At 41.8% G+C, this 72089-nt stretch overlaps 1 protein-coding gene across 3 annotated transcripts; it reads left to right on the top strand.

Moving 5' to 3' along the window:
* Window positions 1-12685: 12685 nt before the first annotated feature.
* Window positions 12686-47066, top strand: RASGEF1B (RasGEF domain family member 1B). 3 transcript variants are annotated; one of them, XM_032633457.1, is made up of 15 exons: window positions 12686-12815; window positions 13477-13525; window positions 24785-24967; window positions 26644-26766; window positions 27151-27288; window positions 32761-32973; window positions 33465-33539; window positions 34951-35046; window positions 35159-35261; window positions 36939-37018; window positions 37164-37259; window positions 42314-42409; window positions 42779-42902; window positions 44062-44134; window positions 45707-47066. In XM_032633457.1, exons 3-15 carry the CDS (start codon window positions 24791-24793, stop codon window positions 45729-45731), a joined length of 1419 nt encoding a protein of 472 aa, XP_032489348.1. In that variant the 5' UTR covers window positions 12686-12815; window positions 13477-13525; window positions 24785-24790; the 3' UTR covers window positions 45732-47066. The 3 variants fall into 3 exon arrangements, with proteins under 3 accessions (XP_032489348.1, XP_032489350.1, XP_032489351.1); XM_032633460.1 differs by having other exon boundaries at window positions 12701-12815; window positions 13394-13525; XM_032633459.1 differs by lacking the exon at window positions 13477-13525 and having other exon boundaries at window positions 12696-12815.
* Window positions 47067-72089: the final 25023 nt, after the last annotated feature.

The raw sequence follows: 72089 nt of genomic DNA, 5'->3' as shown, positions 1-72089 counted from the left end.
TAACCATATCCCCAGAGGTAGCTACGAAACCACAAAATATTTTGAAGAGGAAGTGGTCATGGAAATTTTGCTGTGATGTAATATGAACTACATAGCATCGACTTTGAAGCATTCTTGCCATGTTTAACTTAAAAATAAAGCTTTAAGACCCGCTTTCCAATTTATGGATAACTTAGAGGATAGAAGGACAAGTTAAATGGCACCTTGAGGAAAAATATCAGACAATTCCAGAAAGTGGTTCTTTCCCCAAGACAAATTGATTGGTTTCTTCACAAAAGGCAAGGTCAAGAAAAGCAGAAAATGGCTGGGAGTGGGGTGGGGACTGGTACAGATTAAAAGAGAATAAAGAAACAGCAACCAAATACAACACTTTGATTATATCCTGGTTCAAAGAATTCTTGGGGATAATGTTGAGGGACAATTTAAATTATATACTAGAAATTAGATGATATTAATTAATATTGCTGATTTTTCTTAGGAGTTTGGATATATCAATATTTATGCCAAGAATGTCCTTATATTTAAGAGATGCATACTGAAGTATTTAAGAGTGTCAGCAACTTTCAAATGGTTCTTCAACAACCCAAAATGGAATCACACATACAGATAAAAAAATATAGTCATATCTTTTTAAGAAGTTTGGAAGAGTCTGAGGTGTTACAGATGAAAGAGGCTGCTGAATAGTGATGATAATTATATTTAATTAACTACTTTTTATTGACTTCTCTGTTCTAGATACTGTACTAATGACTTTATACATATGGTATTATTTCATTTTTAAAGCAAGCATTATTTTTTTAATTTCACAAATGAAAAAACTGAAGGTTGAATAAACAATTTGTTCAAGTTCACACTGAGCCAGATTTGGAACCAAGCTCTTCCTGTTTCCACTGTGGGTGATCTTGATCTTTACGCAGCATTGCTCCGCCCCCAAACTGCACCATAACCACTTATGTGGTAAAGGAGAGTGCACGCGCTTTGTATTTACTTCCATTACAACACTTATTACAATGCAAGCAAACCCACCTAATGCTTATGTGTCTACTCTATAGACTCTGTCCTCCTTGTCATACAAAGACTATGATCTTTGGAGTCAGGCCCACCTGGATCCAAATCTTGGCTCTGTCATTTATTAGATGTCTGTTCTTAGGCAATTTTTTAAAATTTCTCTCAGTTTTGGTTTCCTCTTCTATGAATATGGACATAATATTAAGTGCCTTATAGGATTGTTATGCAGATTAAATAAATATCTAGAGAAAGCACTTACCACAGTCCTGGCATGTAGTAAATGCTCAGTAAATGACTCCCCTCTCCCCACCTTTTAAAAAATTTAATTTAGATGGCCACAAAGGACTTCTGCTTATACAGAGTAACCCTGATGCTCCATGATTGCCAATGCTGGATCCTGCAATTGTATCCGTTACCTATCAACTTGGCATCAGGGACCATGGCTTTGAATCCCTAAAACCTACAACAGAACTCAACTAGTGTTGAACAAAATGTGTTTGTTAGTATTAAATTATCAGTATGATAGCCATTGTGACTTTATTAGATTGTGTCAGGTATTAAAAGTTCCCTCTAGGAACTTAAGATTAAGATATTTTCAATGGGTTTCTAAAATTCAGGCAGAAACAGCTATTTGTAATATATTTTGGGACTATTAAAGTTCAAATGGAACTTTCAGGTAAATGGAACAGTATGAGAAAAATCATAGAAATGGGAAAATGAAACATTTTTTTCCAGAGATAGGCAGTGAACTCAATTGGATTCCTATGTATATAAAAGCATAAATAAGAGGTAAGATTGTTGGGAGATTGGATTGACATATATACACTAATATGTATAAAATAGATAACTAATAAGAACCTGCTATATAAAAAAATAAATAAAGTAAAATTTAAAAAGAGGTAAGATTGGAAAGTTTGGTTGAAAGCCTTCATGCTTCAAAATATAGCAAACCACCATCAGTTTTGGAGCAAGTGAACAACTCAAGTTCCTGAGATACCACATATCAGGGCTGGTCTAATCTAGAAGTATACTGTATGTGTATCAGTATGTGTCTTTTTGGGCAGATGCAGGAGTGGCAGTTAAGTAGGTGGTCATTTCTCTAATCTCTGAATGCAATGGGACTGGAAATGGCAAGGGAAAACAAGGGAAATTTGGGGGGGGGGGTACAAAAACAATAGGATATAGCCGCTGACTGGATATAGGCAACAAGCCTGGATAAAGAGGACAAGCTGGCCTTGAGGTCTCAAGCCTGAGTAACTGGGAAAATAAAGGTACCATGATCAGACGTGAGAGAGTCGTAACGGTGAGCTGTTTCAAGGGATGTGAGAAATGTCCTAATGGAAAAGGTGAGTTTGCTAGACCTCTGCTTTCTTTTAATTAGTACCACCACAACCCACCGATAGAAGCAGGTCATCATAAAGCTGAAGCCTTAAAACTTGAGATGAGACCTATCTCTCCTTAACTTAGGCAGCAAAACACCTAACATCCTATGAGCTGATACCTCGGCACAGAGCAAAGGAAAGGGCTTGAAAAGTCTCTCTTGGAGTCAGTAGGCACAGACTAGCTTAGAATAGCCCTAGCCTGAAGCTTATGGGTGTTTCCATAGGATCTGTATCTCCATCTGCTTTATGGACAGTCTGGTTGAGAAAAAGGATATAATTGGGGGAAAGTAAGTTTCAGGGAGCTACATTGTAGATTGAAATATTTCACTCCGTTATTTATTCAATAGACATTGAACACCTACTAAATACCAAGTATTGTGAGTACTGTTGGCATTATAGATTGGGTCTTTGCTGGAGTGCATTTTTTAGTCTAATTATTCTATTAGCATTTGTATTCTAAATCTAATTCTAATAGTGAGCACATAAATGGATAAATAAGATAATTTTAGAGAGCGATAATATTCCCCTAAGGTTTTCTTGAAGTGCCTCTTCATTCTTAGAAATGACCTAGAACTTACCTGTCCTGCCAATACTCATGACTGACTCCGAATCCTTCAGGGCTTACTTAAGAGGAATCTTCCCTGACCCCTCTAAGCAGAGCCGCACAGCTCTTCTCCATCCCAGGACTGATCATCTTCTGTAGTGATTGGTTATTATTTATTCCCTTGTTTAATGTCTGTCTTGCCCACATGGATGTGTGTGCCCCAGGACGATAGGAATCTTGTCTATTTCGTTTTCTTTGGGTTTCCTTTTTCCAGGGCCTGGCCCACAGAAGGTCCTCAGTAAATATCTGTGGAATTAGGGTGAGCAACCATGCCAGTTTTCCAGGAGCTGAGGGTTTGCCCAAGACATAGGGTTTTCTGGGCTAAAACCAGGTTAGTCCCAGGCAAATTGAGGTGGTTGGTCACCCTATATGGAATGCATATCCATTGGATAAGAAATTAGTCCCCAAAATTTGTCACAGACCTTCCATCACTGAAGCTGAATGTCAAGTCTTATTAAACCAGACCCAGAGCAGAGGTATCACTATGCCATGGGACGTTTAGTTGCAGTTATTGCCTCTAATGTAGGCCGAGCCTTAGGGGGAAGCGAAAGCAGATCCCTAGGGACTCTTTCAAGCATCATAATCACTATAATCAGACAGACGTTGAACTCCAGGGAAAGATAGCCCATAACCATGACCATAGCCATAACCAAGTCAGTGGAGTTGGGTCAAGTCCATCACTTCTGGGCCATCTCAAGCCTCTTGGCCGGCTGCTGAGGTATCCAGATGGAACCAGTCTAAAAGCTGACAATTAAAAACAGTCTTAATATGAAGTAGCATTTGCCAGCTAGAAAACACCTCTGAAATCATATCTCCAATCCCCTCATTTTACAGTTGAGGAAACTAAGAATCTGAGATGTTAACTTCACCAACAGAGAGCCAAGTTCTATAGGATCCTTGTTATTTGTTCCTACACTGACTAGGGTCCCTTTGAAAGAATGGTCACTGCTTTCACTCTACAGGTGAGAAAATGAGTCCCTTCCATTGCTTGCTCTCAACAGGCTGTCCTGTTTTGCATTTTCTTCCTCATTTTGTGTGCTCTGGAGCAAGTTGTGCTAGCCTTTTTGCAAATGACTTATTTCAATATACTGGTTGGTTGTCCCTAAAATATCTGTCTAACAGGTTCAAACATTACCTCTTTGTTGAATCATGGGTTGGTTACTCCGAGATTTAGAGTAAAAAAATTCACCACTATGTAAATTGCAGAGAAAGAAAGAGAGAGAGAGAGAGGGAGGGAGGGAGGGATGGGGAGGAAGGAGGAAGGAAGGAAGGAGCAGGGGGAGGGAAATAAAGAAAAAGAAAAGAAGAGAAAATAAAAGGAAAGAAAGTCTAAAAACTCCAATATAAATTTGTGAAGCCTAATATAGGCACCTCATCAGGCTAGATGTTCCTGGATTTTATGTCACTGTGACATACTTTAAAGTCTTGGTTCTGGCAATATATATGGGTTTTTTGCTCACCAATGGAAAGGCACAGTCCAAAATTCACATTCATTTTTATTTTGTTGTATGTTCTGAATGAAAAAATGACAATTGTCTACCATTAGCCTTAATGCAAGAGCAGGGGCAGGGCTAACCAAAATTGCATCTATTTAGAAGTATTTTCAAAACAGTATGTTCTGGGCTTCCCTGGTGGCACAGTGGTTGAGAGTCCGCCTGCCGATGCAGGGGACACGGGTTCGTGCCCCGGTCCGGGAAGGTCCCACATGCCGCGGAGCGGCTGGGCCCCGTGAGCCATGGCCGCTGAGCCTACGAATCCGGAGCCTGTGCTCCGCAGCGGGAGAGGCCACAGCAGTGAGAAGCACGCATACCGCAAAAAAAACAAAACAAAACAGTATGTCCTAGTTCAACTATTTTGGGTGGAAAAGTACAGCTTGTTAGTATCTTGGAAGTTAGAAAGTTTGGGCTCACAACTGCTTTTCGTAACAGCTGGTGTTTGACTTTTAACTTAGGAAGGCAGGGCATTTCAAAGAGAGTTTGTATGAGTTCTTACTGAAGACAATTGTTTTATTTGTCTGGGAAACTTCATCCAGACTAAGACATTTTATTTGAGCTTCCGTTATGAATTTCTTGCTGTGAGAGGTGTTAAATTCATAACTCTACAGAGAAGGCCTTGGTCTTTCTTAGGCTTATTTCCTTACATGCTTTTCCTTCAGAGATAATCTCTTTAAAGTCACAGAGCAACACAGTCTGGGCCAGAAAATTCCTATTTCTTCCAGTTCTTTTCAAACTTCCCCTCTACAGGCAACAGACATGTCTTTCCACCTCATTTACTCATCCAGACACATCTCATAAGCATACACCCTGACTCTCTCAACAGACCTGAAGTAAATGGACTATTCCACTAATAGGGATATATTTCCATATAGTCAACCTCCATTTTCCTTTAGTTCTTTTTTTTTTAATTAATTTATTTATTTGTTTTTATTTTTGGCTGTGTTGGGTCTTCGTTGCTGTGCATGGGCTTTCTCTAGTTGTGGCGAGCAGGGGCTACTCTTAGTTGTGGTGTGTGGGCTTCTCATTGCGGTGGCTCCTCTTGTTGCCGAACACGGGCTCTAGGTGTGCGGGCTTCAGTAGTTGTGGCGCGCAGACTCAGTAGTTGTGGCTTGCGGGCTCTAGAGTGCAGGCCCAGTAGTTGTGGCTCATGAGCTTAGCTGCTCCGCGGCATGTGGGATCTTCCCGGACCGGGGCACAAACCCGTGTCCCCTGCATCGGCGGGCGGACTCTCAACCACTGCGCCACCAGGGAAGCCCAACATAATTTCTTGAATATAGTTTATGAAGTCTGATTAATAATCTAGACTATGGTTACTTTAATGATAAAGCAACCAAGAGTTTACTATCTTGACTATTAAATAAAATAAATGATATTAGCAATATTTAGAGAATTCTAATAAAAGCTATTAGCAACACCTAAAGAATTCTCCTTTATCATTTCATCAAGAAGCATTTAGTAGAGAATATTTGTCATAAATATTTGAAAACAAATTGTACTTCTATAACGTCAAAGTAGCTCCATAAATTTCAGCCCTGCAGGAATAATTAGGAAGCAAAATCATAGTTTTTGAAGTTTTGGGCTTATCATCCAGACTCTTTGACTTGTGTAACTTTGTTGTTATCTTGTTGGATGGCCTTAGAGAGATCATTTAATCTCTCTAGGATTCAATTTCCTCACCTCAAAAATGCCTTGGTTGGTGGCATTGGGGTGGGGAAAGATGAAAAGAGATGATCATTAATATTTCTCCCAGCTCTAAAATTTTATTATTCTATTATTCATTTTCTCCCTCCCACTCAGTGTTCTAGGACATAGATTGGTAATTAGTCAAAACTGAGGGGACCTTCTAGCAAAATAATCAGACTTAACATTGAAGGCTATAAGAATTTGAAACAGAAAAACCTTTTCTTAATTCATTATAAGATCAACTCACTCACAAGAAACCAGACAAAAACCGCTAGAAAGAGAAATGAGAACTAGAGAAATATATGTGTATTTACTATTCACTGTAAAGATTTTACAGGATAAAGAATATTTATCCAAAGAAACTCATGTTTATAATTGAATTTCCACTCAAAAGAATGATACATTGTATCAAAATAATGTGTTTAAGGTTATGAAATATTTCTTTGTCCGTGTAGAAAAAATAAGTCACTATGAATTATATAATCAGTGATGATAAGACTGTCTCAGAACCTTATGATCAGGCCAAGTACTATTATTTCTCAATATCAATATCCCTCCTGAGTTTATTACAACTAATTACTTTATAAGAGTAAGTAAAAATTGGCAAATGAGCAAAACAACGATGCTTATGAAGGAAAAATAATAAATTTGCTGTTCAACAGTTCTAGTCTAGTATAAATGAACATATGGTAACTTTGTACATCTTCTTAGGAGACGTTGAAAACCTACTATATCTGTTGTGGAATTTCCCATGCAGTTGTTACATTCTTTTGTACAACTTTAAGATCTGGTAGACAAAAAGTGACAGTGAAAGAGGATCACCTAGATGTGTGGAAGAAACTTCCCTGAAGTTATCTTTTCTAGTCAATTCCCTTCTATTTAGTGGTATCTTCTTAGCAAATCTAAATGAATGGCTCTCTGTAATATTTTTAGTGATCCCAAGAAAGGAAAATATATGCCTCTGTAATGACTACCATTAGAACTGATTGACCCTCACAGACTCAATATTCTCCCTAAATGAGACAATGATGTGAAAGAACACTGTAAATGATAACAATTGTTAGGAATTATTATTGAGGAGACCATTCCAAGGCTGACCCAATTATGTGTTTCATCACAAAAATTCCTCCTAAGTGGCAGGGTTCATTTTGTATTTATGAAGGGCCCGGGACTCGGAATCTTGAATATCTAAATTTTCATGTCTGTCGTTCATCATCCTTCTTTCAAGTTCCAGGGAAAGGTATGAATAGAGGTCAATGTCAAACACATACATGCTTTATTACTATGAAATTCCAACATGGCCTTCTCATAAGCTAGGTTGGCCCATGGGCAGAATCCCTTTTACTCAGGCTAGAATGAGGAAGAGGGTATGAAACCAAAGCATGCTAAAAAGCCAGGTAATATAAGGGGTTTTCTCTAAGGTCTAGAGCCAGGCTGGTCTAACTGACCTAACACCCCATCATACCATTGCAGCCATGTGGGAGAGAGAGTCCAAAGAGAGAGGATCCCAAGAAATGGAACCCAGATCCCAAGAAATGAGACCTCTGGCTCCAAAATATCTTTGTCTCTACCTAGCCACACCACTACGGTATTTCCTCCTCCTCTGTGAAAGGGGTGGGGCTGGGGGGAGAATCATGTATTTTTTTTTCTTCCTCTTCCTTTAAATCTATTCTCTGTGCAAAAGCAATTGCTTTTTTCTTTCTTTTACATAAAATAAATAATTTGGTATCTGTACAGTACTTAGGTATTATAGGGTTTATTTCTTACCTGTTTAAAAAAAATAATTGGGTTTGTGTGTTCCAGAGAAGCTGTGATTAGTTCAGAGATGCTAAAGGGCAAGTTAACCAGCTACAAAGTTATATTCACATACCTTGCTTAGGAATTGTTCAATGATTTTCTCAAAATTGCATCTGATCATTCTTCACGTTTTTGCTTTATGAAATTCTTGTAATCTTTTATTGAAATACACAAGAGGCAATATACATCGTACTTATAAAAAATAAGTTTGTCTTCCTTGGCTTAGAAAGTGAGAAGTTTGAGGCTGCGGTCTAGATTGGCTGTTGGTAACTAGTGTGACCAATGCCTTCATTTCCTGCCATTTATAAACTGGGGCTAAGATTCAGTATCCTTGGACTCTTCATCTTCATATTTCAGAGTGACACTAGAAACTAAATGAAAGAGAATACATGGAAGTGTTTTGGAGAGTTACTTGGCCATTTCACAAGGCCCTTTATGATCCAGAGAGAAGGAATTCAATATGAGAAAAAGCTGCTATTCAACTTGGAGCATCGTTAATGTTTTTCTTACCCTGAAGCCTTGATCCATTCCCTTATACTTTTCCCTCTTTAGTCCTAACTGGTGTTCTGGAGCCTCATTCCTCTTTGATAGGACAATTTTTAAATCTTTGAAGGCCATTATGCTTTGTGAGATTTTCACTTAAAGTTCTTGTGTCTTCAACTGCTGAGCTGGCACTCCACAACTACTAAGCCCATGCACCCTGGAGCCCAAACTCCCAGCAGAAGAAGCCACCGCAACAAGAAGCCCGCCCACCGCAGCGAAGAGTAGCCCCCACTCGCAGCAACTAGAGAAAAAAGCCCATGAGCAGCAATGAAAACCCAATGCAGCCAATAAATAATTAATTAATTAAATTAAAAAGTTCACACTGACCTTTAAAAAAAAGTCTACAACAATGTCTTTAAAAAAAAAATAAAGTTCTTGTGTCTTAAGATCATAAATCACAAGTAATGTTAAACTTGCATCTGAGACATAATAAATGCTGCTTTGCAATGATAAGAACTAATCTCTGGTTTAAATACATATATCTACTAGTTTTAACAGCAATGAAAAGACTCTGGTTTAATTTTAATTTTTTTTTTTTTTGCGGTATGTGGGCCTCTCACTGTTGTGGCCTCTTCCGTTGCGGAGCACAGGCTCCGGACATGCAGGCTCAGCGGCCATGGCTCATGGGCCCAGCTGCTCCGCGGCATGTGGGATCTTTCCGGACTGGGACACGAACCCGTGTCCCCTGCATCGGCAGGCAGGCTCTCAACCACTGCGCCACCAGGGAAGCCCAACTCTGGTTTAATTTAAATACACATATCTACTAGTTTTAACAGCAATATCTTGGACATATAAAATGACCAGGAGGTAGAGGATTTTTTTCAGACATTATTTCAAAAATCTTACAGTAATTAAATCCATTTTGTAGAGTGAGAAGACGGGAACATTGGAATCAGAGAGATATGGGTTTAATTCATGGCTTCTCCAGCTGAATGGCCTTGGCAGTTATTTACTTTCCTAAGCCTTATTCCCTTATCTCAGAAATGGAGAAAACAGTACCTATATCTCAGAGTTTTAGTGAGGATGAAAGAACATGTAAGCAAAAACTGTAACACAAATATGGTGAAATACTCAACAGTGAGTAAACGGAGTGAACAACATCAATATATGTCAACATGGGTGGATGATCAAAATCAAAAGTTGAGAGAAAACAGTGAGAAACAGAATGAGACAGATTGCACAATAGCATTTAGATAAGTATATTCTTGTGCTCACATAAAACAATACGCCATTGTTCATGAAAGGCGGATCGAAAAACTCACTAAATAGTGTGAAGGAGTAAGTGCCTCTGGGGTGGTGAAAAGGATCTTAGATGGGAAATGAAAGAAAGTGAAATAAAAGGAAGAACATTGGACATGGATCAGTCATGACAATTATTCTAATTTTGTGAACCTCAGGTCCAAGAGGAAAGGAGAAGAAAAATAATGTTCAGCACAAAGCTGGCCACATAGCAGAAGCTCAATACAAGTGGCTATTCTTATTACTGGAGTGAGGTCTTACTCAGCAGGGGTTTATATGCATCAATTTGACCCGTATTACTGAGCTTACCAAGATTTACAGAGACAAGCGTTGAGCCAATGGAGTCAAAAGACCAAAAAGAAACTATGACAAGTAAAGAATGGACAGAATATATTTTCATGATAGAGAATACTTAATCCATACTCATAACAGCTATTATTTACTGAGTGCTTACCATGTGCTAGGCATTAATTAATTAAGTAATCCAACCAACACGTACTTATATTGAATGTTTATTGTGTGTGAGACACCATTCTAGATGTTGAAAATACAGCAGGAAGACAACAACTACAATGACAACAACAGACCCGGCTCTTCTGGAGCTTATATTCCAGTGAGGAGAGGGAGGGAATGATCAGTAAAATAGACAGTATGTTAAATGGTGGTATAAGGCCTATGGAGGAAACAACACAGCAGGGAAGGGAATGACGAGATGGAGTGGGGATGATGAGATTGCAGTTGTTAAGTAGGAAGGTCAGGGAAAGCTTCTCTAAGGGACACTGTTCCAAACTCATTTTGTGTATTATCTCTTCTAATCTTCTTCTGTGAAGAATTTGCTTTTCTAAACCACGACTGCTGTTTCTCAGATGAGTAAATGGGGGCCCAGAATCTGTCCATGTATTTTCTAAGGTTTGATCGCTGGCTAAGTGATAGAGACAGAGTTAACTCTGGAGCTGTCTCCGTATATATTATCTCTCATATAGGGAGATGGAAGGGGTCCTGGGGGATCGACCAGAATGCAGAGCAGGAATGTGGTTTGGTAAAGCATTGAATGAACAGTCTCACGGTATCCATTTTATATTTTTGAGAAATAAATAAACATCTTTTGTTTTGGTGGGAAAAAAAACTTCAGAATGTAAAACTGGGCAAAATCTTCTGGGCTGGTGGGTGTAACCAGAGGTTACAAAGGATATGTCAAATATTTCCATTAAGAAATCATGATTTAGTCCAAGTCTTAATTTATTGCTACAGGACCAGGAACCTCAAGATTGTCAATGACTTGCCCAACCTCATACGGCTTGTTTGTTGCAGAACCAGGGTGGAAAACTGAGCTTGAAAGACTAGCCGACCAGCACAACCACAACAGCTGGGCTGGGCCGGGCCACCCAAGCCTTGGTGCTTTACTCTGAACAGCTGGACCCGCCAAGCCTTCTTGGTCTTAGGGCTCCTTCTTCAAACTGCAGAGAAGCTCAGATAGGTGAGAGTAGACAACGGAGTCACAGGAGACTCATTTACAGAAGAGAAGGAGGGAGTATAATTAGGCAAAGAGAAGTGAGAGGAGGTACAGATGAAGAAAATAAGGGGAAGAATCAGCTAAGAATAGGCAAGGTGAACTTCATGCTGTTTCCAACCCAGCAAGGAGGAGGTGGGAGGGAAGATGGAGCAGGGACAAAAAGAGTTCCTCTATCTCAGTAATCCTAATTATAGCCCTATAGGATAGGTATGAAGAGTGTTGTTTTACACATGGGAAAACTGAAGCTCAGAAAAGCTACTTTACTTACTCAAGGTCACATGGCCGGCAAGAGAGGCTCCTGATGATTTAAGATTTTGTTCTTTCCTTGCGTCTCTTCCTTCCCTTATTTGTTTTCATTGTTTCTTCCCTCCAGCCTCTTTTTTTTTTTTTTTTTTTTTGTGGTACGCGGGCCTCTCACTGCTGTGGCCTCTCCCGTTGCGGAGCACAGGCTCCGGATGCGCAGGCTCAGCGGCCATGGCTCACGGGCCCAGCCGCTCCGCGGCATGTGGGATCTTCCCGGACCGGGGCACGAACCCGTGTCCCCTGCATCGGCAGGCGGGCTTTCAACCACTGCGCCACCAGGGAAGTCCCCAGCCTCTTTTTTTTCGTACAAATTTTTATTAGAAAAATAGTTTTACCGTTTTTCCTGAAATAGTTATCAAGTATCCAGTGATAGAGCATGCGGTTACCATGACAGCACAGCCTTTACTGAGGTCAGACCTCCCCTCTTTGCCTCCAGAAACATATTTCACAGCAGTTTTCCTTTCTTTGTGGAACTTGTAACAGCCAGAATTTTACATTTTGTTTGGGTGACCATTTGCTTAATGTTTGTCCACCACTTAACTGTAAGGCTTCCTAATGGCAGGGACCAGCCTGGAGTGTGCCCCCAGCGTTTGGCACAAAGCCTAGCACTCAGGCTTTCTGTAAATATTTGCTGAGCGAATGTTCTTGTGGTTTCCCTCAGCTCTCTTCTGAAAATTAGAGGGACAGTAACCTCTAGCTCATAATTATGTTAATAGATACTGTATAACAGGTCGGGCCGGTATTTACAGGTAGCACACAGGTAAACGAACACACACAGGCATACACATGACTGCACCAACAGCCCCCGGCAGGTGCCCTCAGGAGGGAACGCACGCAGTCCGAGCGAGCCGAACCAGCGTAGTTAAACACGCCTGCGCCGGGCTCCGCCGGCCTCCGCCGGCCTCCGCAGCGTGGGAGGACAACCGGTAGCCGCGCCACTGGAGTCCCAGGCCCCCGGGGACGCGTGGGCTGGCCGCGGGCGCCGGGGGCGTTGGCAGAGTGGGCGGTGAGCTGCGCCGTGATTGGTCTGCGGGGGCCGGTGGGGGGCGGGGCTGGTGGCGGGGGCGGGCACTCGAAGAGAAGTGGGTGTGCGCGGCGGCGGCGGCGGTGGCAGTAGTTTCAGTATAAACAAGGCACCGACTGGTTGGGCGGAATTTTTTGCGCTCTTTTGCTTCCTCTCCTTTGGTTGCGTTGGTGGGCACGCGGAAAACAGCTGGGAAGCCGAGGACCCCCGGGTCCATCTGCCGGTGGGTTGTTCCCTGGTCAGCAGTTCTCACGGGAGAAACCGGAGTCCGGCAGCGGGAACGCGCCACCCTGCTGCGCGCTGCGCTCTCGCAGGCGGCCCGGGAGCTGCGCGCGGAGCAGTCCGATCTCTTGACTGCTCCCCGGCTGCCAGTGCCCCTGGAGGCGGCGGGAGATTCTGGCCAGCGGGCGCTCGCTGGTGCAGAGCGTCCCGCAAAAGCGGGGGAAGTGGGGAGTCCTCCTGCCTGGCCGCCGAGGGCGTCTGGGGCCGCCCCGGGAGCGGACACGGTGCCAGCAGGTGCGGGCCCCAGCTACTGGGGCCCGGGCGGGGACAGGCTTGGGTTTTGCTTTGCTTCTCTCGCCCCGATCCCGCAGCCAGGCCTTCTGTCTCGAGAGCTTGGTACAGTTTTTGAGGATTTGTCTGAGTTCTAGTCGCTTTCATCCCTTCTTCAACCTTTCTTCCCTTCCTGTGCACAGCTAGGTTGTTTCCTTCTACTTCTTGGCTAGTTTTCGTGAGTGTGTGCGTGGGGGTGGGCAGTTGGGGGTCCTGCTTATTTTTGGTGACGGAGCCTTATAATCTAAGGTCTGACTCTCAGGAAGAGACAAGGGAACAGAGGTCACGTGCTCGCCACTGACGAGGTGATATTCTTTCCTTTCTCCGTTCAGCTGGTAACTTGGGACACAACGTGTCGCCTTGCTGTTGCCCTGAGCTCAGGTGAGTTGTCTCGGGTCACCTGGCCGGGCGATAATAACGTGAACTGTGGGTACCTGGGAGCCTCCCGGGCTGCTAGCGGGGGGAGGCTCCTCTCTCTAGGGGAACCGTGGAAACAACTTCAGTGCTGAACAGGGCGGAACAGGGGGGCTGGAGTGTAAGTGTGTGTGTCTGTCTGGGATCCACTGGAGTATTGATTCCCACCTTACCCCAACCTGATCCGCGCAGCTCAGGCGAAAGCAGCGTAGCTAGGTCCTCTGACAGTGCGGGGGGCGGCACAAGTGTAGTAAACCGCAGGAGGGGATCTCTAGGGAGCCACTTTCTCTTCTGAATGTAGATGTGTCCGTCTTCGCCGACGAATTCGGTGGGTATAGTGTGTATGGATGAATATGCACAGAAATTTGTGTATGTATGTTTGGGCAGAAGGCGTCTCCAAGGAGTTCTTCGTCAGCAGCACCATGTGACGATGGCCAGGGACCGCTGGTGTGCGTAGATCTATATTTAGACCTGGATGATCTCTAATGGCCGAGGGAGGGTCTCTGAACTGAGTGCATAAAGGGAAGAGTTCAGGGATCAGGGTTTTGCACTCTTGAATAATGTCTGGTACAGTCAGACTCAGATGGGGTGAATAATTTTTCTTTCCTCCTGAAAACAGTAGCTAGAGCTTGGCATGTGATAGCTGTGTCTTAGTTTAAAACATGGACCATGGTGATAAGCCTGTGCTAAGAAACAAGGAGGTTACAGTTAACCAGAGTATATGCCTGATTGGAGATTTGGAAGGAAAACAACTAGTCAGGTGAGGTTTAGAGCAAATGTAGAATTGACTTCTAAAAGGAAAGAAAAATTCTTGGCTGCCGAGATTTTCATAGCAGATTAAAAAGTGTGGCAGCTTGTTAAGTCCTATCATTAATGGTTAGTTTATGGGGGGGGCAGTTGTAGGGCCAAGGAGGACCTAGGGCACTTGACAGAAGTCAGGGTTCACAAGCGCTGCTCTGTTACGCCTTTCAAGCAGGTTTTCTGGAGAAGTGGAGAAGATCGGCTACTGATTAGCAAGTGTCTTGTTGGCATTCTTCCACGACATGTGGGTCAATCCTTTGTCTTCCTAGAGGTGGCAATATTTCTGGCTACTAAGTGTAGTACTTTTCAGTGGTCTAATGGAGTGTTAAATTCTTCGAATTGATTTCTCCCCTGGTGCATTTTCAGTCTTGCTCCATTTTATGCTCCATTAGACATTTAATCTGATTCCTGAGATCATTCTGTCTTTTGGAACAGAAAATCACCATAAGCTATTTATATTTATTGTTTTTTTTAATTTGTTATTCTTAGGCATATATTGTTAAATATTTAAAATTTTTATTATTTATGATAATCATTCACATTTCTTATATTATTACTAACATTACATTCTTACAGTCTAACTACTGGCCAATAAACTACAATAGACCAAAAAAAAAATCAATTGAATAACACCTATCTAGGAAAAAGTAAGAAAATTGAAGGGGCAAAACTAGGTGACTGTTTATGTTGGTAAGTTACCTAATATGGCACCGGAAGTGGTGGGATCAACTTTATCAATCTCCAGAGGTGGCCTGGAAGAATTAGACTTTGGAGGAGCATTTGGATGACCCCAAAGAGAGTACCTGCTTGGACAGGAGATGAGAAAATTAGGGTATCCTCCCTTACTTGGGAGAAGAATCTGGAATCCCTGAAGCAGGGACTTAGAATCTTGATTCTGGTGCCACAAATAATAACATCTTGTAAGGTCTTAAAGAGACAAATTGTACTGTTGAAAATACTGCTTAAGATTGATGGGATTTTTGTCTTTAGTGGTTGAATATGGGTGTCACCCCCCCTTTAGTTGTCCTTTTTGGTTTTCCAGTTAAATCTATAAAAATTAGATTTGTGCAACCCTTGATTATCCTAGGATGACAGATGTAGCCTAGCGCTGCGGGCAGATTTCTGCCTTGGGAATAGAGCCTAGGGTTCTAATCAATCTGGAGCCCTAACAAGTCACTTACTCTCTCCCTATACCTGCAGGATCTGTGAAATTGACAAGGTATTGAACTAGATGATTTATGAGTCTCTTTTAGCTCTGTGTTAACTGATTTATCTTGCTGTACTATCACCTCGTTCATTTGCACCCTTTATTAGCTGTGGAACAATGAAGGCTGAAGAATGGTCTGCAGTTAGATGTTCAGCTACTTGGTGTGTGGAAATGAAGAGGAGAGTGAAATTTCTTCTTATTGGTGAAAATTATGTAGAGATTTATTATCTGCTTAAGCTGTTTTTTGCTCTTGTTTTTCTCCTACAAGTGTATTTAAAAACGCTATTTTCAAGAAGGTTGAGTCAGGAAAATTTTTTGGACTTTTTAAGTCAGTGTTACTATTTTGTCATTTTAAAACCAGTCTTTTGACCAATCATTTTTTCTTAGGTTTGTGTGTTTATTATTTCATGTCAAGGTACATTTATATCCGGAAGTCATTCAATTGATTCAAATTTTATTAGGAAGCCCTGGTATGAAAATGAGTTTAACACAGGGAAAGTACAAATTAGTCTTGTAAGAAAGGAAAGCACTTTATAGAATGCTAGTATCCTTCTATTTATCTAAAAGGGAAGAATGGAGGGGGGTGTGGGATAAGGGTAATTTTTCAAGAACCTGCTGCCAAAAAAATAAAATTATCCCGGTAACCTTGTTCCACAATAAATTGTAAATAGAAAATTCTACTTGTTTACTGAATGTCCTCACTAAGTATGCTGAGGTGAACGGGGTTTAGAAACATAAACCCTTTTAGTAAAGGATGCTCATTTGATATTCTATAATTTAGCTTGAGATCTATCATGTATAAATGATTCAACTACTTATATCTGTGCTGTTCAAGGTAATGGCCAGTGCTGTTCCGTAAATAGCCACCTGGGGATATATGAACTTAAGTTGAACTAAATTAAACAAACAAAAATTGCCCTAGCCCCATTTAAGTGTTCGATAATAGCTACGTGTGGTGAATGGCTGCTGTATTGGACAGAAGAGGAACATTTCCAATATTCCAGAAAGTTCTTTTTTGACAACACTTAATTAGATAACGATGATTCTGATTTTCCAGAAGATCACTTTTATTCCTCTGGGAAAATGACAATTAATTCTCATCATAGACAGGCTCCCAAGACATAAGGAAATAAGACTGGCTTTATATGTTTTCAACTGTATATCATGAGCAATGCCACTTTCCAAAGTTCAATAATATTCCACGATCCCAAACATCAATTTCTCAAATTTTTCCCCCAGAACTCTAATTATCCTTTGAATTTTTTAAACCAGCACCTACTGTTACTGCTAGAAAGCACTAATCCTTTCAAAGACAAGGCACGTGGAGCCATCTACTGTTAAGATCAGGAACTGCATGGCAGTTGTAGACGATTAAAAACATTGCAGGAAGAATGTCAACATGTGCTGTGATCGGTTCCTACAAAAAAAAAATTAGTAAAGATTTATTTCATAGAAAAGTTTTAAATGATTCTTCAGGCCCACTTGTAGTTGCCACGTACTGAATTGTTGTTTTGTGTCTTAATAAACTGCTGACAAGATATTCCCAAGACAAAAGATGACAAATTTTAGCTTTGTTTTTCTTTCAGGGAAACCAAAGATGGTAATTATTTGAGTCAGAATCCCTTTCCTCCATTAATTAGGAATTAGTGAAGAAAAATTTAAGTAGCATCTAGGACAAATCAAGCAAAATGCACATTCATTTTTTAATGTGGAATCCTATAATAAATCAGGAAATACCACCATTTCATCATTGTAGAGAGAAATAGGACCTTCTTTCCTCAAAAATACTGATTATTTCCCCTTGACCATGAAATCTACAAAGCATTTGGGGCTCAGTTCCAAAGAATGTACTTATCTGGGAGTTACTTACTTTTTGTTCACATGCCAAAGAAGTGAGTGGATTCTGAGTCGTCTACTCTGTTTTGTTTGTAATCTCAGCACAATACCTCTTTTTTCAAGGAGGTTAGCAGAGGTGTAGCATTTCTAGTGTCCAGAGATGCTGCTAGAAAGAAATGAGAAGATAATCTTTGAGACTTTTTTCAAGCTCAAAATAAGCATGTTTTATACAGTGTGGGAGACTTGACTTACTTTCCCCCAACTTGAATCCATAGTTAGAGAAACACTCTCTGAGCGTACAGTCAGCACCTGTATTCTGAGATCCAGCCGTGCCAAAAGGAGGCTAAAAGTACTTGAGATCCCAGCTGGAGTAAAGTTGAAATATGTGAACTCTTTCTCATTCCGATCTCTGGAGCCTTAAATGAAAAAAGGAAGAGGCTGCATCTCACCAAAGTGCAAAGTTCCTTTGGAATTTAGATGGGAATTTGGGAACCAGTCATTGCCGGATCTTAAATTAAGCCTCTCCTCCCTAAACAAATATGCTTTCAAAGTTCAACTGTGATAGGGAGGGCTTCCTCTACCTCGTTTGGACACATACATGCCCAGCATTTGAACAGAAGCGAAAGGATAGCAATCAATATAAAGACATTGGATTTATTAAATATTTCACTGAGGTGCTCTGTGATGAAATAGGGGCTGAAATAAACCTTTTTTATCTTGGACTCCTACCTTTGCTATCTCATTCTCCTGAGTGTAAAGGAAATGCTGACTTGACTTCCTGGCAGAGATTTACCAGACACCTAAAGCAGATGTTGAAGGATGGCTTTTGATTTAGTTCCCACACCCATCCTTTCCTGGCCCTCTTCCAATTTGAATTGTCACCTGAAACCACCTTAGACAGATGCACCTGCCTCCTCGTAAATAACCTTGTGCAGAAGCAGTCACTGATTCAAACACAGTCTGTTGTTTCAAAAAAGGCAGCTTTTCTTCTGGTGCTTTAGTTGGTTTGAAACCATTAGGCATGCCTTTCAAATCCATTCATCCCTTAAATCACCTAGAGCTTGCTTCCTTGCTGCTGGATCAATGTCATGCTGAACTTTTGCAGGGTCCTTGGAAGGACATCATATATCTTTGTGACTGAATTAGCTGTCCCGGTAAGATATCTTGTCTGTCAACCAACTTTTCAGCTTCCCAAATTAAATTTAAGAAAGAACATTCATCTTGTATACGTGGGTTGGATATCTTTTACTTCCTCTTGGGAAGTTTTCCAGAAGAACCTGTAATCTATATGCTAATTTTGGCAGCTCAGAGCTTTCTTTTAGCCTGGGTCATTGTTTTTTTGTTTGTTTGGTTTTGGTTTTTTTTTAACAGTACGCGGGCCTTTCACTGTTGTGGCCTCTCCCGCTGCGGAGCACAGGCTCCGGACGCGCAGGCTCAGCGGCCATGGCTCACGGGCCCAGCCGCTCCGCTGCATGTGGGATCTTCCCGGACCAGGGCACGAACCCGTGTCCCCTGCATCGGCAGGCGGACTCTCAACCACTGCGCCACCAGGGAAACCCTGGGTCATTGTTTTTAAAACCAAAATCTGTTTCCCATTGTCTCATTGCCTCCCCCTTATCCCAAAGTGCTCTCTCAATGTGTGTGGGGGGGAGCTATTTAAATACCTCTATGCAAACCGAAAGAAGTATCTTTTTCATTCTCTTCAATGCCATTGGATCAGTACTACTAGAAAATATTTACATGTATTGGTTGATTTCTAAGGAACCAGTCTTCAGTGTGTTAAAACAAGGTTCCCTTCAGAGCCACTATGTTCTCTTTCTTTGAGGAAGTAGATAAATACGATCCAGGTTCTGTACAGGCCAGCACATGTGCTTCCTAATCTGGAGTCTGAACTCCCTGAAAGTATATACAAACCTGTTGGTCGATTTCTCTGGGGGCAGTGTGTGGAGACGTTGTGATCTTTTCCTAAAAAGTTAAGAGCTACTGGCCAAACAATATATTCTGAGTTTCCAGCAACTGGCTTACAAATGAAATTTTGCAAGGTGAGAATTGCTTGTGAGATTAACCTGTCCTCTGTCTTATCTTACTGGTAGTGATTTGAATAGAGTCAGCAGCTTTTTCAAGCATCTCATATAAATCTCACTTTTTCCAAAGGAGTTAGCTACTTTGAAGTTTGACTTAACAGCAAATTAAGGCCAGTACTTAATGCTGTCACATATTCTCATTTTGGAAATAGTCAGTTTTTCCTAAACTAGAGTTTTGATTAGCAGGTCCCCATAGCAGGTATATTGGGTTGGGCAAAATTTGTGCTAAAGAAGGATGGCGGACATTAGAGAAGTTGGTGTTGAGATTATGTTGGAAAGGGTAGAGAAGAGTAAATTGAGAGTTTACAGAACCCAACAGACAGAAAATAGTAATTGTGAGCTGTAAAGAGAAGATTTGCTGCAGGTAAGAAGTCAGAGCTACATTGAGATTAAAGAAAATAAATGGAAGCTGTGGGGTAGGAACCGCCTTACACTTAGCCCTTCTTCCACCAGGGAGGCTTTAGCAAATGGTTCCTGGAGTTAATAGTATCCGGGGCTAAATGCTTCTCTGGATTCTCATGTGCAGTACTTGGATATTCTATGAATTTGTTTTCTTAAACAAGAACCAAGCCAATATTTAATATTCTGAACTTCACTTTCTTTCATTCCAGAACTGAAGCAGGTAGAACTAAAGTCTTGGATGTCAAATTTGAGTAATGCTGAACAAACAGTGGTTCTTGATGTGGGTAATAAGAAGAAAGGTACTTGAGAGGAAAAAAAAATCTACTATGTTTATCTTCTTAGGCGCTTAAAAATCCACTTCACAAGCAGTACTCTCTGTGCCATTCTGCTGACCTTTCCCCTTGTTTATCAAATGCGTCTATTACACAAGGCAGTTGATCTTTCTGGAAAATGGTTAGACTGACCACTTGCTAGAGATTGTCCAGAAATTAGTTACATGTACCGTGATCCATGATCTCTCTTTTGGTCATTTGTCTCATCAGATCTTTTTTACTGGAAATCTGTAAAGTACGTACAAGCAAGTATTACTGTATTTCATTGAATCTAAAATGTCATCCATTGTAAGATGCTCTTTTATTTTATATATTGCTAAAAAAAGACTGTCAGTTAAACAGGTTTTCTTATCACTTAACTATTTATGTGCATCCCAATTTCAAAGAAAATAAAATATGAAGAAGTGTATATTAGAATTTCTGAAGTCTGTCTAGATAGCACTATGCTTTGATTGCAAAGGTCAGTAGCTTAAATACTTTTGTTGATAGTGTTGCTTTTTAATAAGAGTAATTAATGACGTTCGTACATCTTTGGGGCAAGGATTTATGTAGAACGTGTAAGGCATGTAAATTTTTCTGATAGCGTGCAATTTGGGACAGACTGACAGGCTTTTCATTTTATGGTTAAACATTAAAAGTTCAAAGAAGACCATTTGCAGTATAACATGATGTAGTGTAATAAATTTTGAACCTGGAATCTGAAGACTAGGTTTGAAACCCTGCCTGTTTGTCCCTTATCCGATGTGTAACCCCAGCTGAGTAATGAAGTTTTTCTGAACCCGTGCTTATGCAGTCAAACAGAGTAAGGATCCCTGCCAAACAAGGTAGATATAATATCCAAAAAGGCATTTGTAGGCAGTAAACCTTACACAGACGGGAGCTGCTGACATTCTCAGAGCCTTGCTCACCGTGCATCTAGGCATTCTCAGGGGCTGTGCGGCCTTGAGCAAGAATCAGAGAAGTAAAGGACTGTGGACTGTGGAGACCTTTTTCCAGCACACAGGATCCCATAGTATAAGGATGCAAACTGAGGAAGGTGGAGGCCTAAGGAGTTGACAGTATATGGCAAGGTGGGAAAATAGGACCATTGTGCATGTAACTAAGGGGCTGGGTCTCTTGGAGTGACTTAAATCTCAGCCATTGGTTGTTGCTCTACGCAAGTTCAACAGTCAAGTTCGTTTGTGGTCAGTCAGCTGATTGGCAACAGGCTTTGCGCTAATTAGAAGGCAGAAAACAACCTATGATAGATTCTCTTCTTAAATTTGATTTTTAAGTATAATAAACTATAACCTCAATTAACTTATCTCGGTTTGGTGTCCACTGCTATTTGTAGTATTTTCTTCTGGTGCCTGGTTGGAGGGGTTTTTTGTTGTTGTTGATATTTTGTGCCTCCTCAAAGAAATCCTGTGACACATTTCCAAGGAACAATACAAAGACCTTTTGCCATTGCTCTAAAAATGCTCTAACTTCGCTATAAAGAAAATTGGTAGTTTTGCTATCATCTAGAATTTCAGAAGGAGTGAGCAAAATTGGAAATAATTTTCCAGATGAAAAACATACCTAGGGGCAGGGGCTGAGTAAGTGACTTTCCGAAGTTTTCACAGCTCTTAAGCCCTAGATTAGGGCTTCATTAAATCTGGGTCCTTGTCCACTTTATGGGAGTAAATAATTATAAGTACAAATATTTGGTGGCTTTTGGTGCCGATTCTTTGAAAGGGAACTCTGAGTGACTTGTGACTATTTTGTGGCTGGTGCTTCCTGTCAATCTACCAAAGGCAGCAGGGGTGCAAGATTCAGAGGAGTGCCGTGGGGCTCACGTGGTGCTGTAGCCACGTGGCTGTGTGGTCCTAGCCTGGTCACTTCACCTCACTGCCCAAGGTCTCAGTTTGCAAACTGATGGGCAGAGGAGAGTGGACCTGATTGTCATGACGCTTGGGCCTTGGCTTCTTCTGTGACTGTTTTGCGGTCATAGCTAATCCCTTAGCACACATTCCCCACCCAGTTACAGGCTTTGAATCCTCACTCTTCATCCGGCCTTTTGGCAACCACTTTGGATTGATTGCCGTTAGGAAGTGAAATGAAATCTATTTTCCATCTTGGACCATTTGATTTCTATGGTCCTTTTGAACTTTTAACATTTTCTGATTTTTCTGAAATTCCCAAATCCTGGCCAACCTTCTCCCCAAAGCACTTAATATTAGGACGGTTTCTATAGTACTGAGTAAGTGGAGAAATCAAGGAAAATTCATGGTTCTTGGCAGAAAAACAACTTCAAGGGCATGGATAGAGTGAGTTCCACTTGTCATCCTGGATACCAATGATATTGTGTGGTTTTAACCATCTAAAGCTTTTCTTAAGCCAGAGGCAGGAAAGCCACATCCAGAGGGAAGGTTCCTTCCAGGCTGGAAGAAGTAACTTTCAGATGTTTCTCATCTCAGGTCCTGGCGTCCCGGTTTAAGGACATTTTGAGTTTCTCAGGGCAAAGGTAGACAGGCTCTTGTTTTTCTTCCCACCAGGGACGACCCATTTGCAAAGATGATATGAAACATACTCATAGAAAACTGGCAATTTGAAGAGGACAGAAACATACTTTGTCCGTTGCCTTATAAAATGTTAACATTGAGTTCTTCATCTAAACATGATTCCTATGTGTGAGGTCCTTACCAGCTAAGTGGGGAGCATTTGTGTCAACATTTACATCCTCAGTTCCTGCTCCTTTGGCCATTATGACCATGTCCTGCCCAAGTGAGAGGGATGGCGATGATGACTCTGGTAGTGACAAGTCTCCCCAGACAGAGTGATTCTCAGTCCTCACTTTCTTCCCACTTGTAGCTATGTTTTGAAGGATAGTTGGTTTACAGTATTGTGTTAGTTTCAGGTGTACAGCAAAATGTTTCAGTTATACATATATGTATTCTTCTTTGGATTCTTTTCCATTATAGGTTATTAGAAAATATTGTATATAGTTCCCTGTGCTATAGAGCAGGTCCTTGTTGTTTATCTATTTTGTATATAGTAGTGTGTATCTTTTAATCCCAAATTCCTAACTTATCGCCCCCGCCTCCGCTGCTGCTTTCCCCGTTGGTAAACCCAAAGCTTTGTTTTCTATGTCTGTGAGTCTGTTTCTGTTTTGTAAATAAATTCATTTGTATAATTTTTTTAAGATTCCACATATAAATGATATCATATGATGTTTGTCTTTCCTTCTCTGTGCTGGATCCTTTTATGTTCTCCCTCAGCATTGGTTTGTGGATGGGACAGAGCACAAAATACTGAAGCTTTTTTTTTTTTTCTATTTCTCTTTCCGGATGCTTCTTTCCCTAAATGCCACTTTCACCTGCCAAGTCGCCTTATAATGGACGTTGTTTTTTCCCAGCACCCTACCCCTGGCCACCCCCTGCCCAGGCATGCGCACACATTGTGATGCTGTGGCCCCCATTAGTGGGAACCAGAACAGATGCACTTGGAGTAATGGATGTGCCTCCTCAGACAGGCCCCACGCCCCTCCCCCTTTCGGATACAGATATCTTTCAGCATCTTGAAAAGAGGGATTAGCCCAGGTTGTGTCCTCCTGCAGCCTCTGCACACCCTGTCCCTGTCAGTCCAAGCCCTGGAGTTTGGCTTCCCCTCATCGTTTGCCTCTGAAGCCCTCATGCTCTGCAGCTCCTGAATTGCCTCCATTGTCCAGACATGCTGCCAGAAACTGGAGTCTGCTTTTGGGGCTGGGAACTCTGTCCCTAGGAATCCAAGTAATAACTTAATAGCCTTTGGCCTCTACCAGGCATGCTCTGACAAGGGATTTGTGAGTTGCAGAACACACGGATGAAGGCAGTGCTCCCTGAATCAGGTGTTTGCTCAGCCTGTGTGTTTACTGAGAACCGAGGCTTTATAGAGCTCTGCACCCCAAAAGAATTTGACACAAAGGGGGTGAAAATCAATAGCATCCGATCTTCCCGTGAAAGCTGGGGAGTCAGCATTAAATCTCTTGATATACGCGTGCATCTATAATCACACACACACACACACACACACACACACACATACACACATACTTTACTTCTAGGCCTCTTTTACAATTTCATTTTTTCAACTTCTGTTTTGGTTATCTCCTCATATGCCCAATGCTAGTCTGGTATTTATTTCTTAAGTGTTATGTAATTCTTCCCATCCAACTTTCAAGGCCTACACATCTCTACCTTAGGATAATACTTGATTCAGGGGATTAAAGCAATTTAAAGCTCACTTCCCCTCCCTGACTTCATAACCGAATGTGAAGGAATGATATCTAAACACGGCAGCCAGAGACTTGAATTTAAGTCCAGATTGGAGCCTTTGATCCAAGTGTTTTATGGTATTTTATTGGATGACATTGTACTCAAAAATATACATACATGTGTTATCCAAAGAGCAATTTGCTTCTTGATGGGTTCTCAGATTGTATCAGAACCTAACTTATTTTAAAAATTGCCTGTTTCCTTGTGATTATGAAAGCCTAATGCCTATTAAAGTTTACTTTTCTTTTGCATATTACTGACACTGTTTTTTCCTTTTTTATTCATTTTAGGAAAGCATGCCTCAAACTCCTCCCTTTTCAGCAATGTTTGACAGCAGCGGTTACAACCGAAACCTCTATCAGTCTGCGGAGGACAGCTGTGGAGGGTTGTATTACCATGACAACAACCTCCTCTCCGGATCTCTGGAAGCACTCATCCAGCACTTAGTACCTAATGTGGATTACTATCCGGATGTAGGTATCCATGCGTCCCTGAAACACGTCCTCGGTATCCAGCAGAATTTACAATAGAATAGACAGGGACTCTAGATGCTGCAGAATTCTATCTGGATTACTAAGAATTTTTCTATAAGAAATTGCATATTGATTATTGAGTGCTTTGAGATCAGATTGAACCTGGTTATGATATGTCTGTGTATCAGTTTTCCTTTCAGGGTTGGTATCACATTGTAGTCAGTCAGAGACCATCTAAATGAAATACCTGTAAGGTTTGACTCATGCACATACCTTGGTCCTTAAATAGAAATGCCAGAGAACATTAGATGCTCCTAGAATGGTTAGTGCCTTTTTGTTTTCCAAAACTATGCTGAGAAAAGTGAAGTTACACAGGGAAACTTCACAGAAAAGAGAACAAGAGTTACATTCAAGATGCAATTCTTTATAGATTCGACATCAGATGACAGATTCACTTGTTTATGTTTTACTTTGAGAACTGACATTTGTATGGATAATCCTTTCTAATTTAAGGAATTCGTTTACATTTTCTCAGTCTTTACAGCAATTCCAAGAGGTTAGAGAGGAAGAAATTGAAATTCAGAATGTTGAGGAATTTGCACATGGTCTCACTCCTAGCATCAACATTCAAACCCAGGCTTTCTATTTCTGGGGCACGTGATGTTTCTTCCCCCTTCCCTTGTGCTACGGCTGCCCCTGTTGTGCAACAGCTGCTTGTTGATAAAGATTTCATGAAAATATCCAAGCGCTAGATTCGAATGTTTTTATAAATATAATAATGACCTTGGTGTGCAGAGGGTAGTTTGTGCTTGCCACTGTAGTTCACCTTAATGTTTCTTACTGAGTTATCTCTGTGTGTGTGAGGTTTGTTACGTAGCATTTTCAGATATGTTGCCACACAGGGAAAACTTCTAATCAAAAGTAAAAGGCATCCCTTGTTCAGCCCTGTAAGTGTTTATGAGCTACAAAAGGCACCGAAGGGGGAGAAAAACCCATGGAATTTTTCTTCTTATTGGGAGTATGAAAGTATTATAACAAATAAGCTTTACTTCATTACTGGCTTCTGGGGAGACATTGTGGTTAAAGAAAAGTATATCGTGTGATATTATGTTTTATCAGATTGCTTAGCCTTTGAGCAAGTAAATAGATTACTTGAAAGTCTGTCTTTGAATGTTCTGACACAAGCACACAAATGCTCCAGTGTGTCATACTGGACCCACTGGAGATTTCTTGAGCTGATGTGGGTTGGGTGATTTTTTTGGTTTCCATTGAGTTACCATAATATTTGGACACAGAACAAGAATCTGTACAGGTGGTATATTTAAGTTAGATTGATCTCCCTGGGCTGAATTTCATTCTTCTTTACTAGACTGAGTTATATGTCCTGGTATCCTGGCTCCCAGAGGATGGATGTAAAACTGTACTGTGAATAATTTAGTAGCTAAACTTACCCTGTACTTCTGTTATTTTTAGTATGGTTTAAGGGAAAATATATATCACAAAGTAAAGGAGAAATCCATCTTAGGTTGTTTTACTACTAGTAAGCATCACTTTTGAAACTGTAGCATTTTAACTTTGCTAAAGAGAACTTAGTGCTATATGATGTATAATATATAGGAAAGATACTAGTTTCAGAGAGAATATAACCATGATGACTTTTTTTTCTCTTGCCACAGAGAACGTACATATTTACCTTCCTACTGAGTTCTCGGTTATTTATGCATCCGTATGAGCTAATGGCCAAAGTTTGCCACTTATGTGTTGAGCACCAGAGACTAAGTGATCCTAGTGGTGATAAGGTAATGATACCTTATTTGAACTTAACGTTTTTTTCCATTAAGTTTGGTAGCTTTATGGCTTAGATTTTGTGAAGTTGGTTTCCTTAAGTAACCATAGCTTCTCCCCAGGCTGAGGTCCATAAATGGTATCATGGCTATGCAGAGGGAATTGGAAAGGTATAAAGAACAAATATAAATCTAGTGCCATGGAAGATCCCTCCGTCCTGCCTTAAGTTGGTAGCACTTGACATTGACTTGGGAAAGGGGGACAAGAGTCTTCTTTAATCCCAAAGACTAGAGTCTTCTTTAACCCCAAAGACTTTGCACTAGAAGTTTACCATTAACCCTGTTTGTAATTATTTATTTGATAGATATCACTGAATTTGATTTGCTTTTTCTCCCTAGAATCAGATAAGAAAAATTGCACCCAAAATTCTTCAACTCCTGACAGAATGGACAGAAACATTTCCTTATGATTTTCGGGATGAAAGAATGATGAGAAACTTAAAAGATCTGGCTCACCGAATAGCCAGTGGTGAGGAGGTTGGTAACCTGAATTTAGTACAATTACTGGAATTTCCAGGCAGGGTCTTGGTGAGAAGTGGTGCTAAATTATGCATCGGCATCTCTACTGCTTCTTTTCTGTTGTTGCCTTTGGGCAGGTCCTCTCCATAGCATACTGGTCTGTTTGGTGTGTCAAAGGGGGATGATTATACAATCCCACTTCAAAGGGATATGATCTAGAGTTTTATGTGAGTAATTTGGGGGTATGTTCATGTCAACTCAAGCACAGGATTCATGATGCAAGTGTGTTTTCATTTTATTTTATTTATAACTTTCTTCCTTCCAAAAAGATTTGACCCAGCAAGTTAGATTATAAATATCACATTAGGAGATATAAACACTAATACATGTAAAATAACATATTTATATATTAACAGGTAATGAGTAATATATTAATAAATCAGAAATAGAGAGTTTGTATCATGGAAGGGAGAAAACAAATGTGCTAATACTGAGAATCAGTAGAGTAGGACAAGATTGCTGTATTTTAACTGTAAGCTCCAGGTAAAAGGGAAATACAGTTGGTTATGTAATTTTCACTGTCAGAAAAGAAAAAGCATAGTAATCCTTCAAAGCATTAAATTAAATGAAAATTTAAAAAGATTTCCTGCAAGGACTTTGTGAATGAGATCATGGAAACTGCTCTGTATTGTGTTTATAACAAATGTTCCTTGATAAAAACTGAGGCCAAAAGATTATATATTAATTTATATATTAAATTAGCAAAAGTAATTCTTTAGGAGTGGAGAAGACAAAGAAAAAAGGATCCAAGTCTTGTGCTTGGAAGTTGATTCAAGGCTTAGCACCTAGACTTAGATGGAGATGGAAAATAAGTCTGTTAGATAATCTTTCATAAATATCACTTCCCTCAATTGAGCTACCTAGCTGTGACAAATTCAAGGTTATCCTCTTTGAAGCAGGCCTGGAAGGCTGTTACTCTGTTTTGAGGCTTGTTGGGCAAGGATATCTTTGTAGTTTCTGTACTTAGGCACAGATACAGTGTTAGAAAAAGGTAGATGAAGCATTTGGCAAAGGCTGTGATGTCTTGTTTCATCCATCTTAAAATGCATTTTCCCATTATGAATAGCCTACCTGGAGAAATCATTCTTTCAGGGCTGTGCTGTCAAGATCATGGAACAAGACACCTATCTAGTCTGTCTACTTCTGGCGAAAACATTTTAATACTGTTTCCCCTAACTTTAAAAAAAATCAGACAAATTATATAAGATTAGCACTTGAAAAATACTCACTTGCTTCCCACATTATGTTTTCATGAAAATGGAATTAACCCTTTTACACTTCCCCTATGACATTATACTGAACACTGGTGCTCAAGAGAGCCATTACTTCTGCAAGCCTGAATGAGTGGTTCCCTGAGTCCTTCTGCAAATTATGACTATTCTAATCATTTTGCTAGTTTGCGTGTAACAGGTTCTAGCAAGGTAGGAATTGGTAGGTCCGTCACTCACAAAGGCAAAAGTTAAGCATCACAGTTTTGTAGTAAATCTTTTCTTAGAGGGGAAGCTATTGTGTTGCTTGACAGGGTCAATGCTGGCTCCGTGACCTAAGTTTATGGCAAGCTGCTCAAAAGATTAGTGGCATCGTAAGGGCTTTTTCTTGTGTGGAGGCTGAGCTCTGAGTCAGGCAGTGCTTCACTTCAGTTAAGTTCTGTGTCAGTACTTAACTTGATGTGGCAGTCAGCTTCCCTTCCTCCTGTTGCCTTTTTAAAAGGTAGAGATGACGACTTGTTTTTCCCAAAAGGAACACCTTAAAAATCTTTTTCAGATACAATGCCAAATGGATGGCTTTTTGTCCTTCTTGTCATGGGAGTCCATGAGGGGGGTCACTTCTATCTGTGTTGGCCAGATTGGTTCCGATCTCTTTTTAACAGGATCAAGCCACTCAAGAATTGGATGGAACCAAGCATGGGGACCAAATAGCCTTGTGCCTGGGCTTCCTATCAGCCATCCTGTGTTAATAACAAATCCTTGATAAACCTGAGATCTTCAGACGGTTTTGAGTGTGAAAAGAGATGAGAAGATAAGCCTAGGGCTTGAGTGGAGAGATGTCACCTGCCATGATCAGGTTGGGTTTTCCAGTGAGATTGTATTCCTTTAGTCACTTCTAGACAGTGTTCAGAATCGGGTCCACATTTGGCAGTGGTTGATTTGAGTGCTTTGGCAAGTCCCCTGAAGACTCTGCTCCTTCTTCATTTCTAAATCATAGAGGTAACCTCCCTGTAGTAATGTCCCCTTCAGCCCTAAAATTTTGTGGTGGATGCTCTTTTCCTCAGTTCTGTGCTTGGGAGGCCACTTACCTGCCATGTGCTTAAGTGTCTTTCCTTGCAGACACCTTCCCTGGCCTCCCCAGCCATGGTCATCCCCCATTCTTGGCTTTCACCAGCCTTTCCCTCAGAGCACTCTGTGATTAGTAATTACTTTCTTTATGACTTGTTTTTCCTCACTAGACTCCATGCTGTGCTCCTTTTGTTCAGATAGCATCCTTAACTTCCAGCCCAGTATCTGGTAGTTAATAGGCACTCAGGAGTGTTTGAATGAATGAACGAATGAGTGAACAAACTAATTGGTTACTGGAATAGGAAAAAAATATTTCCCTCCGCTGAAAAGTTATCTCCCTCCATGGGAAGGAGTGTTCACTTGGGTTGGGACTTGCTGCTTCTTGCCTGGGACTTTAGGGATTTTCTTTGGCAGTCAGTGGATCCAGGTGTGCCCTCTATATAATTTAGTTGAGTTCTTCTGAATCTGCTAGGACAGTTCCACATAGTATGGCTTAATATGTTACCCACCCCTCCCAAGGATTTGCCCAAAATGAAGAGGTTTATTAGGACTTGACAGCAAGCATCCTGAAATGAAGCTGATGATTCAATTACATGACAAATGACTATAGTAGGTACAGTGCAATTTTCTCTTCCTTACGGGACCTGTCTTTATTCTGTCTTTATCTGCCAGGTAATTACTGCCACTGGCATTTGAAGTTATAAAAAAGAATAAGTACGTACTTGGCAATCCATGATTCCGTAAAAGAGCATGCTTAACAACACGAAGGTTTGGTTTCTCGAATGGAATCAAATGGCAGCAGCAAACTTTTGAAAGAGGCCACACACATATCCTCTCTCTCTCTGTCTCACACACACACACACACACACACACACACACACACTCACGTTCTTTGTTATTCGAATAGCTTTTCCCCTATACCCTATTGCATACATATTCTCCTCATATTTTGCTGCGTTTTGCTCACTAGCTGAATCCTCCACTGTCCATTACTCTACCTCTTTCCCTAAAAAGCATTTTTTAAAGTGTAGAATAAGAGTCTTTCACCAGACAGGCTTTGCTGCATGTCAGAATCACCCAGGGAGCATTTATTATGACATTTGGGACAGAAGACTGAAGAAACCATTTTAAGTTCATCGATTTTTATGTAACTCAAGATTGTGAATGTAGAAGAAGCAAGGGAAATAGGGATGCAGGTTTTATTTTATTTTTATTAATTTATTTTTATTGAGGTACAATTGACATGTAACATTCTGTTAGTTTTAGGTATACAACATAATGATTCAGTATTTGTGTGTATTGCAAAATGATCACCACAGTAAGTCTAGTTAACATGTCACCTTACATAATTAACAAAATTTTTTTCTTGTGATGAGAACTTTTAAGATCTACTCTCTCAGCAACTTTCAAATATTCAATACAATGTTATTAACTGTAGTCACCATCTTGTACATTACATCTCCATGACTGACTTATTTTATACCTGCAAGTTTCTACCTTTTGACCCTCCTCACCCATTTTCCTCACCCCCAGCAAGGGATTTAAAATAGCCCTCAATTTGGCCTTAACTGCTTCGAATTCCAAAGAAAGAGGCATTTTCTTTGAGTGACAACCATATTACCGAGTAGATACCATCTTCTTAACTGATAACCTTAATGCTGTGTGGAAGATAGGTTCCTTGAAGGCTCAATTTTTTAAACACTTAGGTATTTCATTAGTGACTTCAGGGTGGTCTGTGAATGTAGAGGGGAAAAAGGTCATCTAATGGACCAGTTTAAAGAACTGAGGAATATACATCAGACAAGTAGAGAAGAAGAAAAGAAAGAAGGTTGTGTGTGCCTTTTTGCCTTGACTATATGAGAATTGATCATTTCCTTCTATTTTTAATTTTCCTTGGCTTAAGTATGCAAATATCTATTCATTTAAAGTTTTATAATATGCTCTGGTAAACCAAATTACTTCCGTAAAAAAAGATGTTTCTTAGACTTGTAGGTAAGATGCCATTTAATTTTCAGATAATTAATCTCAGAAAATGATATCGTGGTACCTTTTTAAAAGGAGCTGATTAGTTAGTAAAGCATGGACATAGGGCTTTCATCTGTAAATTCACTAGGACTGTCCTCCTTTGGAGCTGTTAACCTAAGGACCATGTTAGCATTGAAGCAGCCTGTGTGCCTTTCTTTGATAACAGATGTCACAGTTTACCCAGAAGGATAAGTGTTAGTTTGGCAATTTTTGCCTGAAAAAGGAAGAATAGAAGAATACCCTAACTTATACATGTAACTCTACCTTAGGAATTGGTTGATTGTGGAGCTCTTTCTTGGACTTAACAACTGTTTTAAAAGTCAGGAGGTTGACATTTATCTGTAATACACGCATTGCTTTAAAACCGATTTCTCTTAAGTATTGTGGCGGTAGCATGGTGTAGTAACAAACAAGGTGTCACCTGGTAGTAGCATTATGAGTAGAATTGCCATGTGGAAGAGTTTGGTGGTGAACATTAGCACTGACTCATGAATGCAGAAGAAATGGACATGAACCAACTGGAAGTCAGACACCAAAAAGGAATATCCACTGCTTTTTTTTGGTGGTAACTCATGTTCTATGTGGAAAGCAGGAAGGTGGTTGGGGGCTGAGTAGGAAGTGATGGTGTATTTCTGTTAAGTAGCTGTCTGTACCCTTAGACTAATGAGATTGGGAATGCTAGAAGGAGAAAAATCTAGACAGGGACCCTAAAGAAAAAGAATTAGGAAAAGGATGCTCTGACTTGAGATCAACACATTTTAACCTACTAAAAGAAAACCAGTACATTCCTATACCAGCCCAGAGAACATTAGTTATATGTGGTTCTTGTTATACTGGATTCCCTCAGTAGCTCATCTAAATCATCCTTGTGTTTTCATGGCCCAACTTGAATTGTACTCTCAAGAGCAGCCTGAGAAAAGAACTAAGTCTTACAGATCTGAAAAGACACCTTATGTGTATGTGTCTCTTTTAAACTGTTAGAGCGAAGCCAAATCCTCTAACTGCCCTCAACCAAGGTGGTTGTCCAACGTGAAGGTAAAAGCATTGAAGTACAGAGTCTCTGAGTTTGCGTAGTGGTGAAAACAGACAAGCAGAGCAAGGAGGTAATCCTTTGCTTGTTTCCTGGCAGACATATAGGAAGAATGTCCAGCAGATGATCCAGTGTCTAATCCGCAAACTTGCCGCGCTCAGCCAGTATGAGGAAGTCCTGGCAAAAATCAGCTCCACGTCAACAGATCGGCTCACACTTCTCAAGACCAAGCCACAGTCCATACAAAGGGACATTATTACTGTCTGCAGTGACCCTTACACGTTGGCCCAGCAGCTGACTCACATAGAGCTAGTAAGGCCATTGCCATCCTTGTCTTTTATAACCCACACTTGATTTGCTTTGACAACCAGACAGTGTGTTCGTCAGCGGTAATGTCAAGGGAGAGGTTAGAATAATCCAAATGGGAAATAATCTATGAAATAGCTGGAACGTGTTTTGTTTAGACATTTGAATATGACTATTTCTGATATTTTGGGAGTTCACTTTAAAATAAATACTAAGCAAGACTGACGAGCAAAGAGTTTATTGACCTTCCTCATGTTCCCCCTGTAGTTAATTTTTCCATAACTCGCTCAGCCTTTTACTCTCTAGTGTAGCACTGACCCAGGCAGAAAACTGCCTCTGCTCAGACCTGGAAGATGATGACAATTTTGAGGGTTAAAGGCTTATTTCACAAGCTACATTAAAAAATGAGGGTAGTGTTGAAAGTCAGTAGACAGAACGGAAAGACCATTTCTTCTCCTTTTGTTTAATACTGTTGACCTGCTGGGTTTGTGTTTCAGGAGAGGCTCAATTATATTGGCCCAGAAGAATTTGTTCAGGCATTTGTGCAGAAGGACCCTTTGGACAATGACAAGGTAATTGGTCTACCCAGAGGTCAGCCCTGAAATTGGCAATGGAATTCTTTAGTCTATGATAGTGGGTACAAGAGACAGAAATTGGAACAATTTTGTTTTAGGTTTTAAAAACTTTTTTTTTGTTTTTCATTAGCCGTACCTGATTCATTACATTTTTCTTGAGCCTGGTCTCTAAGTGCCTTGACGATATTCTTACCCTACCACCAACTTTTAACCTCTCTTCCTCCTTATTGGGAAATTTAATAAGCAAGTAGGCGCGGGCATTTGTGGTGGTGAAGGTAGGAGATAGAAGGGTAATGGGTTTAGCAGATTAAGTCAGAAGGAAAATACGAAAGGATGCTCTGCTCATGGTTCAACAATAGCAGAGGCTATAAAGACAGGATGCACATCCAGTGTGCTGAGGATGGGTCTTTACTGCCTTGCTTCTTGTTTTAAGGTGAATCCCTCATGACAGGTTTGTTGCCTGATGCAGCCCATATGGAAAGAAACTGACACTAGGCATGGGCTGTAAAACCGGTATACACACACATAAGAAATTTTTCCCCCAGTGACCTCCAGGAAGTATTTCAAATCGTTAAGCAAACACTGCATCACCCACTAATGAAAGCCCCCCTTTGGGAGAAGGGGCAGCAGCTGTTTTCCGCCCTTAGAATAGTTTTGCTCAGTACAGGAAGTCAAGATTAGGTTTTGCAATAGGAGGCTAGTGGACTTTTTTGAAATTTGTTTGTTTCATTTGGAAGGAAGGAAAGAGGGGTGTAATTAACCTGTTCAAGTTTGGCCTTGAACTCTGAGATGAGCTTAACTTCTTTTTGTTTTGGAACAATATGTCACTCACCCTATTAAAGACCAGGATGATGTAGGCTTCTGTTTATCTACCTTGGAAGATATTTAGTTTCTTGCTACACAAAGTTCCAAAATTGTCTCCTAGACTTTATTTTAAGAGAAAATTTTCTAGTCTTCTGGGCTTTCAGCTTCTCCATGCTGTGCTGACAGCAATTGGTATTCATACCCCATTAATTAGTCAAGATTGTTTTAGAATGCAGCCAAGACCCTTTTTTTGTTTTTGAATTGTGCTTCTGAGGACAGTTCCCCCCAAGAGTAACTTAGCTTCCTGGGAGAGAAGGCACAAATCATGAATTCATCAGAATAGATTGTCATGAATGCAGCAGAATAGATTTCTAGACCTTCGGGTTTTCACTGGACTATACTAAGAGATTTGATATTTCTGTAAGGAGAGTCAAGAATGTTAGTGGTTCCCTCTGTCTCTCTTTCCCCTCCCAGCCCCCACTCTTATCCTAGAAAGCCTTCCTAATTCACACACTGAGAATAAAGGCCCACATCTGAATAAAAGGAGAGCTTAATACACTCTTTTTTTCCTCCAACTCCTCTGCTCACTTTCCTTTCTCTGTAGAGTTGCTACAGTGAACGGAAGAAAACACGAAACTTAGAAGCTTACGTGGAATGGTTTAATCGTCTCAGCTACTTGGTTGCTACAGAAATCTGCATGGTGAGAAAATGAATTTTCTCTTCTAGCCCTCTATATTATCTTTTCATACTTATTTTACATCTGTTGGGTCTACATGTTGGATAACTGCCCTCTTTTTTCTCTTTCTATACAGCCTGTAAAGAAGAAGCACCGAGCAAGGATGATTGAGTATTTCATTGACGTAGCTCGGGAGTGTTTTAACATTGGCAACTTTAACTCCTTGATGGCAATAATCTGTGAGTGTTTTCTGAGAAATATGAGTCCTTTATTTTTATAGATCCTGTGAAATGTATCCACTGAAAATTTGCAGATAGTACAGTTTTGTTAATGAAAAGTGTATTGTTTAATCTAGACTTGTTTCAGAACATCCAGAATGCTTTAAATATCCAAATTGGTACAAGTATGTGTAATCTTTTTTAAGTATATAAGAGTTCATGGAACACATTTAGTCAGTTTATCCTCATCTGAATATTTATGTATAAAGGCTTACACGTGAGATATGTGCCTAAATTAAGGATTTTAGAAAGTGTTTGAGTAGCTTGTGTATCAAGCATTATAGAAATATATGATCTGGGACTAAATCAGATGATTCCATCAGCAAGACAAGAGGGCAGCCTGAGAAACTGGAACATTTTCTGACTACCCAAGTCACTGGTACTTATCATCCTCTGACCTTATTAGCCCAGCATATAAACTTTGCTCCTCCTCTGTATCGTGGGGATTTTCATGCTAGTGACTGTTCATTCTATAAACATAGGGCAGGGGGTAACACTGTGTCTTGGTTTTCCCAATTTATACCTGTTTTCTTGCCACAATTATGGTTAATGACTCTTTTGTTAAAAATATTCTAATTTATATGATAAATGATATGGCTATGCTACACATTTTAGGTACTCAGTAAATATTTGAATATTTGCCTGACTCTTCAGAGTCAGGGTCAGTTTGAAGCCAGAGAATCTACCAAATTTAATTCAATAATTTTGATTCTAATAAATCCCTCTCACCAATTCTTTTTTCCATTAAAAAGATTCTTTTCCCCCTTTATCTCCCCCATAAAAATACTGGCCAAGCTTCAGGTCTCTATCTGGCTTACTCCATGAAAATAGTGAACAGATGTTCATCTACATCAAAGACTTGAAAGATCCAAAGTCTAGGTAATAGAAGATTATTTAATTCCCTTCTTGTACTGTTAAGAAAATATCAAGGCAATCCATTTCACGGGAGAAAGTATTTGTAATACATCTAGCTAAAAAAGAACTTGTATTCAAAATCTATAAAGGACCTTACAAAGTAGACAAATAACCCAATGAAAAAAAGGGCAAAGGGGCTTCCCTGGTGGCGCAGTGGTTGAGAGTCCGCCTGCCGATGCAGGGGACACGGGTTCGTGCCCCAGTCCGGGAAGATCCCACATGCCGCGGAGCGGCTGGGCCCCATGAGCCATGGCCGCTGAGCCTGCGCGTCCGGAGCCTGTGCTCCACAACGGGAGAGGCCACAACAGTGAGAGGCCCGCATACCGCAAAAAAAAAGGGCAAAATACTTGGACACTTCACAAAAGAAGATATACTGATGGCTCATTAAGTATATGAAAAGATGCTGTACATCATTAGTCATCAGAGAAATACAAATTAAAATGAAAATCACAGTGAAATAGCATTTCACACATGGGAGTGACTGAAATTAAGAAGACTAGTTGAACCAAATATTGTGAGGATGTGGACCAAGTAGAATTCTCAGACATGGGTGGTGGTATGAGATGGGACCACTATTCTGGAAAATCGTTTGGCAGGTTTTTTGTATAAAGTTAACTTCCTTCCACTTAGTAATGAACACTTTTTCAGAACATAGGTTAGAATGACCTCTCTTATTTCTCTATTTGCACCTTCTTTTTCTCCCCCTCCATTTTAAATTGGAAGCTGGCATGAATATGAGCCCAGTCTCTCGACTGAAAAAAACTTGGGCCAAAGTGAAGACAGCCAAGTTTGATGTTCTTGAGGTACGTGGAGCTGTTGTTTTGCTGTTACGTAACATTTTGCGCCTGAATTATTTGGAATTTTTTATGTGGCGTTAAAAGTAAGTTCTCGTAAACTTTCTGCAGGTGAGAAGTGTGTAGTTAATACTCTCCTCTCTTTTGTCTTCAGCATCAGATGGACCCTTCAAGCAATTTCTACAATTATCGAACAGCTCTTCGTGGGGCGGCACAAAGGTCTTTAACTGCTCATAGCAGCAGAGAGAAGGTATGGGTTTAAGGGAGTTTTATTCATAGTAGAGTTGCCATGTGTTGCACTGAAATGTGAACTACTGTACCGAGCTTCTTTTAGTTTAGATCTAAGAAAGCAAGGTCGCATGCTGTAGACATTTTTATCACTTGCCACAGAGGGAAGGGGAGTGCTAAAGGAAGGGTGGAAGGAGGAGAGGGAAAGGGAACTTGGTGGAGAAATTTGCGAATGTTATTATTGCATTATTTAAATGACTATTTTGTAATGTGTCATAGTTGCGTTTCAAGCAATAAATATTAAGTCCTATGTTAAGATGACTAATAGCATTGGAGAGTAATTTGATTAAATGGAAAACAGACATTTACACTCTGCACAAGGTGGCTGACTTAATGTAACCTTTTCTCTTAAAGAATTAGCTTACCTCCCATGGTTAAGTCATTTATGTTCAGAAAGTAGGTTAGTTGCTGTAGCATTAGGCCTGCTGTTACTAATTGGATATGTGGGTGGCAGAAAAGGTACAGAGACGATGTCTGAGAGATGAATGATCCTCACTCTATCTGCCCCGCCCTTAAACAATTTCAGATTATCTTGGATCAACTGTACTTCTGACTCAGAGGGTCCTTCATTGGCACATTTCATACATGGGAAGGATAAGTCATTTTGACATTTGGAGATCATGTTATTTGAAAAGTAAATACCTGGTTGCAGTAAATGGGCTGATGAAGGTTGCTTGATGAAAGCTATTTTCTGCTTAGATTCTATCCATCTTCTAACTTAAACTATGTCTTCAACAAATAAATGAAAATGAGGGTAAAAAATTTCAGGGCCTCTCAATCACTTCCCCCAAAAAGCTTCAGCCACCATGATCTAAAATAAAAACAAATACAAAAAGAAACCCCAGCTTTTAAACATGCTAAATTCCTTCTCAACAAAATCCAAAATATCAGTTCTGATAATGTTTGCGAGATATTGTGAATACATTATTATTATTATTATTTTTGATAAAGAAACAAGGTCAGAGAAGGAATGAAGCAGAGATAACTATCTCGATTTAGCCTGAGGGAGTTTACCAACTTTTAAAGTTTACCTGCCCGGGACTTCCCTAGTGGTCCAGTGGGTAAGAGTAAGACTCCGAGCTCCCAATGCAGGGGGCTCAGGTTCAATCCCTGGTTGGGGAACTAGATCCCGCATGCAGGCCGCAGCTAAGGGTTCACATGCTGCAGCTAAAAAATCCCGCATGCTGCAAGGAAAATCCCACGTGCCACAACTAAGACCCAGCGCAGCCAAAATATAAATAAAATTTAAAAAGAAGGTTAAAGCTCTCTGAGAAAGAACAAGGATGAGGAGAATGAAAAAGAAAAATATAAAGTTTATTTGCCCACATCCCAGTACTCCTGTGACTACTTTGAGAAAAATCGAATCAGAAGTTTTTCAAGCTTTGGGAAATGATCACATGCGTGGGAGGATCCCAGTACCCTGAAGTGTGAAGACCTGTGGGAGGCTGTCCGCAGCCTCTTCTTCACCTCTCCATGTTGGAAGCAAGGCTTTCTCTGCAGGACCTCCGTGAGTTAGAGGGCCTCTGCCTTAGCGAGGAAGAGGCTGTAGAATCATCTCTCTTGGTCAGGAGCTGCAGTACTGGCCAAAGTAATTCTGAAGTCCAGCCCTCCCACAAAGATCTCACTGAACGTTGTACTCGTGGGACTCTAATAGCTTTTTCCAGTATTTACCCTTTCCATCATTTACTAAATTTTGTCTGCTTTAGTTTTGTTGTTTTTTAACCAGTTTTGTGTGAGTGTATGGATTGTGTTCTGTAGTTCGTAAAACAAATGATCCCACCACCAATTTAAAGCAATATACCATTTCTTTTTCACAGGTGGTCTCAAAGGCTATAAATGAAAACATTTGGGGATAAAAATACATCTTTTATTCAAGAGAATTGGGATTCTGTTTTCTTTTTTGAAGTGAGGGTAGACTCTCTTTATTCCTAAGTCAGTTCCTATTTTAAAGTCTTCCTGGCAGTGTAATAAAGTAATATAATCTTTGATATTCTTTGAATTATGTTTAGGTGGCCAATGTGGCACATCTCTAGGTACCATATAAAAAAAAATCTATCTTTCGCATCAGGCCCATTAAATGATCTTTAGATTGCTGTTTTTTTCTGTGAGTCCTTGTGTCTCCTGGTTTTTAACCACTTCTCATACAAGTGCATGGTTTTCAGTCCTTTCACCAATTCCATTTCTGATCATCAGCATTCATTTCTAGTTGTGGAACTGATAATGCCTTTAGGGTATAGTTGCCAAGAATATTGTGAAAGGGAATTAGAGAACATTACTACTTGAGACGTTCTCCCACTAAAGCCTTCATTGAAAGACCTCTCAGAAAGCAAACTTTTGCTCCTGTAGTAGCCTGTACATCCACCTACACTCTGGAAATCCGAAGCCCTTATAGTCTTCCCGATTTTTTACAGTGGTAGATTTATGCAGGGGCTGCACATCTGAAGGGAACCATCCATGAGGAAATGACACGTTGAAGAAGACTGTGAGACTTCTGTCTGGCATATGGGCATAAGGAACAGCACAGGAATGATCATAAGGGAGATTGTTTCTATCGCTGTGTTCTTGGAAGAGTGGTTCAGACAATTAATAGTGGATCAATCCAGCAATCCCACTTCTGGGTATTTATCCAAGGAAAACAAAAACACTATATGTTTAGAAAAGATACATGTACCCCCTCGTTCATTGCAGCATTATTTACAAAGCCAAGATAGAAACAACCTAAATGTCCATTGATGGATGAAGGATGAAGAAATTGTAGTGTGTGTGTGTGTCTGTATATTTATATATACACACATATATACACATATATATAATATATATACATACAAGCATATATACTACAGTTTCTTTATTCCATTATATATATGTATATGAAATGATTCATGTGATCAGCACCACATGAATCTCACAGCCCAGCACTACAGAACAGGGCACAGAAGTAAAGTTCTTGCTTAAAAGCTGTTACACTAGGCAGATACTGCATCCTGATAATAATTCAGTCCTCATTTTCCTTATGATGATACATCAGTAATACTTGTCCCCTTGTATGGGGCCCACTGGTTTGGAGGGAATGCTTAATTGAGGTCAAACCTGTGTTGTTGAATTTAATCCTCACCACAAGTCAGTGAGGTACTGTTCCCATTTTAAGGTGAGGAAACTAGGCTTTCTTAGGCGTTATACCAGGGGTGGCAAACTCTTTCTCTTAGGGGCCAGATCCTAAATATTTTAGGCATTGTAAACCATACGGGTTCTGTTGCAACTACTCAGCTCAGATGTGGTGGCGCAAGAGCAGACATAGACGGTACGCAGGTGGGCGGATGACTGTGCCTGTTTTCCAGTAAAGCTGTCTGGACACTGGAATTTTAACTTCATTTAATTTCATGCTCATGAAATATTATTCTTTCGATATTTTCCCAGCCATTTAAAAATGTAAAACGTGTGGCTTCTAGGCCATTCCAAAACAGGTGGTGAGGTGGGCTGGCCCTCGGGCCACAGGTGGCGGACTCCTGGCTTGTACGTCCAGTCAGTTGTGGAGCCAGATTTTAAACTGAGGTCTAGCAGAGCCAAAGCCCAGCACCCCCCAGTGACAAGTGGTCTTGCAAAGAGGTGAAGTTCGGGTGTGCTTTTATCCTTGTTACCATGGCTGTTTAGTTCTAAAATAATAGAGATATAGTCAGTAATATTTGAAGGAGAAGGTAATGAGGGGATCTTTACGAATTCAGTGTAGAGACTTCCAGACAATAGCAAATGATTAAAAGTATATTCAAAAGGGCTGTCGAAATTGAAGATTCATTTTGGCTATTTTCAGAGATCAACGAAACAAAAAAAAATCAAAGCCTATCTTTTTTTAAATGACTTTAGGGGAAAAATCTGAATTTCCCCCTAGAAGTGAAAATTGATACTTAATGTTTTTGAGTACAAGCCAAAATGTTTGTTCTCCAGACCTGTCATTCATCTAGTATAGGTGTACCACGTGAGTCATAAGCTTAGGGAACCTTCAAAAACCTGCTCTTGGGTAAACAACATAGGTCCACGATTTGCGTCTGCAGCATTATTTACATTGTAGCACATTTAGAATCTTCAAAAGCATGTTGGCGTTTGAGAGAAAGTGGAAGTTACAAAGTGGAAGAACAAAGAGCTTTGCTCTTTGTTCATTCTGGGCTTCGTAGAATTTTGAGTACTCTCTTAGAGATTATTATTTTAGATTAATTAATTAAATACCACCATATCAAACCAAAGATGTGAGGCAGGAAAGTCTTACTAAAGAAGGCTCATTGTTTTTTAAACAGCCATTAATTTTAATTTGCACATTTATATTCCTCCTTCACCTGGGCCTGCCTCACAACATATTGTGCAAGGTACCACTTCGGTGATTTCCCATGAGAACAGGTGCTTACCTGCTGTGTCACAAGAAGGCCAGGTTTACTCAACAGGAAGTTTGTAGCAACTATTACCAAAAACCCGGTGCCCTCACGTTATCTTGAGCAGTATCTTCAAGGGAAAAGAAAATGTTCCTCTAAGAAAAAGTTCATCTAAAATGTAGATGTCTAAATGATAAAAACAGCACAGATTCTCACAGAGAGATGGGTCACACATCTTAAGCTCTTAGTACCTGCAGTGGCAGGTATTCTATTAATATTTTGCTCTAACTAAATGAAGAGTAAGAGTTCTTTTAGATGTTTTTTCTTTGATTATAGCTAGAACTCTCAGATTTGATTATATGCTATTGCCCTGAGAAAAATGGGGGAAACTAGCAACAATGTGAAGCCAATCTGCCTCCCAGTGCCACCCGTCTTTGCTGCATTTTGGTTATTAACAGCATTTTTATGTTATGCAAACTATATAAAGAAGGAAACTGCTCTCATGGGAGGCAAAGGAAACACTGTACCTGTCTTAATTAATTATAGCCTACTCTGTAATCCAGAGTCAATGCTGTTCATTAACTTCTTATATTGTTTGATGAGAGTCTAAATGTTTATTTGCCCAAAACAAACCAGAGCTTTTTGTTTTCTCTAGATTGTGATACCATTCTTCAGTCTTTTAATCAAAGATATTTATTTCCTCAATGAGGGGTGTGCCAACCGCCTTCCCAACGGCCATGTCAACTTTGAGGTAAGGCTGCAAGACTTGAGCCCAGAGAAGGACGAGCTTCTCCAGCAACTGTAGAGAGCCCAGGCCATCTAAGCTGCTTCTGAAGTTCTCGAGCCAAGTTTTCTCTTTCCCTACTAATTTGTAAGAAGATAACAATGCTGACTAGAATAAATTAGCTGCACCATTATTATAAATTATTATCCAGAGGTACTTGAGTAAATTTGGACCTCTACCTAGCAAATGTCTATTGCTAATTTTTATTAAATTAAGAAAATTATGGAGTTCAGAAGATTAGAAGCCAGAGGAGAACATTAAATGGAGTGGTCTCATCCAAGCTCATGATTTTTGATAACTGCCTTTAACTTCAACTTTCATTTTATTCTTTTCTAGAAATTTTGGGAACTGGCCAAACAAGTGAGTGAATTCATGACATGGAAGCAAGTGGAGTGTCCATTTGAGAGGGACCGGAAGATCTTACAGTACTTGCTCACAGTACCGGTCTTTAGTGAAGATGGTGGGTAGCCTGTTCAGCCGGGGCCGCCACCAGCATCCACAGACCCTACGATCAGGAAGTCAGCATATAAATGCTGGGTGCCAGGTTCCTCATGTAGTATGAGGCCTGTCTTCTGACTTATTCCATCTTAAGAATTTTCTGTTGCATAGAAAACCGTACGATTTATCCCTAAAATATTTGAGTCAGGCACTCACCATTCACCGATAAGCAGTACGTGTCTGTGTTTAAACATTTTTTATAATATTAGATCTGCAGAGCTTTGGGCACAAATGGAAAGTTATTGAAGGATTATTTGCCCTTGTTTAGGCTTGCTTTAATGGAGAAAAAAGGTATTTCATGATATGTTGACATTCAAGGTAATTTGAAGAACAAAACAATTGCTAGTCCCTGCTGTTTGTCAAAACAAACAGTGGAAAGTCTTAAACTGTTAAAACATTAGGGAATTTGAGGCAGAAACAGTGATTGTGTACAAAAAAAATTGACCAGAAGTTTAAAGTTTGTAAAAGACTTGGGGATTGATTATATTAATCTGTTATAACCTAATATTATAGAAATCAATAGCAGCATTAACTATTTCTCATAGTAGAATGGTAGTATTTGTGATAATGACTAAAGAACATTTTGAATTAATATGACCCATTCCAGAGGGGACTTGATTATTATTAGCCTCTACAAACAGAATTAATAACAAGCTTTTAAATCTTTGGAATTCTTTTTGACTTAATATTAAAGAGAAAAACATTAGAAGAGTGAAAAATTGGCCTAGAAAACCTGACTTTTTACCTGCTAAAATGTCTTTTAAAAAGCTAACAGGAAAGGCTCCCCTTCGCATCCCCCTTCTTTGTAAAGGACATAAATGTGAGTGTATGATCGCATCCTGTGGCTTGCCTTTTTAAGCTTTTTTTTGCCTCATAAATTGTCTTAGTTAACCAAGTGCCTTTTTTGGCCTAAGAGGCCCTTGGGGTTGTGTTGAGATGGTCAGTCAGGGACAAAGTGTGGTATTCTGTGTTCTTAAAGCTCCCCGGTTGTAATTTGATATTTTAAGGAGTGTGTTTTGCTGTAGGGTTTGGTTCAGGTTGAATGGGGGATGGATGGAGGTGGGTAATGTATCAGGAAAAGGCTTCAGCGTTAATGCATTCGTACTTTTGGTTGATTGTAGCTCTCTACTTGGCTTCCTATGAGAGTGAAGGACCTGAAAACCATATAGAGAAAGACAGATGGAAGTCCTTAAGGTGGGTCTCATTGCTTCTCATTGCTGTACAGATCTAATAAAGACGTTGCCCTTAAGTGAAGAAAGCCGCGAGCTTGTCACAGGGAGTCCCTGCCTGTGAGTTCCAAGTCCTCTCTGTAGCTTATCTCCTGTTAACTGAATCTTTGTGGCTTGGAATCCTCATTGCCATCCTTCAGTTTTATTGTCTTTTTTTTTTTTTTTTAGTACTGGCAGATATATAGTGACTCTGTTCTTCTTTCTCCCATTATTTTATGGAATGAGGAACTGAAATTACCCTGTGGTATGTTAAAAAGGGCACTGACACATTTTCTTCATCTAAAAGATAAGAAGTTCAGACTGTATTTCTGAATAGCTCTAACAGTAAAATCTTATTTCACCTGAGATCAAAGAGACCCAAGTACCAGCTGCTTCAGTAAATTGGAATGTGTCACTTATCGACTAGATCTTGGTCCCCTCTTTGGTTTGGGAGAGAGCTGGGACTTTAAATGTAATACAGAATCTCTCCAAATTTAAAAATGTTGTTAATCTGTAGTATTTTCAAACAAAACTAGGATAGGTAAGTTTGTATTTTAACCATCTGAGATGCTTTAATGGGCAAAAGTAGCCCAGGATATAGTATTACCATAACCAAAATTGCTGTATGTGTATTTCTACTAAGAGACTCTGGGAACATGTGCCTCTTTTCTTTTTCTTTAATATTTATTTATTTATTTGGTTGCACTGGGTCTTAGTTGTGGCAGGAGTGCTCCTTAGTTGTGGCTCACGGGCTCCTTAGTTGTGGCATGTGAGCTCTTAGTTGCAGCATGCATGTGGGATCCAGTTCCCTGACCAAGGATCGAACCCAGGCCCCCCCCGCATTGGGAGCGTGGAGTCTTATCCACTGTGCCACCAGGGAAGTCCCATGTGCCTATGTACCAGGTAGACAAACCCATTTTCTTTTCTTCCCATAGTCACTTGGGAGCCTTCATTAACTTGATCTTGGGCTAGGTTTTTGGCCATCTCCACTAATATATATTTAAGTGACTAGCACTTCTCTGAGAAAACCTGAAGGACTTCAATGCTTAATATTTTTCTGTCCTTCTTTAAAAATTTTTTTTAATTAATTTATTTTTTATTAAAGTATAGCTGATTTACAGTGTTTTAATTTCAGGTGTACAGCAAAGTGATTCAGTTATATATATATTCTTTTTTAGATTCTTTTCCCTTATAGGTTATTACAAAATATTGAGTATAGTTCTTTGTTGTTTATCTACTTTATATATAGTAGTGTGTATATGTTATTCCCGAAATCCTAATTTATCCTTCCCCCCACCTTTCCTCTTTGGTAACCATAAGTTTGTTTTCTACGTCTGTGAGTCTGTTTCTGTTTTGTAAATCAGTCCATTTGTATCATTTTTTTAGATTCCACATACAAGTGATACCATATGATGTTTGTCTTTGTCTGACTTACTTTAAACTATGTAAAATCAAACGTCAAACATGGGAAAGATGAAACTAGTATTAGGTGAGGATTTTCATCCTCATTCAGATCATTTGCCACCTTCCTTCTTATCTTATCTTCTTTATTACTCAGGTCCAGCCTCCTGGGCAGAGTTTAACACACGGGATGCTGGCTGCTGCTAGCTGCTGCTGCGTTCAAGCAGATCATCGAGGGGCTGGCCTTTGTTTTCGGGCATCTAGTGCCACAAAAAATCATGAAGTCCCTGCAAGCACGCTCCCTCAAGAGCAGACGGGGACCTTATTCCCCACAGCTGACAGACTGACTCAAATTTTGTGAGACTGTAATGTTCACTGAGGACACTTGGGGACGAATCCTCTAAAGATCCCAGCTCTGCAATGATTCATCTCCTGGAATTTCCATGTGAATCACAGCTCTGCATCTGGATGGAGCTTTCTTTTGTGTGTGTGTGTGTGTTTTAATTTGGTTCAACATTTGCTGCTAATGGGACTTGCCCAGCTGAGTGCTGGCTCTTAGGAAGCCCATGTTTCTTTGTTAACTTAAAAGAAAAAGGGAGAAGAGGGAGGGGAAGCAAGCCCTCCATTTAGATCCCAAACTGCAGCTCAGTGGTATTGCCGGGAGGGGTCAGGCTGGCTGGATGCCAACTGCGGACTTTGTTTCCCTGAGCTCGGGCTGTGTTGTGAATTCCCCTCCTCCCTCTTCCTACAAGGTTTTGAGTTGGCTGCTGGTTAGCAAACTCCTTTTTACCCATATAAGTTATTTAATATAATAATGAAGCTAACACTGTGGTAGGAAAATAGCCACTAGAAAAAAAAGCAGAGTTTGTCATTGGACTGTGTAACATTCTAGAAGGACCTTCTGTTCTCTTTACCCTTCTGAGCTGTTTACAACTGACCACTGTGTTCTACAGATGTGTTTTTCAGTAGTGTTTTTGTTACTTAGTTTTCCATGATGCCTATTTTTTTTTCCTCTTGTAAATTTAAATTATCTGACTTTAAGTGTCTTGGGAAAAAACCCATGGCCTAATTACAGTTTAATTTTTTAAACAGACTTATTTTTCACTACCACCTTTCACAGTCTGTTGGCGACTAAACATGTGAACAGAGAACAGATTGGAAAAGATAACCCCCGCCCACTAGAGCAGTGAACAAAACAAATGAAAAACATCTTGCTGTTGACTCAGAGGTCGAACTAATTGTGAAATAGTTCACCTTGTTAAACATCTAAATAAATCTGTAGTGGCTCTGCAAACAGCCATTATATTTATTTACTCTAGGAGAAACTGTAGTAGTAAACTGTGCTAATGAAAAAAAAAAGACATCATGTTCAAAACAGAGATGTATTTGCAAACTTAATGACATGGTTTCAGAAAAACAGAGCATGTCTGTATGCTGCACGCCATCTCAGCGGACCTAAAATGTCTCCAAGCTGTCCCTTTACAACCATCAATATATTTGACACTCTGCGGCCAGGAGTTGTGGTGTCTTTGTTTTCTTTAATGGATGGGATCGGTGGGGGGTATTGGGGGAGCTGCAGTCTCAGCTGTTCAACTCAAGTGACCGGCTGAAAATGTGTCTGTCCTTGGGGAAGTGGCCTTTAGGAGTATGTGCGTGGGCCTTTGATATTTTGAAACTCAATCATAGTAAACAGTTAATAAGCATCACTTGCCAGGCACTTCTAAGTGTTCGCCATGGATCGTCATCTTCGCTTTTTAGGCGTGGAAACAGGCATATTAATAATAATTTGTCCGCGGCTGTATAACTAATGAGAGACACAAAGATTTGAACTAGACCTTTAATTCCAGAGCCCAGCCTTGAGATCACACTGCCAAGCCTTCTGAGACTTCAGTATAACCTTCAAGCTTGCAAAGAACCTGGGGATCTCGCTGACCTGCAGATGTGGATTCTGTAGGTCTGGGGTGGGACCCAGGCAATGCTGATGCTGCTGGTCCTGGAACCCTCGGAGCGAGGCTCCCTGCAGCACTGCTGCCTTGCCTTTCCCTGAACTCTGCACCTTGCATGTGTTGCCATGACAGCAACAATGTCCACCTTTCAGCCTTCTGTGTCTGGGGGTCTTCAAGTGATGGGCTGCTGGCCAAGTCTACCCCTTTTGTTTGAGCCACAAGGTGACAATTGTTGAAAAAAAATGGAAAGAAGAGTATTTCTTGATACGTGAAAATTACATGAAATGCAAATTTCCACGTCCATAAATGAAGTGTTTGGAACACAGACACATTCATTTGCTTACGCACTTTCTCATGGCTGCTTTCTGCTACAAATCAGAGTCTTGTAGTTGCAGCAGAGACTGGATGGCCCACGAAGCCTCAGATATTTACTCTCTGCCCTTTACAGAAAGAAAGTTTGCTGACCTCTACTCTCTAAGTGGTTGTTCTGAGCATTACAATGAGTTTGCAAAAATGCTCTAAGGTCTCTATTAAGGCATTAGATACATAAATGTGGCTACTGAGAAATATTTTCCTAAAGTGGTATTAGACTTAACAAATTAGGGATTCTTAGAGATTCTAAGGCTATTTAAACAAAAAGTCTTCACAGAAAGAGTTACCATTCTCATACCTGTCTCTTGTTTTCATGTCCAGATAAGCCAGTGGTTTAAACCAGGTACTAACCTATCTGTGGAAATCAGTCACCATTCTCCTCTGTGCACCGTCTGTGGGTTTGGGTCTAGGTGCGTAGATCATTTCTGTGGCCGGGTGGAAGCCTGGGTAAACACAAGCATAAGCAGCATCGTGTGATGTCAGCCCCTAGATGTAGATTCAGGTAGAGTTCTGTCCAGGTACGCCCTGAATTCCTAAGCAGCAGGCTCTGAGCTGAGGCCAGAGGGAGCCTCACAACAAGCTGGGTTGGGTGGGGAAGGCAGAGAGCTCCTTTCACAATTTGAAGTGTCCCTTGTCTGGGGACACAGGCCCGAGTTCCCCAGCTGTGGCCCACCTTTCATCTAACAAAGAAAATCATTGGAAAAGGGTTGACTTGCCTCTGTCTTTGAAGGTTGTCAGCTTTCCCTCTCCACTGGACCCGGCTCTGACACCCCTGCCATTTCCTCACCCGTCCTGTACCTTTAGCACACTTCTGCTTCTCTCTGTACTTTCTTTTTCCAACTGCTGCCCATCTGCCTCCTGCACTTAGAATCCCAAGAAAGCGCAGCCCAGCACTGGAAGGTGAGTTGCTAAACTACACAGGAATGTTCAACTGTAGATGACTGACATGCTCTGCCTTCCACTTTGGTGCATTCTGTTTACCCTGTGGCCCGTCTCAACAAAAGCCTCTGCCTCTATTCCAAACGTGTCTTGATATGCTGATGGAGAGCACACAACCAAGGATAGAAAAGAGTGTTAAGCTAAATAGTTTTTGGAGCTAAGGGTACAAAGGAATTCCTGAATTTGCTTCCTGGAGAAAAATGTGCTTAGTGACCCGGAAACTAACTAAACATATCAAACTCAGAGATTCTGATGGTCTCTCTATTAACTTTACCCTTAAGACATTTTAAAAGGAAAGACTTTTGTCAGACCTGGGATTCCAGAGTTTTAATAGAAAATTGGGGCACTTCCTGGATAAGTTAAGCCAAAATTATTTTCTGGGTTTGAATGGTTAGATAATTGCCTCAGTTCTCTGCTTCATGTAATCAAGATCACTTGACTCTACACAAGGCTAACAGAAGAGATGTTGTGGTTTGAGGTGTATGTATCCAAACCTTGAAGATTAAGGACCTGTCATTCAAAACTAGCAAATGAGGCCAGCTCCGTGCAAAATAGACCCTAATTCAAAATATGCCTTAATTCTGTACTTAAGCATCAACTCGTCTTAAAGGATGCATTTTTTTTTCTTTACTTAATGCAATGAGGAAATTCCCAGGTAGCCAATTCCCTCTTTAGTGCTAGCAGCCTTCAACAAGCTTAAACCCCACTCCACAAGGCTAAAACCCTGCTTCATTTCTCTGAGATTCGATCTAATAAGAAATGAAACATCCCTATGTGTACTCACATTCTAGGCGGCACGAGGCAGGTGTCTTAGAATAGTTAGTTGTTAGCATACTTAAGTTTAAACGTGCACAGCATCCAACATTTTAGGACTTCTAGGTAATGGTTTATGGAACACAATTTAGAGAATTAAAGAAGGAAACTAATATTTCTCAGAATAAGCAAGAAAATTATGTGTTCCTTGAAGAGTGCCAAACCATTGGGTTTTCTACCATGAAACCAAGTTTGCTTTCTTTCCCTCTTTCCACCTACGCTGCTTGGAGAAAATGAAAGTTAGCGTGAAATCATCTTTCTCTGGATGAATCACTGTGGGAAAGTCAGTTCAACAGAGTGTGTTGTTAACTTGGCTGAGACACAGCAGCTGGAGGACCATAGACATTGTTCATTTTTTTGCAATGTGATTATGGATCCTCGTAAGTGCAGGTGAGCCATGTGGGGAGTTCATGTGTGTTCAGTACATATATGCTGAACCCATGAGCAAGCCGGTTATCGGTCTTGGTATTGGAGCTTCACAGGTTTTTGCTTTATTGGAGTTGAATAAATCTCGTCCCCCTACAATACCTGGACTTTGGAAATGAGCGTAAATTCAAGTGATTCTGATCCATTCTCATGGGTGGTACTATCCTCAGAGATCAGCAAAGGAAATCCAAAGCACTGAGGGCTTTGTTTTTATTATGATTAGTAATTAGATTAACACACCTCTGTGTTTATTAGTATACAGCTAATAATCATGACAAGAACTCCATCTTTAAAAACAATATTAAAATCCATCATTAAAAGAAAAACTGGGGGCTTCCCTGGTGGTGCAGTGGTTGAGAGTCCTCCTGCCGATGCGGAGGACGCGGGTTTGTGCCCTGCGATCCGGGGGGATCCCGCGTGCCGCGGAGCATCTGGACGCGTGAGCCATGGCCACTGAGCCTGCGCGTCCGGAGCCTGTGCTCCGCGGTGGTGGGGGGCGCCACGGCGGTGGGAGGCCCGCGTGCCGCAAGGGGAAAAAAAAACAAAAACCAATATAAAAATCCATCATTAAAAGAAAAACTGGAACTGACTGTTTAAGGTCATGGGATAAATCTGAAATACACTCTGTAAGGGTATTAGATAAAGAATGGGAGGATTGTGTGCTAAACCTCACCCTCCCTAGATTTCTGGGGCTTTGGGGGAAGTCTCCCCGCCTTTTAGACCTCAGTGTCCTCATCAGGAAGTAATGGGTCTGGACTAATTGACGAGGACTGGCCGGTCCGGATCTGAGAGTCTGTGGTTTGGGAAAGCACTTTCTCAGATTGCTGGACAGAAAGGTGAATTAGCAAGTAAATAACAGCATCCTGCATTTGTGCTTCAAACTTCCCTTCCTCCTGCCCGGCAATTTTGTGTTTTGTTTGTTGTGTTTGAAGAGGGAAGGGATAAGAGGCTAATTGCTATTTGATTGGAGACAAAGAAGCGATAAAGGCTCAGCTACCCCCTCCAATCCCGTGCCACACACTGGATAGAGTTCTTTATAGTAAAGAGAGATTGCTACCCAGACCAGAAACCAGAAAATACCCTCTGTGCAAAACCAGTTGTATGATTTCAAAGGTGCTAGATGAAGAAAGCACAGCTTCCAAAGACTACAAAAATACTTTGTTGTGTAGAACACATCTTTGCCATGGCAGCTCTTGCAATTATGCTGGTTTATGTAGATAAAATCATATATAAAGTGCCTGTTCACACCTAGTCATTCACAGATGAATCACTATTTGGCTTAAAATATCAAGACCCAGACACGTGATGATCAGAGTCCCCTTCTGCATTTTGTCAAATTTCCTTTTTTTGAAAATGATTGGGGACCTTCTCTGAAGACTGTCCAGACAGTGGTAAACTCCTGAATTTGACATACCTTTTACGGGAAGTCCTACATGGAGGGAAACCAGCAAGGGCATGGATCAGTCTTGTGAGGATGGATACCTTCTTTCCTTGGGCTACAAATGCTCCATGAATTCTAATCCAGGAAGACCTCCCCAAAAGAGAAAAGATCAGAGAAGAAAAAGGCAAACAACTCAGAAGAGGGAGAAAACTGTAGAGGGATATGTAAATAAAAAATCTTTGGCAAGTGGGAGTTTAAGAAGAGGTGTGACATTAGCAGTGCTGGAAGCTTCTGTAATACTCAACATTTAAGATCTAATAAGAAAACAATGAAGTAAGAAATTCTGTTCTCTTGGGAAACTACAAACTATTAGCTGTTAAAATAGGTATTAGGTAAATGAATAGAACTAGATAACTAGGAGGATTTTTTTTTTAATTAATTAATTTATTTTTGGCTGTGTCGGGTCTTTGTTGCTGCGCACGGGCTTTCTCTAGTTGCAGCGAGTGGCGGCTACTATTCATTGTGGAGTGCAGGCTTCTTCTCATTGGCTTCTCTTGTTGTGGAGCATGGGCTCTGGGGCCGCAGGCTTCAGTAGTTGTGGTGCGCAGGCTCAGTAGTTGTGGCGCACGGGTTTAGTTGCTCCGTGGCAACATGGGATCTTCCTGGACCAGGGCTCAAACCCGTGTCCCCGGCATTGGCAGGCAGATTCTTAACCACTGTGCCACCAGCGAAGTCCCAGAGGATTATTTTTAATTACAGTACTTTCCTGAACCGACTCCATAAAATAAAGTTCATAAAATTCTGGAAAATAATAGGCATCACCAGCCCTTCTCCACGTATTCAAAAATGATCAAGGCCTTTGGGTAGGGCAGAGAAGAGCTAGCGGGGGGCTCGCTTTCTCAGCCAGTTTAAACTTAGATGAGAAATAAGGCTAACCCACAGGATTCTTAGGTGTCCCCACAGAGGCTCAGGATTTGTAAAATGCTTTTTTTTCCTTCAGAGTATTCTCTTGGCTTACAGATAAATCCAGCCCTGCTGCGATGGGATCCCTTAGCTCTGCCCTTAAATTTTATAAGGAGATGGGGGTGCAGGTCTATTACCAAGATAATCTTACAAATAGAACTTCCTCTATTCAGAGAGTTCAGAGTATGATACAAACAGTGCTTGGTTTTTCTCGTGTTAATTTTTCAGCCAGTCCTCTGTCAATCTGGAAAGAACCTGAGGGGAGTTTTACTCTGCCCTCATGGAAGGCATGAAGGAAGAGAGTTTTATTACCACCAGGATTGGCCACCTCTTTCAGCACAATTCCCAGGTGCTGTAGTATCTATAGGGTCTCTTTTCTTTGCCTTAACAAAGAGTCCTATCAATTATCCTTGCTTGGAATGGGCCTGGGCCCCAGGAGGTCAGCAGTCATGTGCCCTAGATGATAGGGGATGAATGGAGGAAACTCAGCCTTGTCAATAACAGACAACACTCTTCCCAGTAAGGCTGGCACAGTCCCAGCTCCCATCCTTCTACCTTCACATGGTCTGTGCCCTGGAGCTTCCCCTCACTCCTCTCTCCAAATCAAGATGTACATTTCTTCCGGGACTGTTGATTTAAACTAGCAATTTGAAGGTTTAAATTTATCAATCTAACTCATATGATTGTGTGATTGACTGAGAATCATTTCATGTTCACTTTCTAGCTGGTGGAGTTTTAGGGCATATAGTAGAGAAAAATTTTTAAATTTAGGCAGCGAGGGGAGAAATGTGGACAAGAGAACCTTATAAAACCACAAAATAGAAGAGCTTTAAAGGTTTTAACAAGGGATTGATTCCTCTAGCCATCAAGCTGCTTGGTGAATGGCTTGGGACCAGAACCACCATCTAGGACGACTCCCTGGCACTAAGCAGCTTCCCTCCAGAGCAGGCCAGCCTGCGTGGGACTTTGCCCAGGTTCACACCATCAGCAACTTGTGGTGTTTTCAGCTATTCCAGCACTTTTGAATTCACAGATTCTCTACTTGTCAAGAAAAAAATGGAAAAATCTCATCTGAGATGTACCGAGTATGCTACACACCATGCTGAGTACTGACATAGTGGGGTGTGACTAAGACCCAGCGCCTATGTTGAAGGAGCTCACCTTCCGCTGAGGAAACCACCTTGCAGCGCAACAGGTGTTGGGAGTCCGTCCTGCCTTGATGTTCCCACAGAATCCTCTATTCTTTAGCTAATCGGCTTGGGAGATCAGAGAGCTTTTCCTGGCAGATGCAAACCTGAGATCTTATGAATGTTTGCCTGGGGAATTCCTACTGCATGTGTGTACAGGGCTGGGAAGCCATACATGGTTATATTATTTAGTTCTGTGCTGGAGTAGAGGAGGAGTGGGCACTGAAATCCAGCCCCAAGCTGCGTATGAACATATACGGAGGCTGCCTCCAACAGGAGGAAGGGGGACTTCATTGTAATTCATCCTCCCGGATAGGGTACCTTTTCCCACTTGACACAGAGACTCTTTTTTTTTTTTTTTTTTTTTTTTTTTTTTGCGGTACGCGGGTCTCTCACTGTTGTGGCCTCTCCCATTGCGGAGCACAGGCTCCGGACGCGCAGGTTCAGCGGCCATGGCTCACGGGCCCAGCCGCTCCGTGGCATGTGGGATCCTCCCGGACCGGGGCACAAACCCGTGTCCCCTGCACCGGCAGGCGGACTCTCAACCACTGTGCCGCCAGGGAAGCCCGACACAGAGACTCTTGATATGCAGGGAGCAGCTTTCCTATAGGGCACAAACAAAATACACTATTCAAAGAACCACCTCGTGTTTGTTACGGCTGAGTTAGGGTTCAAGCTGAGGCTTGAGACGTAGTCAGGATCTAGAGGAGAGGTTGGAGATCTGTGCTGAGAAATTGCACTATAGCCAAAGGTCTATGTGAAACCACTGAGGGATTTTAGCAGTGAGGTGACAAGGTCAGAGGTGAATTTTAGCAAGAAAACACTGGCTGCTCAGCAGAGGATGAATTGGTGCTGAGGGGAGGGAGTGGGGAGGGGAGGCAGTGGGGAGGATGGAGAATTGGGGCTGCAGTAGGGGTGATCATAAGAATAACGTAGAGGGGCTTCCCTGGTGGCGCAGTGGTTGGGGGTCTGCCTGCCGATGCAGGGGACACGGGTTCATGCCCTGGTCCGGGAAGACCCCCCATTCCGCGGAGCGGCTGGGCCCGTGATCCATGGCCGCTGAGCCTGCGCGTCCGGAGCCTGTGCTCCGCAACGGGAGAGGCCACAGCAGTGAGAGGCCCGCGTTCCGCAAAAAAAAAAGAAAAAGAAAAAAAGAATAACGTAGAGGAACTGGATAGGAAATCCTTGTCTTAGACCAGACAATAAGTTAGGAGGGTCTGAGGTGAAACAGGGAAGATAGAGAGGAGGAAATAGATTCATAAACTGTTAAGAAGGCAGAGATAAAAGCCCTGGGAGAAGACTCACAGTGTGGATGTCCTTGAGGATGAAGAGGAACTGAGGCTGGGGACAGCAGTCGTTTGTGTTATGGGCCAAATTGTTTCCCCCCTAAAAAGATGTGTTGGAATCCTGGCACCTAGAATTGGTACCTACGTGCAACTCCTAGTCTCAGTACTTCAGAATGTGACCGTATTTGGAGACAGGGTCTTCTCAGAAGTAATCAAGTTAAAGTGAGGTTATTAGCGTGGGCCCTAAAACAATACAACTGGTATCCTTCAAAAGGGGGAAATGTGAAGACAAACATACACAGGGAGAACATCATGTAGAGATGGGGTTACACTGCCACTAGCCAAGGGACCACCAGAAGGTAGAAGAGAGGCCTTCCCTTGTGTCTTCAGAGGGATCATAGCCCTGCTGACACCTGTATCTCAGACTTCTGGCCTCTAGAGCCCAGAGAAAGTACATTTCTGTTTAAGCCACTCAGTTTGTGGTACTTTGCTACAGCAGCCCTAGAAAACTGTCTCTTTTATGATTAAATTATGTGTTAGTTGGAGTCTGCCGTTAATTAAATCCCTCAAGTAAAGAGGAGGTTTATAAAGGTATTAGGTAAATACAGTTTACCTTGAACTCTGCAACTACAATCATTCCATTTTATTGCCAAACATCCTTTTAAGGTTCCATACTTTATTTATTACCTTCAAGTGCATCAATCTTAATCAACATAAAATGAATAGGGAACTTGAAATGTTTACACAAATCAGTGAATGCTATTAAATACATATCATGAAAACTGATGTGATCCAGTCCTGAGTTCCAACCCATGGTGACATGGAATATGTGGGTGAAATGGCAGAGTCATAAAGGACTCTGGAGAAAATAATATAGCCCTCATTTTATAGATGCATATGCTAAGGTCCAGAGGATTTATGTGACCCGGAGCTAGTGAATTGATAAATTGGTGACAGGGCTAGAAGTTAAGATTTCCTCTCTTGACCTGTAGTCTATTCTTTCTCCTTATACTGCTGGTTCAATGCTGAATTTCTCTTTGAACTGAATTGATCTGAGGCCACCCCAGGTTTTTGAATGCTGGTGTGAAAAGTCAAATGATTTAGGACTCTCCATTTTGCAGTAGTTCAAGAAAAGAGATGTAATAAAAAATAAATAGCAGAGTATAAGGGAGCAAGCACAAAGTCCATGTAAAGAGAAAAAATTTTTTTGTTATCAAATCTATCTCGTTGGCTACTTCTCAGTTTCCTTTGCTGACTGCTTCTTAATCTCAAAACACTGGATTACCCCAGGGATCAGGGACTCCTTTATTTATCATCACTACATACTTCATTCGGTCTCATTGCTTTAAAACCCTCTGTCACCCGGTGACTGTTACCGGGTGACACCCCATCTGCAGTGCTACGCCTTCTTCTCAGAGATGGATTCACTTCGAAGCTTGCATAGCTTAACCTTTAGGGCCTCTCACTTGTACAACCCCTTCTAAGATGCTGTACCTAATTTTGAATTGAGTCTTGAATTCTTTGTCTTTTTTTTTTAATTGAAGTATAGTTGATTTACAGTGTTGTGTTAGTTTCAGGTATACAGTAAAGTAATTCAGTTATACACATATACGTATTCTTTTCCATTATACATTATTGTAAGATATTGAATATAGTTCCCTGTGCTATATGGTAGGTCCTTGTTGTTAATCTATTTTGTACATAGTATTGTGTATCTGGGTTTTTTTTTGAGGGGGGGGAGAGACACATACTGTTTTTTTATATCTTTATTGGAGTATAATTCCTTTACAATGTTGTGTTAGTTTCTCTTGTACAACAAAGCGTATCAGCTATACTCATACATATACCCCTATATCCCCTCCCTCTTGCATCTCCCTCCCACACTCCCTATCCCACCCCTCTAGGTGGTCACAAAGCATCGAGCTGATCTCCCTGTGCTATGAAGCAGCTTCCCACTAGCCATCCATTTTACATTTGGTAGTGTATATATTAATTCCCAGCTCCTAATTTATCCCTCCCCCTTGAATTCTTTGACTTAGAAAAACTTCCCCTAGAATTATATAACTCTTGGTTCCACAACCTAGGGTCCACCCCTTACTGTCCCCTGGGCCTCAAACTTGTCCACTACACCTCCACTTGGATGGTGTGTCCAAAAACCAAAAACAAAAAACCTCCTGATTTTCTCTTCAGCGGTAGTCATTGGTACTAGTCACCAAATATTTTCACCTCTCGGATTCCCAGACATGTGGTAGGGTTGCATTTCCCATCATCTCCTTTGAAGTTAGGCAGAGCTCTGTGGTGGCTTTGTCCGATTAAATGTGAGGGGAAGTGACTTCACTTCCCAGCAGGAGCTTGAGAAGCCAGAGTACAATTCACTAGGGTCCCTAGGGCCTCAGTCCCCCTGGGTCCCCAGATTAATAATCAGAGAAGAGCTCCCTGCCATGGCAGTAGACATGCACTATGAGTGACAGAGAGAATTTTGTGGGTTAATCGAGTGAAACTTGGGGGTCTGTTTGTTACCACAGCATAACCTGATGGATACACTTCCCCAATCTGTGTCTCTTCTCATTGTTCCACTCAATAAATACCATTCGATCTTCTGGGTTGCTCAGAACGAATCACTTGGCCTCACCCTGGACCCCTCTCTCTTTCAATAGTTCTGCAGACGGCACCGTCAAATACATCTAGAGACTGAATACTTCTCTCCACTTCCAGCATTTCCCCCGTCAAGATGCTATCATGTTTTATTGGATTGCTATCATGTTTTACTGGATTATTGCAACAGTCCCAAACCCTTGCCTTCCTATGGCCCCTATGCCACATACTAGCTAGGGTGGTTGGTTTAGAGCACGGTCCCCTTATGCCACCCATCCCATCATTCACATTCCTAAAGTGCTTTCACATTTCACTCAAAGTGAAATCCGAGGTCCTGTAAGAAAGACATAACTCTGCCTCGCCCCCACCATCTTCCCCCTTGTTCATTCAGATCGAGTCACGCTCACCTTGTTAGTCCTCACACACACTAAGACTTGTCCTAAGCATCCCCTTGGCCTGGAGCAGTCTTCCCCAGACAGCTCCATGGCTCAGTCCCTCTTCTTCATCAGCTCGGCTCAGATGTCTCCTTCTCAGTGAGGCCTTCTGACTGATCCTCCCCTGTGATACTGTGCTTTAGAGTAAGAACTACATATTTGGTCTTTGTCCCTGTTTCTGGCACACAGCTCCTAAACTCTTAGGATTTCCTAAGTGACGAGAGTGATAAAGGCGTCTTTTGTTGTATTAATGAGGTGACTTTTGGACCAAACGTAAGGATGGGTGCTGGTTGCCCGGAGAATCAACCATGAACCAATCATGGGATCAAAGGGTTGGATCTTTTAGTCCCACCCCCATCCCTTGACCCCAGGGAAGGGGAGAGGGCCTAGAAGTTGATTCAATCACCAATGGCCAATGATTTGATCAATCATGCCTATGAAATAAATCCTCCATAAAAACCCAAAAGAGGGTCTTCAGAGAACGTCTGGGCTGGTGAAGACGTGGAGATTCGGGAAGAGTGGAGTGCTCGAAGAGGGCATGGAAGCTCCCTGCCCTTTCCCTGTACCTTGCCCTTTGCATCTCTTCCATCTGGCTGTTCCCAAGTTATATCCTTTTATAACAAACTGGTGGTCTAGTAAGTAAATATGTCTCTGAGTTTTGTGAGCCACTCTAGCAAATTAATCAAACCCAAGGAGAAGGTTGTGGGAATTTTCAAAATATAGCCAACATGTCAGAAATACAGGTGACAGCCCGGACTTGCGATTGGCATCTGAAGAGGGGGAGGCAGGCAGCCTTGTAGGACTGTGCCCTTAGCCTGTGGGATCCGACTCAGAATTCAGCTGAATTGTAGGAGCCCCAGTTGGTGTTGGAGAATTGCTTGGTAAGAGTGGGAAAACCCCCTCCACACGCTGAATTGGTGACCAGAATTGCTTCCCCTAAAGCAGCAAGCCCCTCCCCAATGTGCCCATTAGTTTGTAATAACGTGTATTGAACTTACTGCTGTATGTTAGGTTCTCTGTTAAACTCTTGATAGAGATAAACTCATTCAGTTACAGCTATCCTATGCAATAGAAACCATTCTTATGCTTACTGAAGGGGTAGAGAAGCTGTGGCATATACATGTTAGAAACTTGTTTAATGTCACAAAAACTGAGCGCCACAGCTCAGATGTATCTGTGTCAGACTCTAAATTCATGTTCTTAATTGCTCTGTAATTTCACTCCATAGATTAGGAAAATTTTGAAGTCATAAGAACACTTGATTTTTGCCAAGTTTTCAGATAAGTATTCATTTTATTCTATTGGTGAACAAATTCAGGCCTTTCACAGCACAGAATTCAGAGCTTGCTGAACAATGGTGCCCACAGACTGTGGGTGGGTGTCAGTGTAGCCTGGGTACAGGTTTGGAACGGAATGACAGCATTCTCACTCTGTCCTGGTCTGCCCTCATTTTTATCACTGACCAGCATGAAGACTGAAAAGGTCACAAAACCGATGTGGCATCAATATTCAAAACATTTTGTTTTGCTGCCATAAAACAATAATACAAACAAATCAGATGAAGCTTGACAGACTGTTAGGTTCCAAACTCACTCTTGTAAATTCAAGTGGAGAAGATGGGTCTTACAAAGTTCATGTAAAGGACTCTAGTGATTTAAATTGACCTGTCTCTCCACTGGACCAATAGTGTGACATCACACAGGTGCTTTTAGCAGCCATCTCAGTCTCACTAAGAAAAATCCCGCATCCAGATGGAGGAAGACTAGAGGTCTGTGGCCAACTGGGTTGCTAAACCATATCTGTATTATTCCATCCTAACATTTTTTCATCCTATTGTTTTCAGTTCTGAAGCTTTTAGAGGGATATTGATAAACTCCGGAGCACCAAGAAGACAGTGATAAGGATAGTGAAGTTTTAGGAACCAAAGCCAGGTGAGACTTTGGCAGGACCCAGAGTTGTTGAGCCTGAAGGGAAAACCTGGTGAGAAATAACCACTGTCAGAAGGTTTTAGTCTATTGTGTAAAAGAGAAGAGTAAGGGTCCAAAAGTGAAGATTACAAGGAAGATTTCAAGTCAATGGAAATAATTTTCTAATGAACAAATATGTCCTGTGTCCCTAATGGTTACAGGAGATATTCTCATGGATAGTAATGTAACCATACCCCTGCCTTCAAAGTGCTCACTGACCAATAAGAGAGACAGTTCGTTGACTTGTAAACATGGACTTGCTTAAATGCAAGCTTTGAAGTTGCTGGAGAAGTCAGCAGTGGCACAGGGGAAGGAGTGATTGATTCTCTCTCCCTAGGTGGTCAGCGACACTTCACAGAAGTGATAATTAAGCATAACTTAGAAGCACAGGTATGAATTTTGCAGGGGGATACATGCAAGGGAAGTGTTCTCAGGAGAAGCCAGTAAGGGAGTTCAGGATACAGTAAGTCTTCTACGTACGAACAAGTTCTATTCTGAGAGCTCATTCATAAGTCCAGTTTGTTTTTAAGTCCAACAAAGTTAGCCTAGGTACCTAACTAACACAATCAGCTATATAGTACTGTACTGTAATAGGTTTATAATACTTTTCACACAAATAATACATAAAAAACAGACACAAAAAATAAAGAAAATACTTTTGCTCTTATAGTACAATACCTTGAAAAGTACAATAGTAAGTACAACAGCTGGCATCCAGGGGCTGGCATCGAGTGAACAGGCAAGAAGAGTTACCGACTGGAGGAGGGAGAGGGGGTGGGGGATGGTAGAGCTGAGGGATCCTTAGCAATAGGAGACGGAGGGCAAGCTGCAGTTTCACTCATGCCTGATGTGGATGGCACAGGTTCTGGTTCCTTGCTGGATTCTATTCTATCTACCCTCTCGAAAAAACGGCCCATAGATGTCTGGGTAGTAGCTCTTTTATTCTCATCATAGATGACACGGGAGCACTGGAACGCATTCTGAACGGCTGCTGCAGGCTTCATGTACAAGTCTACATTCCCGTCCTGTGCCTCAAAAACTAACGGTGCCTCTTCACATAAAGAAAATCCCCTCGCCATTCCCTGCGTCGTGAATCTCTTCGGTTCTTCAGTTCCTTCTTCCTCTTGTCTCTCTTCGTCCTTTCTCTGGGCCTCCAATTCCTGGCACTTCTTAGCAGTACCAGCTACATCACCGCTGCTTTTTTTTTTTTTTGCGGTACTTGGGCCTCTCACTGTTGCGGCCTCTCCCGTTGCGGAGCACAGGCTCCGGATGCGCAGGCTCAGCGGCCATGGCTCACGGGCCCAGCCACTCCGCGACATGTGGGATCTTCCCGGACCGGGGCACGAACCCGTGTCCCCTGCATCGGCAGGCGGACTCTCAACCACTGCGCCACCAGGGAAGCCCATCACCGCTGCTTTTAAGCTTGCTTCCAGACATCCGGGCCTTGAAATAAAGATACTGTACTACTGTACTCTATATAGTACTGTACAGCAAATTACACAAAAGCACAACCACTTGTAGGGGATGGACGCATGGGACAATGTCTGTATGTCAGACACGTGAACTTACGTGATTGGGCATGCAAACGCATGTTTGCATCTTTAAAAGTTCACAATTGAAGGTTCGTATGCAGGGGACTTGCTGTATCATAAGGATGGGAAGAAGCTAAGCAAGAGTGCCATTTCACGTGAAGTCTCAGATTCACCCCGAGCTCTGGATCGTCAATGACACCTTGGTGTTTGTCCTCCTTGGAGTAAGAGAGCTGGGCTTCTCTACTTCCACACCAGTCTGTCACTGGTAATGGGCTACAATGATGGACGAGCAGAGGGAGGGGATGAAACTCCCAGGCATATCGGGAATAGGCAGGGCATCTTCAGGGTCCTGGGTGCCGGGAGGGAGCCACTAGCTGCAGAGCAGGCAGAAGTCAGAGGAAGGGTGCCAGATATTGTTAAAGGATCACATATGGTTCCAGGGATCTGGGTGCACACCAACAAAGTCCTCTCTCAGAGTCATGAAAGGGAGGGCCTTCTAGCAGAAGAAAAAGTTGAGCGAAGGTATAAAAAATGATGTGTGCTTAGAAAAATAGACTCAGTGTTCCTCCACATAAACGGCAAATAGAACATAAGGGACAACAGGCTAAAGAGCTATAGTGTGGTTAGACTTCTGTGGTGCCAAGGGGGAAAAATCCCAGCATGCTCAGGAGAGGCGGGGATCTCAAGTAAGTCTAAGCAGAACTGCAGTATATGGACACATGATGGAGGCTGATTCTGGAAGGCGATTCAAGATTCGAGGATGCCCTTGGGATCTCACAGGCGGGTGTTAATGGATTAGTACTTTAGGTCTCTGACAGATTTTCTCAAAATTTCCTGGTTCAAAAATCCAGGGTTGAGAATCTCTTGGCCTAAATAAGCATCACTAACCTTGTCCAAGCAGAACTTTTTGTATCAGCAGACTTCTGAATTTGCTGTAAAGCTTCGGGGAGGTACCTGACACTGGTGCCCAGCAGCTGTCAGCAGGAGTACAGGGCAATATGTCATAAGTCACAGCTATCCGGACACATGTCACAGGACACAGCAGGGAGATTAAAGGACTGGTGGCCGTGGTACGGGCACTGTGATTGGTCAGAATAAACCTTCCAGGAGCCAGATGGAGAAGATCCTTTTATCATTATCCATGGCTGTGTAACCAACTACGCAGGACCAGAACTATAGGGTGAGGTGAGGGAAGTGAGTAAGGCACCTTTGGTACAAAATGTAAGGAGGTTCACATTCAGGGTCACGGAAATATGAGTGGAGCCCTGCTTACATTTTGCACCCTGGGTGCCTCACTTCCCTGGCCCTATTCCAATCTTCAGCCACCCGAAAACTGAATGGTTTGGCTCACAAACCCGTGGGTCGGAAATCTGGGGTGAGCTGAGCTGGGCAGTTCTTCTGCTGGTCTAGGCTGGGTTCGTCTATGTGTCTGTGGTCAGCTGGGTTTAGCGGGTTGATGATGGCCTTGGCTGGAATGTCTAGGATGCCTGGACCCTCCCTCCATGTGGTCTGTCATCCACTGACTTGCTCACGTGGATGTCTAAAGGTCTCAAAGGAAAGCAAGAGAGGGCTTTTTCAATCTCTGCATGTGTCAACTTTGCTCTTGTCCCATCAGCCAAAGCAAATCACACGCCCAAGCCCAAGTTAAAGCAGTGGAGAAATAGACTCCATCTCTTGATGGGAAGAACTGCAAAGTCAGTTTGCAAAGGTGCATACACACAGGGAAGGGAAAATTTCATTGCCACTTTTCAATTTACCAAAATATCACATGCAGAGGAAAGGAACATGGTTTCCATCCCATGGCCAAGGGAGCCGTGGATGTCTTTTAAGCTAGGGAGTCATGATCAGATTGGGTGGTGAGAGATGTCACTGTGGCAGCTGCAAGAAAGAAGGAAGACAGGCAGTGTGAGATGGGAGATGGGAAACAATCAGGTGCAGGTGAAAAGTGATGAAATCTTGTACCAAGAGAGCAGCAGTTAGGATGGAGAAGAGAGGGCAGGATCAGGAATGTTCAACAGAATGAACAATCATGGATGATATAATTGGCTGGAAAAGAAAACTGTGGGAGTGCAGATTGAAGCTTCCCGGTCAGGGTTTCCAGATTTAGCCGGGCTCTCAATGATTCCCTCTTCCCGTGGTCAGTCCAGCCTTCACTTTTCTTACAGAAATGATGTTTAATGGTCTTTTGCATTACGCTTTATTACAGGACATTGAATATAGTTCCCTGTGCTGTACAGTAGGACCTTGTTGTTTATCTGTTCTATATATAATAGCTTGCATCTGCTAACCCCAAACTCCCACTCCTTCCCTTCCCTGCCCCCCCAGCCTTCACTTTCAAAACCCCTTCCATCCTCAGTCCTATTCTCTCTTAGCTGACCATCTTGCCTCCTGATTCACCAAGAAAATTGAGGTCAACAGGGGACCATCAACCTAACTTCCATCTTCCTCCATCTATTCCTCACATCCCTTTTTAACTGGTTTGTGTCTGCACCCAGTGTGACTATTTGCCAGGGCTCTCCAAGGACAGTCTCTTCCCACACAAGGTTAAGACCTCTTCCTGTGGTCGCCATCCCATCTTCTCTGCTCTCCTTGAATCTCACTCTATCCCCTTTTACAAAAGGCTATTGTCCCTGTTATAAAGTTTGAGCATTATGGGGACAAAGACATTAAATGTATTATAACGTATTATAGAGGTACGCTTGCAAATTTTCTGTTATGAGTACAGCTGGCAAATAGTCAAGCACTTTAAAACCAGTTTAGACATTTTGTACAAGTAAGGTGGCCACCATAATGAAGGTTCTTTGTTCCTGGTTCCAACTTTGGAAAAGGGTATGAAAAGGGTTAACCCGAGTCCACACACCATGGTTTCCTTCTGGGTAACTCTGGTTTCCTTCTGGGTAACTCTCATCAGTGAGGTGCCCTGGGGCCCAGAAGAGATGGAAATACTGGAAGAAGATCAGAGAGTAAGGACAGATATGACTGAGGGAGTAGGAGGGATTCATTTATGTGGAAACATGAAAGCAGGTCTAACTAGGCAGTGACTAATGATATGATAACTGTCTACAAACACCCGTGTGTATGATTTGAATGCCAAGAAGTCATTGCCTCATTTGGCACAAAGTTGCAGTCTGAGCGGTAATACGGTAGATGAAAAAAAAGAAAAAGAAAAAGAAAAATAGAGCATCCTTAATTACAGTCACAGAAGAAAAAAGAGTAGAGATAGACATGATTTCATGAAGACTACTTCCTTTCTCTAAGGACAACTCCTATTAATTAATTCCTTTCTTTAACAAACTTGAAATACTTAAGGAGCTATGAAGAAGACACCTCTTCAGCTTTCCCCATCCCACCTCAGAGGTCCCAGTTGCTAACCTTTCCTTTATTTCCTGAGTGGCTTCCTGAATCCTCTCCATTCAATGTTCGGCCAAGAAATTATTGCTAAAAAGCCCAAAGCAATAGCATCTTGATGTATAATTTAACTCATCTAAGGAAAAAAAAAATCCACAGAAGGCTTGACACTGCATTCAAGTTGCCTGTTGATCCTGGAAGCAGGCCATCCTAGAAGGATGAAGCTTCAGCCTGGGGGATCACCACCACTGTAGAAGCCCACCAGGGTTTCTGTCACGGCCTCCAGATCAGCACACTGCTCAGTACTCCCCCGTCATGGACAAATTCTCCCCTTCTCCCGTGTGACATTGACTCACCCCTACAATCATCACCTTCATGGATCACCAGGGCAAGTGCAAGGCCCATGTCAAAGCAGATGTACTGACAGAGCGCCTCCTCTGGGGAAATTTATCATGAACATCACTGAAGCAAAGGAAATTGCAGTTTCACAATGACCAGTTCATTCAATAAACCCACATGGAGTGCAGACATCACGCTAGGCTTTCTGCTGAAAGCTTAAAGCTGGTCTCACCTTCGTGAGACATGGTCTCAGCTTCAAGGAGCTGTCTGAGGGCTGCTTGCACCACTAGGTACACCGAGTTAGGAACTGCATTACACAGTGTCGGTGTCTAAGGCTGTGTGGAATGATGGTAATGGAGGGTCATGGGAGTTAGGTGTGTGGATGGCATAGGGCCAGACAGGAAGGAGTTGGAAATTCAGAAACAATTTGAAGGAGGAAGCCAAGAAGGCTTAGTTAATTGTGGAGGGATGCGGATTAGAGGTGGAAAATTGCTAAGTGTATTAGACCAAGCACAGAGAAAGTGTGAGTCTGAGAATCCTGTGCTAGCTCCCAGAGACAGCTCAGACAGAAGGGAAGGGGGCCTTGTGAAAGATCAGGCAACCTACTCACAGCATCTTGAACAGAAAGAGACTGGGAACTATGGATAAAGGCACAGACTGCTGAACTTTTGGAACTGAATTACCAACTTTCTTTTTTTTTAACTCCACTGATAACTTCAGGAACAATAGGAGTTTTAAAAAATGTATTTAATTGAAGTATGGTTAATTTACAATGTTGTTAGTTTCAGGTATACAGTGAAGGGATTCAGATACATATATATATCCTTTTTCAGATTCTTTTTCATTATAGGTTATTACAAGATACTGCATATAGTTCCCTGTGCTGTACGGTAGGCCCTTGTTGTTTGTCTATTTTGTGTACAGTAGCGTGCAGAATTACGAACTGTCAAAAAAGAAAATGGGCTTTAGATGTTAAACGGGTCTTTATCGCCATCAAGTGGTGGAACAAGGTAGCTCTAAAATAATCGGCTGTGAATTAATTTTTTTAAACACGGAGAGGCTGGAAGTTATTAAATTTGAAAGTAGAGTTTTAAAGTCTTTATGCCTTTAGCACACCATCACAATTTTGGAGCTTTTCCTCTTTTTATATGTTTTGTATTAGTTGTCCCCTGATTTCTACTTCTAGCTAGATCAGCTGATTCCTCCAGCTTTAGTTGCTGACGACTGTGTGGTTGGAGAAACGCTGCCACCTTGTGGGCAATGTGAAAAGAAGCACTGAGGGCAAGAAAGAAATGGTTCAGTTTTGTGAGAGGGAAAATTGGGAGGCTGGCAGAACGAATCTTTGACATTTCTGTCTTCCTTTTTGTAGGGAAAGGACATACACTATTTTTGAATTGTAGTTTGGTCACTTCCGTGTGGCTATAGGTAAATGAATTTTTTAGCCTCACTTTCCTTGTCTGTAAAGTACACATAATGACACATATATAACACAATAAATATTATTCTCCTTATTTTTTGCCTTCTTTCTTACAAGAGCTTCTTGTCTTTTTCTATCCCCCAAATGGAAACAAAGCGCCCTGTTTACATTAATTCTCCTAAAGTATGCGTAACCCCTCTGCTGTTTTATAGTTATGGCAGTCCATGAAGTGCAGGGGTGCAAAAATAAATCTTTATTTTTACAACTGAACATAATCTACTAGACCTTGAATCTTCCCCATCCCTCCCTTTGGAAATTTCTAGCTTTTTGAGTTCCACTTGGTAGAATTCCAGTCAAAATGATGATTCAGTCCACTGGGTCCCTGTTTAAAGCCTCCACAGCCACTTCCTCCCACAGGTCACCTTGGGCCAGTCATCATTTACTCTGGTCTTTGTTTTGCACACACGGCAGATCCTGAGTGCAGGGGAGCCCACAGGACTCACAAGACACAGGTCTCCCAGAAAACAGTTCAAGGACATTGTCTAAATCCTATCTACTTAAGAACATGGAACTCCGGCTTATATATTCTTCTTCTTCCTGTTTCTTTGCAGTGGTAAAGGGAGAGGTAGATAATAAAATGCTTTTTAGGAAATCATTATTTTAAACAATGAATAAGAAACAGGGCCACTGATTTCCATTTTCCAAAATAAACACCTCGAAAGATGGGAACCCGTGAACTGGAAACCTGGGAAATTCCTATATGATTAAAATTTTCCAAGACATTTTGCTTATTTCCTGCAGGTCCCAGTACCACCTGCCTTCTTTAATAGTACGGTAGTTGAGGAGAACACAGATTCCCAAACCTTATGTGGCAGATCCTGAGGGCTTTGGATTTTCTGGGGAAATCCTCGCCCTTCCCGGTGGCCAGCAGGGGGAGGCCTGCGGGTTTCTCTGAGAGGAAGGCTTGGCCTCAGCTTGGGGTCTCCTTGGCCCCTTCCCATTCCACAGATCTTTCTCCCTGCAGGATTCTTAGCTTTTCTTATCTTTAATTTACATATAAGAATAATAGAATCATAGATGCTTCAGCTCGAGAGGGACCAGACCTATTTACAAATATATTTCTTAGGAAACACTTGGAAGGCCTCAATCTTGAGTTTTAGGTAAATACGGAAGAACGAGGAATTATATAATAAAGTCATTTCTGTGACAAGTGTAGTAATCGCTGAGGGGTGAAGAATGGGTTTAGGTGGCATTTCCAAAACGTCTCCGAAGATTACTCTGCAAAGTTTAGACACAGGTAAGATGGGTGTGTATTGTGGCTGGGTTGCTACCTGTTACCTGGTAGTGTTTTGTTAGTACATGTGCAGGACATTACCTTCAGGGAGAGGGCACCTGGTTTCCATTATCGCCTTGGGTTCCTACTTTGTTTCTGAAAGGTGTTTCCGAATATCTCGACGTGCCCACCGGGCCCAGCAGAGCTCACCGTCAGCCTGTCACTCAGGAATCCCGCGGGGGAGCATTCCTTTAGCTCATCTCCTTCCAATAGTGACAAAGGTAGTTTGCCTCCCACTCAATTCCATCTGTCCGCAGCACTTCGGCTCCTTGGAAACATTTCCATCAGATACGGGTCCTCAGGTAGGCGGTATGGACAATTCCTTTTCCTTGATGCAGGGGCAGAGGTGAGTCAGCCGACAGCAGCAGGCGCGTGAAACATGTGTACGCGCTCCCGCCTCCCAGGCGCCCATCCCAAGCTCTGCGTCTGGGTCTAACCCTGTCTTCACCAACACCAGTCGCCAATGATCATTATACTTCCTCTTTTCTGATGCTTTGGGATAGAATCATTATAAGTAAGTGATCCTGACCTGAAGTTCATGGATAGGTTTCAGAGGACCTGTGACCTCCTGAAATTGTAAGTGATGTGTATTTGTATGTGTTTTGCTATGTATTTTTTTCCGAAGAGAAATTCCATGTATTTCCTAGAATTCTCAGAAGGACTCATAATTCCTCAATGGCCTGTTAAATGGCTTTCCAGAGAATACCAGTCTGGTCCTTCAGACCAGTGAGCTACCTTCTTGGGACCCAACTATTCCATCTGCTAAAAGGAAAAGATGAAAGTCAACCAACATCTACGGAGCATCATCTCTAGGCCAGGCACGTCCATAAAGAGTGCTCATCTCATCATCTCAACAACCACGCAAGGTCACTACCATTCCCCTGTTCACAGATGGGGGAGTGGAAGCCCACAGAGGTCAAGTAACTTGCCCAGCAAAACCTGGCGTTCAAGTAAGAACAGGCGAACTTCGGAGATATTGTGGGCTTGGTTCCAGACCACTGCCATAAAGTGAATATTGCAATAAAGTGAGTCATACGATTTTTTTTGGTTTCCCAGTGCATATAAAAATTATCTCTATACCATACTGTAGTTTATTAAGCGTGCAGTAGCATTATGTCTAAAAAAAAATCAATGCACATACGTTAATTAAAAAATACTTTATTGCTAAAAAAAATGCTAACCATCATCTGAGCCTTTCAGCAAGGGGTAATCTTTTTGCAATAGTAACATCAAAGATCACCGATCACAATCACTATAACAAATACAATAATAAAGAAAATGTTTGAACTACTGCAAGAGTTACCAACATGTGACACAGAGACATGAAGCAAGTGTTGTTGGAAAAATGGCCCCAATTGACTCGCTCCACACAAGGTTGCCACAGACCTTCAATTTGTTTAAAAAAAAAAAAGCATTATCTGCAAAGGGCAATAAAATGAGATATGCCTGTATTCCAGACTCCATGATGCACACGTCAGCCGCCACCCCCGTGCACTGATGATCCGGCATCCCGCTTGGCTTCTTTGTCAGCTCTCTCTTTATTCTTCCTCTTCAGCCACCCTCTGTTTTGTGAAAATCAACCCATTCCTATCTGGCGGGTGTCTGACCCTTTCGTCACTCGTTCTTTGCCTACACACTGGTGGGCCTTGGGTCAAATCTGCCCTGCAGGCATTTTTTATGATGAATAGTATTTTACCAATATTTAGGAAGTAGAATAATTCACATAAAAGTTTGGATGCCAGACTGCTTTGGGAAAAAATCAGAAGACCCGGCAACACCAAGCCCATGTTCTCTCCTGATCAGCGCAGGCTGGAGCTGGGTAGACAGGCCAGCGTTCCTCAGTTCACCGCGGTCCCCACCACCCACTCTGGACTCTCCTCCTGGCCAGCACATCAGTCCCCCACATCATCTGCTGAGGGCCTTCGGCATCTGAGTATTCAACTCTTGTCTTCTCCCTTCTCTTGCCTTCTTCTTCTCCATCCCTCTGGCTTCCATACTCACCCAGCTATGGGCCCTCCCTCCCCACAGTAAACTCCTGCATGTCTTTGCCTTTCTCTCTCATGCTCATCTCTGCTCTCTTTCCCCTTCTATCCTAATAAAGAACCACAGACAAAGAGAGACAAACGGAGACGATGCTGTCTCTCCACTAGAACGTCTGAGCAAAGCACTAAGTAGGGCGAAATGGCCCAGGGCTTCCCCCGGTCAATTAATATCTCCTTTCTAGTGTTTCCCTTAAAAAGAAAGCACTTTAGATGCCAGTTTTATCCCAACTGTCTTGCCTCTCAAAACAAACCGAAAAAAAGCAAAATGATCAAATCGGAGGTACTGAGGAAACAACTGCAAGTACATTGATTCCACCTGTGCCTCCCATCTTCTGTACCCTGTCACACACTCAGACCTTTGTGGTTTCTTGGCTGCTGAAGGCTTTTTCTGGGATGCTGGGTGTGTGATTGATTTTCAACATTCCGCTCTCTGAGTTAAGCTTCTCAAGGCTAATGTGATTGGATGTGCCACTGCGTGGACTCATTTTATGGAGATTTTCTTTAGTGTTAAGTTATGCTCAAGTTCCAACGTGTCACCCTTTCTCTTTTGCAAATCTGGGAGGCAGGAGATGAGGGGGAAAGATGCCCTGGAGGATGGAGTAGTACTAAGGGTTCCCCTCCTAATGGCAAACGTGCATTTATCAAGTTCTCTAGGGTCAAAGTTCCTGCTCAGTTCAGGGATTTGAAGAGGGGAAGGTCAGTCCCCCGGGAAGAGAGTGGCACATGCTATTTGTGAAGAAACCCACAAGGCCCTGCTGGTGGCTGTCATCCTTGCCCCTCTGCCAACTTTACACACAGCGTGGCCTTCAGTGCCCCACTCTTTGTTCAATGGACTTGTCCTAAGTAATATGTCATTGCAATGGGTTTGGTGAATGGAAACCTATTTTCCCATTGGCAGTGGGCGTCCCACTTCAGGGACGTTTAATCAGAATCTCTGGCTGATCTTTAGTAGATAGTGGCCGTTACCTCTAAGTTTACTTACCTATACCAATTTCTTCATTACATTTTCTGTCACGGTTACACCTCATACGTTTAACGAAATCAGCTAGTCCAATGACTTTAAACTTGAAGACTAGAGATCCCCGAGGGTAACTAAGTTAGTGCAGGAGGCCAGAACACTAGCACTGCCGGTACTAGTCTGTACTGACTACTCACAGAATGATGAAGGATGGGCTAAACTGTGTGAGAACACAACAAGGTGGCAGCGGGGCACTGCCCCCAGGTGGAGCTCCCCTGCATACCCTGCACCAGCAGAGGACCCCGTAGGGGAATCCTTTGGCAGCAGCCGCTTCGCTATGTCTGCAAAATATCGTTTGTGGTATTAGTCTGAAGCACTCCTTGTTTTCCTGCTCTTTATTTTCCAGTAAGGTGTGAAATGGAAGGCCAGTGTATGGAGGAGTAGGTAGGGATAGAGAGTTACCTGTACTGTGGTTTCTTCTCATCTGCCTTAACTCCCTTCTCTTCGCGTGTGGGCCACAGTGGGCAACATTCTTCTAGCGAACATAATGTACCTTCCAGGCATTGTGGAGTCTGTCTCTGCTCTCCTAATGCCTTTGACTGAGGCCCTGATGTTGTTGTGTGGTGTGTCCCGGAATCGCATGAGACTTGATAAGATTTCCAGAAGCCCTGCCATCTGTCTGCTCTCTTCTGTCTCTTGATGGACCATTGCCCACTGTGAAATCGTACATTCAGGGAACGCTTTATCTGACCTTGAAGAGCTTATTTAAGGTTCAAGAGTTTTGATTTTAACCTGAGACCTGTCCCCAATGTATCCTATGGTCTCGGACTGTTCATTGGGTTTCTTGAGTTCTCTCTTTCATGCACTCATATGTAGGATTGTTAAATAAAGTGTGTCTTTCTGTTTGGACAATATTAGCTGCTTCTTTTAAGGAATGTAGTTCAAATATTTCATATATCTACCACATGCATGTAAAACACTATAGTAGATACTGGGGTAGGGAAGGAGATGCAAAGCAAAGAAAGGAACCAAGAACTTTATGTTGAGGGTGTTATTCCCATTTTACACATAAGTAAACTGAGGCTTGGAGAAGCCAATTAAGTCATAAAAGGGCCACCGACCTTGGAAGCTCTGGCATTCAAACACAAGTAGATTTAATATCAAAGGCTATGCGTGTCCTTCTCAATGTCCCATATTTGCTACAAAAATGATTGAAATATGGCTTCTGTCCCCAAGGGGCTTTCAGTGTAGAATAGGTGATA

The sequence above is a fragment of the Phocoena sinus genome, chromosome 5, assembly GCF_008692025.1.
Source record: "Phocoena sinus isolate mPhoSin1 chromosome 5, mPhoSin1.pri, whole genome shotgun sequence".
Classification (NCBI taxonomy): domain Eukaryota; kingdom Metazoa; phylum Chordata; class Mammalia; order Artiodactyla; family Phocoenidae; genus Phocoena; species Phocoena sinus.
The sequence above is the reverse complement of the archived record's forward strand: the minus strand, read 5'-3'. Positions and strand labels throughout refer to the sequence as shown.

Coding starts and splice junctions, on each gene's coding strand:
- RASGEF1B (XM_032633457.1), top strand. CDS start 24,791: ATGCCTCAAACTCCTCCCTTTTCAGCAATGTTTGACAGCAGCGGTTAC. Junction 27,289..32,760: donor GAATAGCCAGTGGTGAGGAG/GTTGGTAACCTG, acceptor GTTTCCTGGCAG/ACATATAGGAAGAATGTCCA. Junction 42,410..42,778: donor ACGGCCATGTCAACTTTGAG/GTAAGGCTGCAA, acceptor ATTCTTTTCTAG/AAATTTTGGGAACTGGCCAA.